This window comes from Phaseolus vulgaris, chromosome 8 (genome assembly GCF_000499845.2).
Source record: "Phaseolus vulgaris cultivar G19833 chromosome 8, P. vulgaris v2.0, whole genome shotgun sequence".
Classification (NCBI taxonomy): Eukaryota; Viridiplantae; Streptophyta; class Magnoliopsida; order Fabales; family Fabaceae; genus Phaseolus; species Phaseolus vulgaris.
The window spans coordinates 36,335,231-36,407,319 of NC_023752.2; the positions used below are offsets into that span (position 1 = coordinate 36,335,231).

The 72,089-nt window shown below is 41.4% G+C and overlaps 3 protein-coding genes across 4 annotated transcripts; all 3 read right to left on the minus strand.

The window, feature by feature from the left end:
* Window positions 1-22,849: 22,849 nt before the first annotated feature.
* LOC137825025 (uncharacterized) lies at window positions 22,850-23,791 on the minus strand. The gene has a single exon (XM_068630697.1). The coding sequence runs from the start codon at window positions 23,789-23,791 to the stop codon at window positions 22,850-22,852; it is 942 nt and encodes a 313-aa protein (XP_068486798.1).
* A 17,982-nt stretch (window positions 23,792-41,773) lies between these two features.
* Window positions 41,774-42,460, minus strand: LOC137825026 (uncharacterized). The gene has a single exon (XM_068630699.1). It carries the CDS (start codon window positions 42,458-42,460, stop codon window positions 41,774-41,776), a length of 687 nt encoding a protein of 228 aa, XP_068486800.1.
* Window positions 42,461-61,868: 19,408 nt separating this feature from the next.
* On the minus strand, window positions 61,869-64,718 carry LOC137827076 (uncharacterized). 2 transcript variants are annotated; one of them, XM_068633284.1, is made up of 7 exons: window positions 64,434-64,718; window positions 63,759-64,359; window positions 63,550-63,676; window positions 63,182-63,460; window positions 63,001-63,102; window positions 62,439-62,921; window positions 61,869-62,189 (listed from the first exon to the last, which is right to left on the minus strand). In XM_068633284.1, exons 2-4 carry the CDS (start codon window positions 64,352-64,354, stop codon window positions 63,293-63,295), a joined length of 891 nt encoding a protein of 296 aa, XP_068489385.1. In that variant the 5' UTR covers window positions 64,355-64,359; window positions 64,434-64,718; the 3' UTR covers window positions 61,869-62,189; window positions 62,439-62,921; window positions 63,001-63,102; window positions 63,182-63,292. The 2 variants fall into 2 exon arrangements, with proteins under 2 accessions (XP_068489385.1, XP_068489386.1); XM_068633285.1 differs by lacking the exon at window positions 61,869-62,189 and having other exon boundaries at window positions 62,685-62,917.
* Window positions 64,719-72,089: the final 7,371 nt, after the last annotated feature.

The following is a 72,089-nucleotide window of genomic DNA, read 5'->3' on the forward strand; positions in this document are numbered from 1 at the left end:
ATGTTATGAAAGGTTAAGTTGTTTTCTTCTATCAATATTAAAGAGGGAAGATTGATAAAACCCTTTTCATTAAGAAATATGATTTTGCTGTAATCTTATTCCAAATATACGTAGATGACATTATCTTTGGATCTTCTAATGAAAATTTGTGTGGAGATTTTGTAAAAGCTATGAAGGAAGAATTTGAGATGTCAATGATGGGGGAGCTTTCTTTCTTTCTTGAGCTGCAAATCAAGCAATCTAGAGAAGGCATCTTCTTGTGTCAATCCAAGTATTGCAATGACATAGTCCAAAAGTTTGAGATGGAGAGTTGTAAAGCTGCAAAAACACCTATGTCTACAAATTGTTACTTAAGTGTTGATGAAGCTGGAACAACAGTTGACCAAATGAAATACAGGGGTGGATAGTTTTTCTATTATATCTCATTGCAAGTAGATGTGATATTATGTTTGTTGTTTGCCTTTGTGCAAGGTTCCAATCCAGTCCTGAGGAATCTTATCTTAAAGGTGCCAAATGGATCCTAAAGTATCTTAAAGGCACAACATCAGTGGGTTTATGGTATCCTTTTCACTCTCCTATTCATCTAGTAGGATACTCTAACTCTGATTTTTGCAAGATGTAAATTAGATAGGAAGAGCACTGGTGGGACATTCCATCTACTTGGATCAAGCATCATATCATGGCACAGCAAAAGGCAAACGTGTGTAGCACTATCAACAGCTGAAGCTGGATATATAGATGCAGGGAGCTGCTGTGCACAAATCTTGTGGATCAAACAACAACTTGAAGACTTTGGATTGAAGATAAGCAAGGTCCATGATGTGAGTTGGTATATGAAAAGACACTTTTAAGAATTGGATGAAGATTCTATAACCATTCAAGAACTTATCAAGAACACAAAAAGAACACAAGATTTGAAAAAACAATGCAGCAAGAATTAAAACTACCGATTGGAACACAACAAAGAACAAAACCCACCACTTGAAACTCAAGAATTTAATATTGTAATGTGTTTCTATGGAAACTAAAACAAGAACACCATGTACAATGGAAAGGAACCGAACAAAGTGCAAAACAAGTGCAACAAATGAAAGGAAACAACAAAAGGAAACAATTGAACCGATTGAAATTGAAAAACTACAAGAAAACAACAAATGGGTAATTTTGGAAGATGAAAGGAGATGGACTTATGTGGTTGATGACCCTTGGAGTGTTTCAGGTCACTTAAAGGGTGGAGAAGCTTCAAGATGAGTGGATGCCGCCACTTGAGAGTCCCAAGAACCTCCCAAGATAAGACAAGGAAGAAGAGTAGAGAACAAGTCTCACACAACTCTCTCACCAATTTGGTATAGTTTCTTTACTCAGAATTTCAAATTTCAACTTACTATTCAAGGTACCAAGCACCCCTATTTATAATGGAGAGGGCCGGTCATTGTACAAGAGAGAAGGAGTTGGAAAAGTCACTCTTCTAGCTCCTTCTAGCGCCTAAGAGAGAAAGGAGTAGGAAGTCACTTCTTCCAACGTTTCCTAAAAACGATAAGCATGCGAACTTAATAACTTAGAAACTTTGATAAACTTCGAAACCTTCTTTATTGGGTGGCCTCGTTAAAAACCCTCCTTAGGGAAAAAAGAGTGCCCCCTTGAAAAACTGTTTTAACTGAAACTGCCTTAAACTGTTCAAGTTAATCACTACTTACAATGATTTAACTGTAATAAAACTTGAGATGGGTGGCGTTCCAGGTGCGAGGAATCGCCCCTCCTTCCAGCGTCTCCAAGCGGTAGTGATGGAGATCAAGCTCAATAGAACATGGAGGCCAATCAACAAGATCAAGAAGAGGTAGAGGCACAAATGGAGGACGCCCATGAAGGTCAAAGCCCCCCTCAAAGGCTTACAAGAAGCATGTTCAAAGCTTTAGGAGCAAGGGGACATTTATTTTCTCTTTTTGTAATTTCTTTAGTTGAAGGTGCTTAGAGGGAAACATTAGAAACCTCTATTGTTATAGCATCTTTTAGTCTTTAGTTAGGAGCTTTAGGGGGGGGGGGGGTGTGTTAGTAGATAGGTGTAGAAGTAGAATAGGAGGTGCCAAAGTGAAGGAAGGAGTCACACCTTCCTCATGCTTGGGTTTTGGCGCCGATTCTAGATGATTCTTAGGAGGGAAGTTTTGAATTTGTGTTGCTTACATTTCAGCACCTTAGGCTATAAATAGAGGTGCTCTCTTTGTAAAATTCAGATTGGAATTTATCTAAAGAAACTATATTCAAAATTGGAGTGAGCATTGGAGAGCTTTTGAGCCTTCTTCTCTAGTCTTATCTTGAAGGATCCATGGTGTCCTCAAGTGGCGGCAACACTCTCATCTAGGAGCAACCACACTTCTAGTGGCGAGATCATCCATCATTCATCCATCTTCATGAGCAATTCTCTTCTCCTTCCTTTTTTCTTTGTTAATTCCATGTCTTAGCTTGTTCCTTGTTGTTTTTTTGGTTCGGCAATTTCAGCTTAATTTTGTGAAGTTTCGGTTCTTTCATCATGCTTTGCTGTTTTCATCTTTCTTCTTCATTTTCCAGCTTTTTGTTCGGTTCAATTTAATTTCCAGCATTCAAATTCAGTTTGCTTAGCTTTTGTGCCTTTTTGTTCGGTTCAATTTGACAATAATTGGATCTTCTATATGAGTTTGTGTTTTGGCACTAGTTTTGGTGAGTTCTTGTTCATAGAACCTTGATCCATTTCTATGAGAAAGTGCCTAGCTCTTAACCAACTCAAGATGATTCCTAAGAATGTCAAGAATCATTCTAATTGTGCTAGTGGAATCACATCATGAGTTGGTTAAGAGCTAGGCACTTTCTCATAGAAATGGATCAAGGTTCTATGAACAAGAACTCACCAAAACTAGTGCCAAAACACAAACTCATATAGAAGATCCAATTATTGTCAAATTGAACCGAACAAAAAGGCACAAAAGCTAAGCAAACTGAATTTGAATGCTGGAAATTAAATTGAACCGAACAAAAAGCTGGAAAATGAAGAAGAAAGATGAAAACAGCAAAGCATGATGAAAGAACCGAAACTTCACAAAATTAAGCTGAAATAGTGCTTCGGTTATTCTAAACGGTTCTATCCACTTAGGTGACAGTTTGTTCTCCATCTCATACTGGTGGGCCTTCCTCATCACCAGGTCGCCATCTCTGAATTGCCTTGGCCTTATTCTAGAGTTGTACTTGCGCTCAACTCTTCTCTTTACTTCCTCGGCCTTCACCCATGCTTCCTCCCTGACTTCATCCAACAAATCCAAGTTCATTCTCCTCTCTTCGTTCGAGTCTTCCGCCACGAAGTTTTGGAATCTCGGCGAGCTTTCCTGGGTTTCGACTGGAATCATCGCATCACACCCATACACCAAACTAAACGGGGTTTTGTGGGTTCCCGATTGCTCAGTGGTATGATATGCCCATACTATACGGGGAACCTCTTCAGCCCAAGACCCTTTGGCCTTCTCCAACCTCCTCTTCAAGCCTCTCAACAAGACCCGATTGGCTGACTCCACTTGCCCATTCGTTTGTGGGTGCTCCAGAGAAGCAAACACCTGCTGTATCCCAACATCCCCACACAGCTTCTTCAATAGGTGACTCGCAAACTGAGTCCCATTATCTGATACCAAACGCTTGGGCACACCAAATCGGCACACAATATTCTTCCACACGAAACTTTGAATCTTGTGCGCGGTGATCTGGGCTACTGGTTCTGCTTCAATCCACTTCGTGAAGTACTTGATTGCCACAACCAAATACTTCATTTGCCTGATCACCAATGGAAAGGGTCCCAAAATATAGATTCCCCACGTATGGAATGGTCAGGGGCTGAAAATTGACTTCAGCTCTTCTGGAGGCGCCTTGTGCCAATCCGCGTGCTGCTGGCATTGCTTGCAACACTGGGCATATTTCTTGCAATCTTCCCTCATTGTGGGCCAGTAATAACCTGCACGGAGGGTTCTTGTTGCCAAAGCTCGACCCCCGATGTGACTCCCACAAATCCCCTCATGGAGCTCAGCCATAATTCTCATGCACTTCTCTCCATATACACATACTAAAAAGAGGATGTGTGAACCCGAACCTGTACAACTCGCCATCGATGAGGGTGAACCTGCTGGAGTTCTTCTTTATCTTTCTGGCCTCCGTCGGGTCCATTGGGAGCACGCCATCCGCCATGTACCGCTGGTATGGCGTTATCCATGTATCTGGATCATGGATAGCGCAAACTTGGGTCATCTTCGTCTCTCCCACTGGACGTGCTCTGACTCTCGGCGTCCTCAAAGTCTCCTGAGTCAAAGATCTATGACTCCTCGCCGTCCCTTCCATTAACTTGCACACTTGAAGAACTTGGTGATCTGCCACGAATGCCCGAGGTGTCTTCAAAGTTTCTTGTATAACGGTCCTCTGCCTACCCTGATGGCATTTCATGTGTTCTTCTTGAATCAAAGTAGTAAAATGGATGCGGAAGCAATGGGTGAGTGAAACAAAGCCCTCCTAGGAGTTGTGATGGCTTTGAAGGTGCATGATGAGTATGAATTTAGAGAGGTTCGGCCAGCTCTATGAAGAAAGGTGAAGGGAGTGAAGTTTATAGCCTAGATTTCTAGGAGAAGTATAGCTAGTGCACAAAATGGGCAGCATAACAATACTCAAATAAACTTGTCCAATACAAAGAGATAGCCTTCCTATTTATAGGCTATTTGGGCTTAAATGTTAAGCTACATTTCTAAGGAAAAGAAAACCAAAATTAAATCTAAATCCTAAGCCATGTGCCATGCAATGACCGGCCACACAACCCTAGGTTCTAGAAGGTTTCCTTCACAAAGTTCTTTCTACACTACCTATCTTACTAAGTACCCCTAATGGGCCTTTTATGCAACAAAGCCTCTTCTCTCCCAAACCGTAGCTTTGGCCCTTGTGTGTGTGAAGCTAGACGGTCTAGGACTCTTCATAGATGCTCCTCATGTAGCCTTGGCCTAGACGCTCCTCATCATGGCTAGACGCTCCCTTTGTGAGGCTAGACGCTCCCTTTGTGAGGCTAGACGCTCCTTGTGAGGCTAGACGCTCCTTTTGGAAGGCTAGACGGTCTTGGTCTTGGAAGCTTGGCTTTCATAGTGTGGTGAGCTTGGGCCTTCCTCCATCATCCCCTCCCTCTTGAAAAGGATTTGTCCTCAAATCCAATGCTTTTGCTTAGGGGAATGGTTGTGGCTGGATGGTGTCCATCATCTCCTCCTTCTTTTGAGAAGATCTATCCTCAGATCTTCAGGCTTGATCTCGGATAGCAGCATCTTGTGTCTTCAAAGCTTGTCCTCCTGGATCAAACGTCCACCTATAGAAATAATCAAATAAAGCATAGGTGTTAGTTTGCGAATTAATTTTACTAGGTTGCCATTGTTGTTTGTCTTTTGGTGTTGGCAACCTTGGACAAGATTTCTCTTTTAAGGGTTGTGTGTGGCCTCTAATCATCTTTTGTATTTTAAAATGGTCATTTGTGATTACCTTCTCTTGAGGCATAAATCCTATAGGAGATGGTAACAACTTAAAAGAAGAAAGATGATTGAGCACACACATAACTTTAAAAGTAGAAGTAGTTTTGTGAACTACTTGATGGTATGTTTGCTCATCTCTAAAATGGTGTGTGCACTTCATGACTATTCTAGGCATAATAGAAAGAGCTATATTTTCAAAAATATTTTGACCATGCGTTTGAGGATGATAAGCATTTAAAGTGTGCAACTTAGTTGCAAGTTGTCCAAAGGAAATCCTCAAATCATGGTTTGCGAAAGTTGGAGCTCTATTCAATACTATGCTTGAAAATAAACCATGAAGATGTATCACTTCTTTAGAGAAGAGTTTATCCATAACCGTGAAGATTGAATTAAAACCTTTTGTTGTCCTAGGGAGTTTTAAAATGAAATTTGTATCTTCCCAAGGATCATTTGCAAAAGGTGAAGGAGTATAGAGTTCATGAGACTTTACTTTAGGTGTAGTTTGAAAACATGAGTTGTACTTAAAGTAATGTCTTTGAACCTCTTTTCTCATGGGTGACAAAAGTTTTCCTCTTAAAAGCTCTAGCGTTTGTTCAACTTTCTTTTGTCCCATGAGTTCTCCTTCTTGATCTATGCAAGCTTCTTGTAAGGACTTTTCTTTTGTGTTCATGCTTGCAAGTGTTCCTTTACAAAAGGAAAGGCTAGGTTGTTCAACAAGAAGCATGTTTGTAAAGGTATTTTCAATATGCTTGTCTTGTTGAATGACCTTGTGGGAAGGAACACTATTCTCCCACGCCTTTTGTTTCCCAAAATTTTTTTCTTTTTCTATTTTTTTTTCTTCATCCCTTTTGTGTTTCATTTGTATTTGGTCTTTTACCACTTGGGAATGTGGTAAAGGGCTAAGTACAAACCTTTTATGCTTGTGGATAAAAGAAATCTCGTTAGTTAGACCATTATGTGAGGTTTTCTTATCAAATTGCCATGGTCTACCTAATAAGATGTGGCAAGCTTCCATAGGTACTACATCACATAAAACATTGTCTTTGTAGTTGCCTATAGAAAACTCGATCTCCACTTGTTTGTCTACACGTAGTTCTCCATCCTCATTGATCCATTGTAAATTGTAAGGTTTTGGATGAGGAACTACTTGTAGTTTTAATTTTTCAATCAATCTAGTGCTACAACAATTGCAACATGACCCACCATCCACAATAAGAGAGCATATATTTTCTAAAACATTGCATCTAGTATGAAAAATGTTCTCTCGTTGTGTTTCAATGGATGCACTAGGTTGATTGTGGAGGATTCTTTGAATCATCAATAAGTCCCCCTCCAAAGGATTTATCCTTTCTCCTTCCCCTTTTTCTTGGGTACTAGGTTCATCTTCACCACTTGTGTATTCATTTTCTCCTTTTAAAAACAAAACTCTTTGGTTTGGACATTGTGCTTGCACATGCCCTCTTCCAAAACATTTAAAACATTTGGTGTCCCTAGTACGGATGTATGGGGTGGAGGCATCTTTCACTAAGGGTTTGGTAGTCTCTTTGGATTCGTCTCTAGGTGTACTACCCTCCCTTTTAAAGTCTTTCTTGGGATAAGAGTTGGAGTAAGAACCTACCCTTTGACTTGAAGTTTTGCGTAAATTTTGTTGTTCAACTTTAATGCAAAGTTGAACCAAATCATTCAAGTCTTGATAGGGTAATAGTTCTACTCTATCTCTTATCTCAAGTGATAGGCCACTAAGGAACCTAGATATGGTGGTTTCCTCCTCTTCTCTAATGGAGGCTCTCATCATGTAGAGCTCCATCTTTTGTCTATACTCTTCTACGCTCATATTCTTTTGTTGGAGTCTTTGGAGCTTGTCCATCAACTCCCTATGGTAGTAAGAAGGTATATGTCGACGTCTTAGGGCTCCCCTAAGGTCATTCCAATATTCTATGGGAGGTTCCCTATGAAGACGTCGGTCTCTCTCTAAAGAGGTCCACCAATACATAGCATTTCCTTGGAAACTAAGGGTGGCTAAGGGTACCTTACGTTCCTCACTTACCCTATGGCAAGCAAAGAGTTGCTCTACCTTCATCTCCCAATCTAGATATATTTCTACATTTTCCTTTCCATGAAAATGAGGTAGGTCTACTCTTGTTTCCCTTGGCACCTCTTGTTCCCTTTGCCTAGTTCTTCTAGGGGGTGGTTGGTAATAATCATTGATTCTACGGCTTCCCTCCCCTAGAGATTCAATACTTTGAGAATGTGATGCATGAGTTTTTTTTGATTTTTGTGATTTTTGTGACTTCTCTTCTTGAGCTTTAGCCAACTCATTGATTTTGTTCTCATTCTCCAATTGTCTAAAAGAGATCAATTGTACCGCTTGGGATACTTCTTTTAAAAGAGTTTTCAAAGATTTTACTTCACTTTCTATAGACTTTGGAGAGTGAGGAGAAGAAGACATGGCTAAAACTTTGTGTATATAGGTGTTTTACTTGGAGAAAGTTTAGGAAAGTTAGAGAAGGGAGTTTTCCAGGTAAGGGAGGTGAGTCACAATGGACTACTTAAGTACCAAGCCTTTTCCTTGCCAAAAACTTTTCCTCCAATGACTTCACACAAAATTTTCTCTTAGTAGAACACTTAGAACACAAGAAGTTGAGAAATCAAAAAGCAAGAAAACTTATGTAAGCTAGATATGCAGCAAACTAGTCGGTATAGCACAAATTTAAACAATACTAAACATGCAAAACGTTTCTACCAAAACAAAAGAAATACAAGTTCAAACAAGCAACAAATTACTAAGCAAAATAACTATGCTATTCGGCCCTAGGTGAGGCTTCTTGGACACTTTGAGCCCTTGAAGACACACTCACCGTCTAAAACGTAATTTAAAAGAGGTAATTAACAATAATCCAAGTTGTAAAGGAGATAAGAAAACCCCCTTTGTTGTTCCTCTTTTTGGTTAGTGCACTTTCTTTGTTGTCTTGATTGTTGATCTTCTAGGTGTTTGTAGTGTTTGTTTCAAGAAGCTTGTTTCGGCCTTAGCTTGACTCCTCCTTAGAAAGTTGGCTTTAATTCTCCAATTTCCAGCACCTATTCACAAAGGCTTAACCTTAAACCAAGTCAATTTCCATGCACATAAGCACCAAGAGAGAATTAATTTCCAACACCCACAAAAGAGAGGTCAAGAAACAAAAGCAAGAAACAAATTTAATTGAAAGAAAACAGTACCACCAAAAGGATTTATAATATGACAACTTAGAAAGAGATTCAAGGAATTAAAGCAAACAATTAAAGGTACTCAATAAAAGTTGGCACACAAAAGGAATTCCTAAAGAAAAGCACTAGATTAGATATGACCAAATAAAAAAAACAGCACCACTGGAAAATGTTGTGGGCCAGAAAACAGTTTTGTTCCCCGATTTATGCTGAGCTGTAATTGTAAGATTTGTTTCTGAAATTTGGATACAAGAAAATTCAGGATCTTAGCTAAATTTTGGCTTTGGAATCACCTAAAACTCATGCACCATTTTTTTTTAATAATTTTTGCAAATTTGGTGTGCAGTTAGGCCAGCTGTAACGCTCAAGATTTGCACTCTGATTTTGTGAGATTTATCATTTTTTTTCTGTTGCTCCTTTTGACCTCATTCTTTTTTTGTCTTTTCTATAACACCTTAAACTTGCATTTTCCAGAAATTCAGAATTTTCCTATGGGTAGAAAAATTTTGTTAAACAAAACAGCCCAGAACAGAGAGGTGTTACAGGGGAAATCTGGAAAACTGGAAGAAAAACAGCAAGATAACCAAAATTAACACAATGGAAATGTGAGAATGGAAATTGTGTATGAACTAAGACACAATTATGAACTCAAACTAAAAATAAAAAAGCACCAAAGGATCAAAATAACAGCAGATTAAAGAAATATAAAGAGACCCAAAACAAGAAACAATCAAGCCAAAAAATAGGACTACTAAGAATTGATGACAATATGGATGAACATGACTTGACAAAACATGTATAGATTCAGAAAATTAAAGACTCAAAGCATAATATGAAGCAAAATAATGAAAGCAATAAAGACTCAAAGCCTAAAACAAAATAGCAACACAAAGGTGTATGGAATCCTATCACAAATTGCACAAGAACTTGTTCAAGATCAAATGAACAAGAGTGCTTGGGTTGGATCTTCCACAAAGCACACCAAGAACAAATTAAAATATAAAAACAGCAAGACAAGTAAGGAATTGAAATGACAAAGATGAAAATAAAGAAGAACTGAAATTAAAAAGACAAGCTACTCATCTTGAAGAACCAATAGCTCATGATACCAAATGATGGCATTTCATGTGTTCTTCTTGAATCAAAGTAGTAAAATGGATGCGGAAGCAATGGGTGAGTGAAACAAAGCCCTCCTAGGAGTTGTGATGGCTTTGAAGGTGCATGATGAGTATGAATTTAGAGAGGTTCGGCCAGCTCTATGAAGAAAGGTGAAGGGAGTGAAGTTTATAGCCTAGATTTCTAGGAGAAGTATAGCTAGTGCACAAAATGGGCAGCATAACAATACTCAAATAAACTTGTCCAATACAAAGAGATAGCCTTCCTATTTATAGGCTATTTGGGCTTAAATGTTAAGCTACATTTCTAAGGAAAAGAAAACCAAAATTAAATCTAAATCCTAAGCCATGTGCCATGCAATGACCGGCCACACAACCCTAGGTTCTAGAAGGTTTCCTTCACAAAGTTCTTTCTACACTACCTATCTTACTAAGTACCCCTAATGGGCCTTTTATGCAACAAAGCCTCTTCTCTCCCAAACCGTAGCTTTGGCCCTTGTGTGTGTGAAGCTAGACGGTCTAGGACTCTTCATAGATGCTCCTCATGTAGCCTTGGCCTAGACGCTCCTCATCATGGCTAGACGCTCCCTTTGTGAGGCTAGACGCTCCCTTTGTGAGGCTAGACGCTCCCTTTGTGAGGCTAGACGCTCCTTGTGAGGCTAGACGCTCCTTTTGGAAGGCTAGACGGTCTTGGTCTTGGAAGCTTGGCTTTCATAGTGTGGTGAGCTTGGGCCTTCCTCCATCATACCCCCCTTGCCCGAACTGGCGAGCTTGGCTAGCAAGTCAGCTCGGGCATTCTGCTCCCTTGGCACGTGCACCACTTCAAACAAAACAAAGGACCTCTTCAACTCTTGCACATACTCCAGGTAAGCCGCCATTTGCGGATCTTTGGCCTGAAACTCACCCGTTACCTGCCCAGTGACCAACAACGAGTCACTCTTGGCCATCAGCACCTTTGCTCCCATCTCCTTTGCCAACAAAATACCGACGATCAAAGCCTCATACTCCGCTTGATTATTGCTGGCTTTGAAGGCAAACCTCAGAGATTGTTCTATCAACACACCGTTGGGTCCTTCCAAAATGACTCCAGCTCCGCTACCCAGCTGGTTAGACGACCCATCCACCGCGAACGTTGGAACCTGCCTCGTCAAAGGATCGACTCGTGCACCGCTTCGAACCTCCGTCCTTCTTCGAGATCCACCTCAAGAACCTGCAAAAGAATAGAGCGGCGCCGCTGCGGCCGATCGCACTCCAACGCCCAAGTCAGTGACCGAACCACCAAATACTAAGAGCAAGAACACTCAGGAAATCTAAAGGAACCGTGCAATGCTCTCTCTCACAGTAAGCTCTAGAACTCGCAAGCGTAAAGAGTGTAATCTGAACGTGCGTACCTCAGAAAGTTCGTTGAGAACTCTTATATACCTGGTTACTTTCTTTCTCCTGGCAGTTACAGACCTGGACACGTGGCTCACATCCAGTCGTACACGTGCCATCATCTGGAGCCTCCTTGACTTGGGCGCTGCTTCTGACTCTCTTTTTGGCTAAGTTATTTATGCATGGTACTGCCCAGTGCACAGCTAACTTGGGAGCGCGATCTCTACTGGAACTGGCGAGTTAGGGTGCCCTCGTACACCTTCCTTGTGGTCTGCCGGCCGCCTTCATAATCTGCACCACTTTCATCTCTGGCGATGTGCTTGCTCTGGCGATCTCCAATCGCTTGGTCGCCTGAGTTTACATCTGGCAACTTCACCTTCTACTGGGCGATCGCCTGGTATGCTTAATGATCGGAACACGCCAACTTAATCACTGGCGACTTCACGAGCCCCCCGACTTCCTCCCCTTCTGTCAACCTGGCGCCTTGTCAACACGCCTACACTGTAGCTTGGTGCCACGTCATCACTTCCGACTACCAGGGCGGTACAAAAATCATCCCCCGCACTCTGCACTGTTTCAGAAGATAGCTCGACAACAAAGTCAGCGAAGATTTGCCCCTTGATTAGTCCCTAGGGCTCGTACTTGATGTCGAATTCTGACAACTCCACCCTCCATTTCACCATCCTCCCAGCTACATCTGGTTTCTTCAAAACCTTCTGGATGGGTAAGTCAGTCATTACCACCACTGTAAAGCTTTGGAAGTAATGACGCAACCTCCTCGCCGAAAACACTACCGCCAGCGCTGCTTTCTCTAAGGCCTGATATCTCACTTCTGGGCCCTGCAACACCTTGCTAACAAAATAGATAGGCCTCTAGACTTGATCTTGATCCTGGACGAGCACCGAACTTATCGCATTTTCAGTTATGGCAAAATATAACCTGAGGGGCGTTCCCATTCGAGGTTTGTATAGAACCGACGGGCTCGCCAAATACGCTTTGAGCTTCACAAAAGCTTCTTCACACTCCCTCGTCCAGACAAACCTGTTATTCTTCTTCAGACATTGGAAGTATGGGTGGCCCTTTTCTCCATTGGCAGACACGAATCGAGACAGGGCGGCCATCCGGCCTGTGAGCTGCTGCACCTCCTTTACAGTGGTAGGACTCCTCATCGCCAGAATGGCAGCACACTTGTCGGGATTCGCCTCGATTCCCCTCTCGGTCAAGAGAAATCCCAGAAACTTCCCTGCCTCCACGCCGAAAATGCACTTCTCGGGATTCAATTTCAGCTTGTACTTGGCTATTGTAACGAACAACTCCTCCAGATCAGTAACGTTCCTGCTCTTTTCCAGAGATGTCACGACCATATCGTCAACATACGCTTGCACGTTCGGCCCAAGCATAGGCGCAAGCACCTTATCCATTAGCCTCTGGTACGTGGCTCCCGCGTTCTTCAGTCCAAAAGGCATCACCTTGTAGCAATAGCACAACCTCTCCGTCATGAAAGTAGTCTTTTCCTCATCCATGGGATGCATCTTAATCTGGTTATATCTCAAGAAGGCGTCCAAGAAACTGAGCAATTTGCACCCTGACGCACTGTCTACCAGGGCATCTATACTCGGCAAAGGATAAGAATCCTTTGGACAGGCTTTATTCAGATCCGTAAAATCAACACACATCCGCCACTTCCCACTGCTCTTCTTGACCAGAACGACATTGGCGAGCCATTCTGGATATTGAATCTCCCTGATATGTCCTACCGCGAGGAGTTTCTGCGTCTCATCCCTGATCGCCTGCCTCTTTTCTTCGTTGAACTTTCTCCTTCTCTGGCGGATCGACATGACTTGGGGATCCATTGCCAAACGATGACACAAAAAATCGGGGTCAATCCCGGGCATGTCTGAAGCAGACCACGCAAACGCGTCCAGATGTCTACTTATCACTTTGGCGATCTGGTCCTGTGTCTCGCCATCTAAGGTTTTCCCCAACTTAAACGTTTTGCCGCCGATCTTCTTCTCAAGCCATTCCTCGACCGGCTGAGGCCTCTTCTCACTGGCGATCAGAGCTCTCGCAATTCCTGACTTCCTGGCGATCTCCGGGCAGTTTTTCTCTTCCTCCACCCGAGCGGCCACCTCCAACACTGTATCCACAACTTGCCGATTTTCCTGCTCAGGCCTCACACCAGGGGGTGGCGTTGTGGTTACATGGCATATCGATCTCTTGTTCTTGAGGCTGTTTTCATAGCACTTCTTTGCCTCCTTTTGGTCAAAACGGATGTTGATGACACCCCCTTCCATTGAAGGTAACTTGACCTTCATGTGCCTTGTTGAAGGCACAACTCCTGTCCTGTTGAGTGTTGGCCTTCCCAACAGGATGTTGTATGGCGATGGAGCTTTCACAACAAGGTACCTGATCTTCTCTGTGCGCGAGGCCAGCCCATCTGTGAACGTCGTCCTTAACTCAATGTACCCCCTGTGATGGAAGAGGCCCAAGCCCATGATAGAAAAAGCCAAAGCCCAAGCCCAAATACAAGTTCAAGCTTCAACTCAAGCCCAATAAATAGAAGATATGGGCAAACTAAGCATCATTGGATGTCTTTCTTTTGTAATTACTTTTGAGTATTTTTAGTAGAACATAAAGGGAGGTGTAGATATAAATATAAGAGGTGCAAATCTATAAAGCTAAGTCACACCTTCCATGTGACACAAAAGAAGGTGTAGGTATAGATTTAGGAGGTGCCAAAAATAGAAACCAAGTCACACTTCCCTTGTGACTAGGAATTGGCTCCAAATTCAAATGCTTCTCATTTGAATTTCCCTCCACTTTCTTTTTAATTTCCAGCCCCCTAAACACTATAAATAAGAGGGCTTGGCTCATGTATTTGCAAGATTATTGTGAGTAAAATTATGCTGCCAACATTGTGCCATGCTTTGCTTCTACCTAGTTTCTAGGCTCTAATCTTCATCTTCCTCACTTACCATAGGGCTGGGCGAACCTCCCTACTTCCATACATATCATGCACCTTCAAGATCACCATAGCTCCTAGGAGGATCTTGCACATACACATCCATTGCTTCCGCACCATCTTTCACATGATTCTAAGAAGAGCTTCATGAATTTGCCATCATTTGGTATCATGAGCATAGGTTCTTCAAAGATGAGTAGTTCTTGGTCTTTTCATTTTGAGTTCTTCTTTATTTCATGTTGTTCATCTTGTTTCCATAATTGTCTTGCTGTTTTTTAATTTTTACTTTGTTTTGGTGTGCTATTTTGGAAGATCCAACCGGTGCACTTTGTTCAATTGATCTTGAACAATCCTTGTGCAATTTGTGATAGGATTCCATACACCTTGAGTTGCTGTTTTTTATTTTAGGTATTTGAGTCTTTATTTCACTTTTATTTGGTTCATTTTATGCTCTTTGAGTCTTTTAATTTCTAAATCCATATATGTTTTGTCAAGTCATGTTCATCCACAATGTCATCAATTCATAGTAGTCCTTTGTTTGGCTTGATTGTTTCTTGATTTTGGGTAATTTTGTTTGATTTGAAACTGCTGTGATATTGATCTTTTGGTGCCTTTTAATTTTTAGTTTGAGTTCATATTTGTGTTTAGATCTACACAAATTCCTTTACATTAATTCCATTGTGTTCATCTTTTGGTCTCTTGCTGTTTTTTTCCAGTTTTTCCAGAATCCCCGTTTTACATTCTCTGTGCTGGCTGTTTTGTTTCAGAAAATTATTTTCCCTCATAGGAAATTTTTGATTCTCTGGATTTTGAAGATTGAGGTGTTACAGAAAAGACAAAAAAAGAATCAGCTCAAAAGAGTCAATAGAAAAAAAATGATAAATACTTTAAAAACAGTGTGCAATCTGGGCGCTACAGTTGGCGTAACTGAACACTGAATTTGCAAAATTTATTATAAAAAAATGGCTCATGCGTTTGGAGTGAAACCAACGCCAGATTTTAGTTAAGATCTTGAATATTTTGCATATAAATGAGGCAAATCTTAAAAGGGCAGCTCAGCATAAATTTGGGAAAATCACGTTCTCTGGCCCACAACAATTTTCTAGTGGTGCTGTTTTTTTATTTTGAAATCTATTCTAGTGCTATTCTTAGGATTCATTTTGTGTGCCTACCTTTATTTGAGTACCTTTATTTGCTTGTCTAATATTTCTTGGAACTCTTTCTAGTTGTAACAATCTAACTCCATTTTTGTGGTACTGTTTTTCCAATTCAATTGTTTCTTGCTTTAATTCTTTGGCCTCTAAATTTGGCGCTGGATTCATTCTCAATTGGTGCTTATTTGAGGGGAAATTTGACTTGAGTTGTTGGGAAAAACGGGTAATTTTCCCACTAAAACAGAACCCTAACAGAGCTACCCGACAAATAATATTGAATAAATAAAGCGGAATAATAAAAGAGATAAAGAGGAAAAAACACACCCGAAAATTGTTAACGGAGTTCGGCCTGTTTAGCCTAATCTCCGAGCACAGCAAAAACAACTAACTCACTTTTATTATTATGAGAGAAGATATTACAAATTGGGATATATAACAGTGAAGGAGGAGAGTTTAATTTATAACCCTCAAACCTCCTTCCCAAACAATGAACCCACCGATGTGGGACTTGGGATTAAGCCAAAATCAACAAATGTCCACCTTGGCTTAATTTCAAGTCCCACCTAAAACAAATCTTCTCAAAACATAACAAAAACAAACTTTACAGTGCTTCAAATTTGCGCCTCCGGACGCCAACTTCAAATGTGCAAGATATTAACCAAGTCTAAACAGTGTTCAAACTTGGTCCTTGTAACCACCTTGGTGAGCATATCTGCAGGATTCTCCGTAGTGTGAATCTTCTGGAGAACAATCTCCTCTTCTTCGAGAATCTCACGCACAAAGTGATAGCGAACATCAATGTGCTTCGTCCATGCATGAAATACTTGATTCTTTGCTAAATGAATAGCACTCTGACTGTCAGAATATAACTCAAGTTGTTTATGACCAACTCCCAAGTCTTTAAGCAACCCATGAAGCCAAATTGCTTCCTTCACAACCTCTGTAATCGCCATATACTCTGCCTCTGTCGTAGACAAAGCCACCGTAGACTGCAAGGTAGACTTCCAACTAACTGGCGCTTTTGCTAAAGTGAACAAATAGCCAGTTGTAGACCGTCACTTATCCAAATCACCTGCATAATCAGAATCACAATATCCAACTATGCATTGACCAAGTGATTCATCTTGCTCAAATGTCAATCCAACATCTAAGGTATTTTGGAGGTACCATAGAATCCATCTCACAGCTTGCCAATGACCCTTGCCCGGATCATGCATGTACCTGCTAACAACACTCACAGCCTGTGAAATATCTGGTCTCGTACACACCATTGCATACATCAAGCTTCCAACTGCATTTGCATATGGGACTTTTGCCATGTATTCTCGTTCTTCATCAGTCGTCGGAGATAAACGGCTACTCAATTTCAAATGAGGAACAAGTGGGGTACTTACAGGTTTTGTATCTTCGTGTATACCAAAACGTTGTAGTACCTTCTGCAGATACTGCTTTTGTGACAGCCAAAGTTTTCCCCTCTCCCTGTCCCTGTTTATCTCCATGCCGAGAATCTTCTTGGCTTCCCCCAAATCCTTCATCTCGAACTCTTTACTCAACTGAGCCTTTAACCTATAAATCTCAACTTGGCTCTTTGCTGCAATCAGCATATCATCAACATATAAGAGTAAGTAAATGTAGGAACCATCTTCAAGTCTACACAAATACACACATTGATCATATTTGCTTCTCTTGTACTTCTGATCCTTCATGAACTTATCAAATCGTTTGTACCACTGTCTCGGAGATTGTTTCAGTCCGTACAACGATTTGCTAAGTTTACAAACCCAATCTTCTTTACCATCAACCTTGTATCCTTCTGGTTGAGTCATATAGATTTCCTCATTCAAATCACCGTGTAGGAACGCGGTCTTTACATCAAGTTGAGCAAGCTCCAAATTCAACTGTGCTACCAAGGCCAACAAAATTTGAATGGAGGAATGTTTAACAACTGGAGAAAATACCTCATTATAATCAATTCCCTCCCTCTGAGCAAAGCCTTTAGCAACCAACCTTGCCTTGTAGCGAACATCTTCTTTATTAGGAAATCCTTCTTTCTTTGCAAATACCCATTTGCACCCAATTGCCTTCTTACCTTTTGGTAATTGTGCCAGCTTCCACGTCTTGTTCTTCTTCAAAGACTGCATCTACTCTTCCATCACTTGTAGTATCTCGTGTTGGGATCACCACTGTCTGCTCAAACTCCACCTGCTTCCGAACACACTCCACTTGTTGCAGAGTACTATCAGCTCCTTCTGGATTTACCTTCTTTAACATGGAAGATTCATCAAAGGTAACATCCCTGCTGATAATCGTCTTCTTTGCCTCTAGACACCACAAACGGTATCCCTTCACTCCAGGACTAAAGCCCATGAAAAGAGCCTTCTTTGCCCGTGGATCCAACTTGGATTCAATCACATGATAATATGCAATAGAACCAAAAACATGCAAAGAATCATAATCAGTTGCAGGTTTTCTAGACCATACCTCTAACGGGGTTTTGCCATCTATAGCAGATGATGGCAAACGATTGACGAGATGTTGAGCGTATGTCACAGCCTCAGGCCAAAACTCTCTGCCTAACTCAGCATTAGACAACATACAACGAACTTTCTCCACAAGTGTCTTGTTCATACGCTCTGACACCCCATTCTGCTGTGGTGTTTTTCTAACAGTGAAGTGCCGAACTATGCCACAATCTTGGCATACCTTCAGGAACGGATCACTCTTGTATTCTCCTCCATTGTCTGTTCGGAGAACCTTAATCTTTCTTCCTGTCTGGTTTTCAACTTCAGCTTTCCACTTAAGGAAAATTTCAAGCACATCATTTTTGTTCTTCATAGTAAACACCCAAACTCTCCCAGAAAAATCATCCACAAAAGTGACAAAATAATGCCTACCTCCGATTGACGGAGTCTTGGCAGGTCCCCACACATCTGAATGCACATAATCCAGAATACCCTTGGTATTGTGAATTGCAGTGCCAAACTTTACTCTTCGTTGTTTTCCCAGAACACAATGCTCACAAAATTCAAGTTTGCAAGTCTTCGTACCTTTCAACAATCCCTGCTTGGTAAGAATTTGCAAGGATTTCTCTCCAGCATGTCCCAACCTCATATGCCACAACTTCGTTTCCTCAACATCCTTCTTAGAGCTAGAAGTTGTTGTCGCTACTGTCCCCACCACTGTACTACCTTGGTAGTAATACAAATTGTTCTTCCTCACGCCTTTCAACATCACCAGTGCTCCTGAAGTTGCTTTAAGAATTCCATCTCGCATCGTCACAACTAGGCCTTTAGATTCTAAAGCCCCCAATGAGATGAGATTCTTCTTCAACTTTGGCACGTACCGTACATCCCGCAAAATTCTTGTGGATCCATCATGATTTCGCAACTTGATTGAACCTATCCCAGCTGTCTTACATGGATTATCATTACCCATGTAAACAACCCCGCCATCGAGTTCTTGAAAATCAAAGAACCATTCCCGAATGGGACACATATGATAGGTACAACCTGAATCCAATATCCACTCATCTGGATGCAATGATGCTGAAAGCGAGACAATCAACACATCACTTTTGCTTTCTGCAACATTTGCATCTTGCAGAGCCTTCCCTTCTTGATCTTTATTTGCCATTACAGACTCACAATATAATATTCAATATTACAAATAATTTCAAACAACCCAAGGGTGAACCTTCGGCTCTTGATACCACTTGTTGGGCAAAACGGGTAATTTTCCCACTAAAACAGAACCCTAACAGAGCTACCCGACAAATAATATTGAATAAATAAAGCGGAATAATAAAAGAGATAAAGAGGAAAAAAAACACCCGAAAATTGTTAACGGAGTTCGGCCTGTTTCGCCTAATCTCCGAGCATAGCAAAAACAACTAACTCACTTTTATTATTATGAGAGAAGATATTACAAATTGGGATATATAACAGTGAAGGAGGAGAGTTTAATTTATAACCCTCAAACCTCCTTCCCAAACAATGAACCCACCGATGTGGGACTTGGGATTAAGCCAAAATCAACATGAGTGAGGTCTAGTTTGCTTGATAGGTGCTGGATTGGAGAATTAAGTCCCTAATTCTAAGAGGAACAAAGGCAAGGGCAGAAACAATTACTTACCAAAAAACACCACAAACACTTGGATGGCCCAACAAAGAAAAGACAACCAAGGAAGTGCCAATAGCAAAAAAGAAAGATCAACAAAGGGAGTTTTCTTTATTCTTTGCAACTTAACTTTTGTTAATTACTTCTTTAATTACGTGATTAGACGGTGAGTGTGTCTTCAAGGGCTCCAAGTGTCCAAGAAGCCTCACATAGGGCCGACTAGTGTAGAATTATCTAGTTTAGCAATTGTTAATTATTTTGTTAATTGCTTTTGTTTAGTCTTGTTTAAAGCTTTGATTATTTGTTTTGTTTGTTAAATAGTTTGCATTGTTTTCTTGCATTCAAAATTTGATTTCTACATCCTCATTGTGTTTCAAGTGATTTACCTAAAGAAAGATTTGTGTGAAGGTCTTGAGGGATAGTTTTTGGCTAAGGCAAAGACTTGGTATTTAAGTAGTCCATTGTGACTCACCTCTCTTACCTGGAAAACTACCTTCATTAGCTTCCCTTCTCTTTCTTAAAAGTAAAACATTTCTAAACACAAAGCTTTAGTCATGTCTTCTCACTCCTCTAAATCTCTTAAAAGTGAGGCGAAATCCTTGAAATATATTTTGAAACAACTTTCCAAGGATATGCAATCAATTTCATCTAAACAATTGGAGAATGAGGCTAAAACTAATGAATTGACTAAAGCAAAGGATGAGAAGTCTCACATTTTAAAAAAATTACCTTCTCATGCATCTATCTCTAAAGATCATGATTCTTTTGGGGAGGGAAGCCTTAGAATAAATGATTATTATTAAGCACCCCCTAGAAGACATAGAAGAGATAGAAAAGAGCAAGAAAACCCAAGAGAGGTTAGGGTAGACCAACCCCATTTCCATGGAAAAGAAAATATAGAAGCTTGCCTAGATTGGGAAATGAGGGTAGAAAAATTGTTTGCTTCCCATAAAGAAAGAAAGGAAAGAAAAATACAAAAGAAAAGAGAGGAAGTCGAAAGGGAAGCTAAACAAAAAGAAAAAGAAAAAGAAAAGCATGGGAAGACCCTTGAGAAACAAAAGGCGTGGGAGAAGAGTGTTCCTTCCCACAAGGTCATTCAACAAGACAAAAGATTTAAAAATACCTTTGAAAATATGTGTCTTGTTGAACAACCTCAAAGCCTTACCTTTTGTAAAGGAACACTTGCAAGCATAAGCAAAAAAGAAGAGTCTTTAAAAGAAGCTTGCATAGATAAAGATAAAGTAGATTATTTCTCATATGTGCTAGGATATCACCAATTGAATGTCAAGTTATCTATAAGCATCTACAAAAACAAATTTTTATGTAAGGTAGTGCCTAAAGAAACTTGTCATGTCTTATTGAGACAACCATTGCCAAGTGTACAAATTCTCATAAACAATGGTTGTAACAACGAGACTATCTTTACACATAAGAGAGAAAGTCTTCATGAAGGAGAACTCATGTGTCAAATTAGAGTTGATAAAAATCTAGCGCTTTTAAAAGGAAAACTTTTGTCCCCAATGAGAAAAGAGGTTCAAAGACATTACCTTAGGTACAATTCTTGTTTTCAAACTACACCTAAGGCAATGTCTCAAGAACTCTATATTCCTTCACCTTTTGCAAATGATCCTTGGGAAGACACAAATTTCATATTACAGCTTCCTAGGACAACAAAAGGTTTTGATTCAATTTTCATGGATATGGATAAACTCTTCTCTAGAGAAGTGATACATCCTCATGGTTTATCTTCAAGCATAGTGTTGGATGGAGCTCCAAATTTCGCAAACCATGATTTGAGGATTCTCTTGGGCAAACTTGCAACTAAGTTGTACACTTTAAATTCTTATCATCCTCAAAAGCATGGTCAAAATACATTTCAAAATCTAGCTCTTTCTACTATGCCTAGAATAATCATAAAGGACAAACACAACTCTAGAGATGAGCATACATACCATAGTGTAGTTCACAAAACTACCAATATTTTCCCATTTGAAGTTGTATATGGACTTAATCCTCTTTCTCCTTTAGATTTATTACCCCTTCCTAATCCACATACCTTTGTGCATAAGGAAGGAGTTACAAAAGATGATTTTGTTAAGAAAATGCATGAGAGGATTCAAGAACAAATACAACAACAAATAGAGAAATATTATGAGAAGTTGCCAAAAACAATAGAAAAACAAAAGGAATGGCAACTTCCTAAAATTAATGTTTACACAACTGCTCAAACTAACACATTTGATTTGTTTGATGACTCACGGAGATGGACATTTGATCCTGGAGGACGAGCCTAGTTTTCAAAATAGGAATAAGGTTGTTGTTCGAGATCAAACCTGTAGATCTGAGGACAGATCCTCTCAAGAAGGAAGGGATGATGGAAACCATCCAGCCACATACATCCACATAATGATGATGAAGAAGAAGCATTGGATTTGAGGACAAATCCTTTTCAAGAGGGAGGGGATGATGGAAGAGGCCCAAGCCCAAGATAGAAAAAGCCCAAGCCCAAGCCCAAATACAAGTTCAAGCTTCAACTCAAGCCCAACAAATAGAAGATATGGGCAAACTAAGCATCATTGGATGTCTTTCTTTTGTAATTACTTTTGAGTATTTTTAGTAGAACATAAAGGGAGGTGTAGATATAAATATAAGAGGTGCAAATCTATAAAGCTAAGTCACACCTTCCATGTGACACAAAAGAAGGTGTAGGTATAGATTTAGGAGGTGCCAAAAATAGAAACCAAGTCACACTTCCCTTATAACTAGGAATTGGCTCCAAATTCAAATGCTTCTCATTTGAATTTCCCTCCACTTTCATTTTAATTTCCAGCCCCCTAAACACTATAAATAAGAGGGCTTGGCTCATGTATTTGCAAGATTATTGTGAGTAAAGTTATGCTGCCAACATTGTGCCATGCTTTGCTTCTACCTAGTTTCTAGGCTCTAATCTTCATCTTCCTCACTTACCATAGGGCTGGCCGAACCTCCCTACTTCCATACATATCATGCACCTTCAAGATCACCATAGCTCATAGGAGGATCTTGCACATACACATCCATTGCTTCCGCACCATCTTTCACATGATTCTAAGAAGAGCTTCATGAATTTGCCATCACCCTGACCTCCACTTGATCACCGGCAAAACTGTATAAACAGCCCCCATATGGCCTCAGCTGGTCAGGGGATAACTGTAACTTTTCGAAAGTCGGCCAAAACATCACATCTGCCGAGCTTCCTTGATCGACCAGCACCCGATGGACCGTCCTCCCCGCCGTAACAAGCGAGATTACAATAGGGTCATTGTCATGAGGCACGACATCCCTAATATCGTCTTTGGTGAACGTGATGTCCACATCGGGTGAGTGATCCTCAAAAACCTCCACTGACATCACAGACCTTGCATACTTCTTTCGCTACGATTCAGTACACCCACCACCTGAGAATCCACCCGCTATGGTGTGGATCTCGCCGTGAATGGGTACTTTGTGCTGTTGTCCCTCACTGCCCGCTGGTTGTGAACCTGATGATTGCCCCGCCTGCTTCTTCAGCAGGTAATCCTTCAAGAATCCACACTTGACCAGCTCGGCGAGTTGGTATCCCAAAGCCAAACACGAATTGATAGAGTGGCCAAAGCTCTTGTGGAACTCACACCACGCGTCTGGTTTTGGTCCCAACACCTTATCCATTCTCTTCTCAGGCACTTTGAGCCTGGCAGCAATGTTCGGGATGGCGATCAGGTCAGCCAATCCCATCACGTACTCGTACCTCGGCGGGCGATTAGTCTCTCTGGGCCGCCCCGGCCCCTTCCCCTTGCTCTTCTTTGGGTCATAAGGATGACGCATCCTTTGATCCCTCTTCCCCGCCGCCGCCTCCATCACCCTCTGCGGATGAATCCTCGTCTGAGCGCGTGGCTTAGCTGGGGCCACATTTCCCCTTTTCTCGGAGACTTCGCTCTCAGCGGCGATGTGAGCCACGGCACGTCGCCGGATTTCAGCGAACGTGGCGGGGTGACTCCTGATCAGCGATTCACTAAAAGGTCCAGGCAACACGCCCTTTTTGAAGGCATGTACAAACATTTCTTCATCCTTACCTGGCAAGCGAACGATCTGAGCTTCGAATCTGTTCAAAAAATCCTTCAGGAACTCCCCTTGATACTGCCTCACGTCGAACAGATCGTAAGACACCAACGGCGGTGCCTTGTTCACTATGTACTGTTCAACAAACATCTTGGAGAACTGCTGGAACGTGGTAATGTGGCCAGTAGGTAGACTGACGAACCAGTCCAGCGCTGTTCCACTGAGAGTGCTCATGAACACCTTGCAGTAGACCGCGTTTGAACCTCCTGAGAGCATCATCTACGTGTGAAACCCGTGAGATGAGCCTCAGGATCCTCCACCCCGGTGAAGGATGTTGAAGATGGATGAAGCCTCTTCTCTACCTAGTGTTAGTTTGTGTTTGATGTAGAAAATAGCTAGTTTGTTGTAAAGTTTGTAATAGGTTTAGATGATCTTGTATGTAGGCTTGTGTATGTGTAAGGTTTCCTTTTGCTACATGATCTATTCTAGATGCCTAACCAAGCCTAGAATAAGCACATGAAGTGGTTAAAAGTTTTTCCAAAAGCTTTTTAGAGTTTTCTCCTAAAATCAGGATACTGCACAAAAAATGAATTTGTTTCTCTGTAAAAGAACATGTTTATTCTTTGGTCTGCTGAAGGGTTTTTCGAAAGTTAGTTAGGGCACCAAAGGTACAACTTAGACAGTTATTTTAGTTAGCTGAGTTGGCAGTTTTCACAAAATAAATCTGTTAAGTTCAAAACTGAATCTGTTCTTTTCATAACAGCTTTTCAACTGTTTTTTGAAAAGAAGTTAGAAATTGTTTTCTATATAAAGAAAAGTCTCTCTCACATGAAAGGATGCTGAGCAATTACGTTTTTGACAGAGATCAAACAATTTCTATGTGAGAAGAAGGATTGAAAGGTTTTTTGAAAGGTTTTCCAAAGAGATTTTCAAGTGTGCTTGTTCTAGGAAACCATTGATCTTGGTGAAGGTGCTGGTGCAGTTCTGCAGCAAATTGAACTACTGGTTTTGAGTTCTTGCATCTTCTTTTCAGGTGTAATCTTTCCTTTATTCTGGTTTGTAAAGGTGTAAGTGTTAGTCACTCCTTGATAGGGTTTCTTGGAGTGCAAGGTGTGCTGAAATAGGGTTTTTCAGCATTGGTTGTATTGTTCTTGTAGTGTTCAAGAACTGCTGTGTTTGTAAGTGATTGGTACTGTTTTTAGTGAATTCCACCTTGGGGTAAGGTGAAACTGGATGTAGCTCTGTATGAGTGAACCAGTATTGATCCTGCCTGTTAACCGGAACGCTGGAAACTGCCTCGTCAAAGGATCGACGTGCGCACCGCTTCACACCTCCGTTCCTCTTCGAGATCCACCTCAAGAACCTGCAAAGAAACAGAGCGGCGCCGCTGCGGCCGATCGCACTCCAACGCCCAAGTCAGTGACCGAATCACCAAATACTAAGAGAACTGCCCAGTGCATAGCTAACTTGGGAGTGCGATCTCTACTGGAATTGGCGAGTTAGGGTGTCCTCATACACCTTCCCTGTGGTCTCGCCGGCCGCCTTCATAATTTGCTTCTCCTTCATCTTCGGCGATGTGCTTTCTCTGGCGATATCCAACCGCTTGGTCGCCTGAGTTCACATCTGGCGACTTCATCTTTAACCCGGTGATCGCCTATTCTGATATGCTGGAGATCGGAACACGCCAACTTAATAACTGGCGGCTTCACGAGCCCCCCGACTTCCTTCCCTTCTGCCAGCCCGGCGCCTTGCCAACACGCCTATACTGTAGCAGGATGCCACGTCATCACTCCCGACTACCAGGGCGGTACAAGTATAAAAACTTGCGTGCCTTTTCTTCTCATCCCTGCACTCATTTCTGGTTTTGCTTAATTCTGTCAAGAACTAAATCTGTTCTTTTGAAATTGAATCTGTTAATTCTGGGTTTAAATAAAAACTGTTCTTCCTGATTTGGTAAAGCTCTCTGATCATAAACAAGGCAGTTGTATATGATGTTTTAACTGATCTGTGAACAAATAGTCTATTCATTAAAACCTGAGAAAGATTCATTCTCATTAAAACCTTGTGTTGAATGAATGTGATTGATTGCTTAGCATAGCTGTATTCTTCATACTCATAAAATCCAACTAATCTGATTCTGTTATAACCCTCTGTTGATTACAATTTTAATTTGAACAAATTCAAATTGTATTAGACTGCTCTGAAGAATCAATTTGTTTCATGTAAAAACAATCTTGTGTGTTCTTGCAAAAAATTTATAAGCTCAATTCACCCCTCCCCTCTTGAACTTAGACTCTAATAGACCCAACAAAGGATGCTTTCACCGCTACCGTATTTGCAAGGACCACCGTGTCCATGATCTCCTGAGAAAACGGCATGGGAAAACTACGCGGTGGGGACGGGGGTGCAGACTTGTCCCCAATCGCATGCTCCTCCCGTCCCTGAAGGGCTTTACATAGCTCCTCATGACTCTGTTAAGCTCTTCATTCCTAGCCTGTGAGGTCACTAGTGCCTCGTGCATTCTTTCTTGTTCACAACGCGATGCAACTACGTTCTCCTGCAACGTTCTCATCATCTCCATCACCTGCGTCATAGACACAGCGTCCTCTTCGGTTGACGGCGCGACTGAACTGGATCGCGTTGTCCTCATTTTTTCTCAGCAAACTCAACAACTCAAAGAAACTCCAAACGAATGGTGAAAACTCCAGAAAACCGGCTGTGACAGCAAGCAGTCGAACAGAAAACACCAAAACTTCAACAAACTCGAACTGTGGTTGGGAATCACCTTTTATACGGCCCCACGGTGGGCGCCAGATGATCCTGCCGGTTGACCAAGTGCAAGAATGATGCCTCATCATGATCTTTCCTCACCAGCTTTGACACCATGTGCCCTTCAAGTCCACACCACATATTGCCTCTCTGAGAACCTGAAAACACAAGATGGCGCCTCTACGGCCGGTGGCGCTCCGACGCTCAAGTCAGTGACAAGAACACCCAAAAACTGAGAGAAAACTATGCTCTGTAGAACCGTACTAAAGTGCACTCAACCCAAAACAATGAGTCGTAATGAACGTACCTCTGCAAATTCTGTTAAGTTTACCTTTATAGCTTGGTTTTTTCTCTCTCCGGGCAGTTACGCTTTGGAACCCTGCACGTGTCACCATCTGGGTTGGGGTAGCAGGTAGTACCCAGCCCTACACGTGTCATCATCTGAGCTAGGATAACTTGAGCGTCATTTCTATGTAGCATCCAACCCTACACGTGTTGTCATCTAGGTTGGGGTAACTGGTAGTACCCAACCCTACACGTGTCATCATCTGGGCTGGGGTAACTTGAGTGTCATTTCTATGTAGTAACCAGTCGCGCGGCGAAGCCTCCTATTCAAGGAGTAATCTAGCACGTAATACGCTCTGGAACACCACCCGACAAGGCGAGTATCGGGTGCAACAAAGTACACCGTCTCTGTGATATCGCTCGTCGCAAGTGCCACCCTCCTCATTGCTACGCCATGCATGTTCCAGCCAAGGAAACCTCGCCATCGACGAATGTCCACTCTGGGAATCCCGTCGTCGATGGACAAGCTGTTTCCTCCAACTCACTCGACCTTCACACTCCATGCTGATGTAACAATCATCTTTACTAAACTTACACGCTTGAACTTACCCGCCTGAACCTCCAACAGCTTCAACTAAGTTTACTGGGAAACCCGGCGATGTGCTTCTTGTGGCGATGTGAGACCACCTGACCTTCCATGATCTAACACGGCGATGTCATGAAAACCTGGCGACAACCGACCATGTACACTGCAGAATGTCGCTTCCACAAACGACGACTATGCTCACTCCGGACCATTCATCTTTTCTCTTGTCCACGTGTCCTGCTTTGCACGCCCCACGTAGTCACTTGCTAAACACGTCGTCACACCCGATGACCTGGTTGGTACAAAAGGCACCAAAGGATCAAAAAACAGAAATATAAAACTGCACTCAAATAAAATCAATCAACCAAAATTATCAAGAAAAGTACTACATAGAATTGATGACATTTTGGGAGAAACATGACTTTGACAAAATTTATAGAGATTCAAAAATCAAAATGATAGAAACACAATTAAGTGCAACAAGTAAAACAGCAAGAAAGTACTCAAAATAAGGCAACATATATGAAATTAAAGAACAAGAATGTAAAGTTCTTGAATTAAAAGTGCCAAAAACAACTCAAACACACAATAACACACCTAAGACTCATGATACCACATGATGTGAGTTGATATATGAAAATCCACTTTTTAAGAATTAGATCAAGATTCTATAACCATTTAAGAACTCATTGTACCGTCCTGGTAGTCGGAAGTGATGACGTGGCAGCGAGCTATTATGTAGGCGTGTTGAGCAGGGCCCATGGCCGGCAGAAGGGAAGGAGGTCGGGGGGCTCGTGTGGTCGCCAGCTATTAAGTTGGCGTGCCCCGGTCTCTAGCATACCTAAACCGGCGGTCACCGGGTTTGAGATGAAGTCGCCAGATGCGAACCCTCGACGACCTAGTGGTTAGAGATCGCCGAAACAAGGACATCGCCGAAGATGAAGTCAGATTGTCATTTCCTAGCTAGCCAGAGGATGAGGTCGGGAGACAGCTTACCTGAACATACACGGTGAAGCAAGTAAAGTAGATCATGAAGGCGGCCGGCGAGACCACAGGGAAGGTGTGTACGAAGGCACCCGAACTCGCCACTCAGAAGAGATCACGCTCCAAGGCAGCTATGCACTGAGTTGTGTCATGCATAAGTAACTTAGCCAAAAGCCTGAAGAGTAAGAAGTGGCACCCAAGTCAAGGATGCTCCAGATGGTGACACGCGTACAGCTGGATGCGAGCCACGTGTCCAAATGTGTAACTGTCTGGAGAGAGAAAGTGCGCAGGTATATAAGAGATTCTAACGAACTTCTGAGGTACGCACGTTTAGATTACTTCTTTACGCTTGTGAGTCTTGAGTACGCTGAGAGAGAATTTTGCACGGTTCTTTAGAGTTCTTGAGTTTCCTCTTAGTATTTGGTGGTTCAGTCGCTGACTTGGGCGTCGGAGCGTGATCGGCCGCAGCGGCGCCGTTCTGTCTTTTGCAGGTTCTTGAGGTGAATCACGGTGAAGGACGAAGGCTAACACGGCGCAGAAGTCGATCCAGGTTTGACGAGGCAAGGTTCTTGCGTCCCGGTCAACAGGTAGGATCACTCATCAAGAACACAAAAAGAACACAAGATTTGAAAAAAAAGAATGCAACAAGAATTAAAAATATTGATTGAAACACAACAAAGAACAAAACCCACCACTTGAAACTCAGGAATTCAATATAGAAATGGGTTTCTATGAAAACCGAAACAAGAACAACATGTACAATGGAAAGGAACCGAACAACGTGCAAAAAAAGTGCAGCAAATGAAAGGAAACAACAAAAGGAAACAATTGAATCGATTGAAATTGAAAAACTACAAGAAAACAACAAATGGGTAATTTTGGAAGATGAAAGGAGATGGACTTATGTGGTTGATGACCCTTGGAGTGTTTCACGCCACTTGAAGAGTGAAGAAGCTTCAAGATGAGTGGATGCCGCCACTTGAGAGTCCCAAGAACCTCCCAAGATAAGACTAGGAAGAAGAGTAGATAACAAGTCTCACACAACTCTCTTACCAATTTGGTATAGTTTCTTTACTCAAAATTTCAGCTTTCAACTTATTATTCAAGGTACCAAGCACCCTTATTTATAATGGAGAGGGCCAATCATTGTACAAGAGAGAAGGAGTTGGAAAAGTCACTCTTCTAGCTCCTTCTAGCGCCTAAGAGAGAAAGAAGTAGGAAGAGTGACTTCTTCTAACTTTTCCTAAAAAAATGCGCCTATAATGCCTTAAAATGAAAGGTATCTTTTGGTTTTCCTCTTTTGGCATTTCCCTAAGGCTACTCCTATATTATTTACAAATTTATACAAGGGTAATTACAAAAAGAGATAGCATTTGATGCTCTTTACCCAAAACTTTGGCCTTGCTCCTTGCAATCCTTTGAGGCATGAAGGATTTTGAGCTAGTTTTTCCTTGAGGTTCTTGGACTTGGGCCTCCATATTAAGAACACTAATAGGAAGAACTTCAAGTATTGTGCTCCTTGAGCATTCCTCCTATTGATGGTATCTTTAAATGCTAGTTGAGATGACCATTCAAATATAGCATCCTTGGTCATCTTCATGTATTTTTGGCTTACATCAGTCCCTTTATTGTGTGACAACACAAGTGCAATAAATCTCACAAAAAATCAGGTTCAGCAATCCAGAACCAAGTACATTGAGATTAGACATCACTTTATTCGTGACCATGTCAGCAATGAAGTTTGTGAGATTCGATTTGTTGCCACAGAAGGCCAGCTTGCAGACATTTTCACAAAACCCTTATCCAAATACATTTTTATTCTATAAGGAAGGAGTTGGGCATAATTAATACGCATGATTTATCCTAAGTTTTTTTTATCCTTCTTTTTGTCTATTTGTGAAGACAAATAAGGGGAAAAATGTTTGAGATATGTAATGTTCTAATATCTACACTTATTTATGCTTTTGAACATTGTTATAACTACTACAAACTTCTATAACTGGTTTATGTTTGAAATTTGAAACTCTGATACAAAATTTCAATAGGTTATTCCTTCGAAATAACCGATTGTTTATCTGTGCTGCACCTTTGTATGTTTAATTGGTTTCTCACAATGATTTGGTTGATGTTCCTCTTTGGAAATCACCTAGTGGGAACTGGTTTGTGGTGCCTGTTTGATTGGAATAGATTATCCTATATGTCTATGTTTGCTTATGAATGCAGGTTATACAGATTCTAAACAAAAACATTCCAAAAAGCATCCCAAGGATTTTCCTCCATCAAATAAGGGGAGATTGTAGAACATGGGAGCTTTGATATTTCAAAAATCCATGATGAAGGTTGAAGTTGTGCTGCTTTTGGTTTGGGTGTAGTCTAGGGTGTTTAGGATCTTTATAAAGATCTTTCCTAGTCCCTTGCACAAACTTGCTCAATCTATTTTTAAAGAGAAAAATGTTTTTCTAAGCAAAGAGAAAAACAACCGGTTGAATCCTCGAAATAATCGGTTGTTTGTCACTTGGCTTGTTTGAAGGTTTTAAAACTATTTTTGACTTGGTTAAATAACTGCCTAACCAATTCAACTGGTTAAAATGACTTTTCAACCGGTTGATTGTCACATTTCATAATAACTTTTTGAAAACCTGTTAATCTGTTTTGGATGTGAATCAAAACTGTTTTGGCTCATAAATGCTACCTAGAACGGCTAGTTTTGAGTACTCTAAATATGGCTTTTCTTTTAAAACAAAATACAGAAGTTAGATATCAAACATAGTGAGATTGAGATTGATTTTGAAAGAAGTTTTTCAAAAGTTTGCAAAATTCTTGAATAGTTGTGCATTGGTTCAAGGTTTGATCATAGGAGCTTTCTGATTCCAGTAAACTCAGCTGTAATTCGTTCCTTTCAGGATTCTTGTATTTTTTCTTTCATAAACTTGTAAGTGTATGGAAATCCTGTAAAGTCAGAGGTTGTTCTGGGTAGAGGTGTGTGCTTGCAAAGAGGGTGAGTGGTTCTTGTGGTTTCAAGATCACCTCTTTGTGGTTGTGTAAATTGTAATCTGTGAGTGATTACTAGTGGAACCCAGTGGTTGTTTTAGGAACTGGATGTAGCTAAAGGTTGAGTGAACCAGTAAAAAATTGGATGGGTAAATCTCTCTCTCATTCCTTATAAATTGTTTGTTTTAATTATGCTTTTTTTACTGCTATAAACAACCGGTTAAAACGAAGTTTCAACCGATTAAAATTCTGCAAACTGTTTCTTAATCATTATTTGATTGCTTTCCTTGATTGCTTAATCTGTGAATTGTGTTAAAGCTTCATTCTTATTCAATCTTTGAGAAAATATTTGATAAACAATTCACCCCCCCTCTTGTTTAACAAGTTCTATTTATCTGAAAATTGTTTTAATGGCTAACAAGTTTTCCTTTGGGGAAGGTGCCTCTTTAAATAAACCACCTCTGCTTTGTGGTGAAAATTATCAGGTTTGGTCTACAAAATGAAATTCTTTGTTGATTATTTAGATAAAGAGATCTGGAATGTTATTTCAAATAATGATGCTTCATCTAAAAATGAAAGAGATCACCTTGATTGTATAGATAATAACATAATTGTCTTTGCCCTCGATTCTGATGAATTTCTCAAAGTTTCATAGTGTATCTCTGCCTAAGAAATGTGGGATACTCTTGAGAGAACTCACAAGAACTCAAGGAGTGCTTGGAAGGACAAGAATGAGTCCTCTGCTGAATCATCTTCTTCAGAATTCAAAATGGAGGTATGTCTTATGGCAAGAGAAGAATCTGGGTCAAACCATGTAAGTACATCTTCTTCCAATAAATGTGAAAGTTATTTCCAACATCTTAAGGCTTTCCAACAGACTCGTGAAGAAGCTAAAAGATTAACCCTTTCAAATAATCGGTTGAAAAGTGAAACAACTGGTTGAAAGAGAAAATCAAATTTCTGGAAAAAGATTTGAACAATTCAAATGCTGATTTTGAAAATCTTGAAATGATTTATCAAAACTCCTCTTGCAAGTGTGATTCTAGTATTTGCAAAAATTGTGATTCTCTTCAAAAGAAAGTTTTGTATCTTGTGAAAAATGTTGACACAATTTCAAAAGGAAAATCAAATCATGAGAATGTTTTAGCATCTCTGTACCGTCCCGTATCCGGGCACTGACTAAGTCAAGGTCAAAAGTCAACGCAAGGCGTCGCCTAGGTGTAGAGATGCCAAGAGGAAGCGTCGCCAAGGCCAGGCGTCGCCAAGGCCAGGCGTAGCCAAGGCAAGGCGTCGCCAGGGGAAGGCGTCGCCAAGGCAAAGCGTAGCCCAGATGGAGGCATCGCCTCGCTAGGGCGTCGCCAGATCAAACAGTGCTAAAGTAAGGCAATCACGGTGTGGTTCCCCGATACCCATGGGTAGGAAAGACCATGGAGGGAGCGACGCTGTGAGAAGGCCTCAGGTCCCAACAGCACGGGGCAGCAGTAAAGAGAAAGAAAATGTGGCTTCAAGGCCATAGTAACAGTACCAGTGAAGGGCAGCCTGACTCGTGACGTGCTCCTGCCGCCCCAGAGACGTCCGTAGGGCAGATACGACTCAAGAGGAAAGTCACGCCCAGGGCAACCGGGTGCAGAGTACAAAAGGAAGGCAGATACGCTCTCAAAGTAAGTGACTAGATACTTGGGGGCATGAGTTGGCACCCCAAAAAGTCACCCCTAGCGCAGTAGCACTCCCAGCAGGAGGACTCACACGTAGAAACGTCCCCAGGTGGGCCGAAGCGCCCCCAGATGGGGTCATGGCGTCGTGAGGCCCTCCACGTGTACGACAGCCATGCCAGAATAGAAACACCCTTTAGTCAGGTGCCAGGTAATTAAAAGTTATTCAATACAGTTTCCCTTTCGAGCATTCAGGTACTATAATGGCTCCCGAGCGTTTCAAACGTCTTAAATGCGCTACGTTTTCTAATTAAGCGCTTTAATGAGTGCATTACGTTTGTGAGTAAAAGCGCTTTAAGGCGCTTTAAATGCTTGGGTAGTTTAAATAGCGCAGAGAATGTTGGAAAAGGGGTTGGAACCTTCGGCAAATTTACCAGAGAACTCTCTAGTTGCTTGCTCGTGCTTCAAGGTTGCGAACAAGGGACTGGGGAATATTTTTGCCCGAAGGAGACAACACACACATATACACAGTTAATTCACCACCTTCAGAGTGCCACACGCGGTGCTCAGACACGGAGGTGGACAGTTTTTGGTGTTTCTTGCTGGCTGACTTGAGCGTCGGAGTGCACACGGCCGCTAGGGCGCCTCTTTGTCCTCTTTTCCTTTTTTGCAGGAATCCACAGGCAACCAGTGGGAAGGTGTCCCTAGCTGACGGTTGAGGTCGCGCACGAAGACGTCCCGGTCAACCGGACGGAACATTTGGCGCCCACCGTGGGGCCGATATAAAACATCAGTCCCATCACAAGTTCGAGAAGGTTATCAAGTTACAGTAACGTTGAAGGAGTTTGGAGCGACAATGGCCCCCACCAGACGAAGAGCAGCGCGCGCAGCCCCAGCAGACCTATCCATGCAGCAGGTCCTGGAAATAATGAGGGGGCTGCAGCAGGACATGGCGGATTCGAAAATGGAGCAGGAACGCATGCAGGCAGACCTTGACGCCTCGCATTAGCGGAACGAAGAGCTCCACCGTGTGAATGAGGAGTTGCGCCAAGGCCTGAGAAACGATAGAAGGCGGCCTGGGCTTGACGAGACGGAGAACCATTCCCCACCAAGGGAGTTTTCCACTCCTTTCTCACAGGAGATCCTAGACGCAGCGATCCCGAACACGTTCGCGGGACCCAAGGTGATCTTCACCGGGATGGAGGACCCAGAGACGCACCTGGCTGCATTTCACACGCAGATGGTCCTGATAGGCGGTTCTGATGCTGCCAAGTGCAAGCTCTTCATGAGCACCCTGACCGGGATGGCTATGGACTGGTTCATTAGCCTCCTAGAAGGTCGTATCACATCCTTCCGCCAATTGTCGCGGTTATTCCGAGAACAGTACTTAGCCAACAAGGCCCCGCCGCCGGTCTCATACGACCTGTTCGACGTGAAGCAATATCAGGGGGAGACCCTGAAGGAGTATATCAATCGCTTTGGGGCCCAGGTCGTGAAGGTTGGCACAACAGAAGAGCCTATGATCGTGTACGCATTTGTGAAAGGCGTATGCCCCGGCCCCTTCGGAGAATCCATTATCCGTAATCGCCCTAGGACTTTCGCTGAATTACGGCGCAGGGCAGTAGAGCATATTGCTTCGGAAGGGGAGGTATGTGTGAAGCGCACCAGCGCCGTGCCCTCACGCCCGAGGGGACCGGCGCGAGTTCAACCCGTCAGAGTCAATGAGACCACGACGGGGAGAAAGAAGCCAGAGGCGAGACGCCCCTACGAGGCCAGAAAGCCCCAGCCCCGGGGCCCAGCAGGAGGCGAACGCCCCGCCAGAGAAAGAGCAAGACCGGCGAGGTACAACTTCGTAGTTGAGTTGAAGGATTTGATCGCCGTACCCAACATAGCCGAGAAGCTGAGGCGACCGGCGAAGACCGACAAGGTGTTAGGGCCCCGCAAAGACTCTTGGTGCGAATTTCACGAGGCTTTCGGGCACCAAATTGATAATTGCCTGTCGTTGGGCTACCAGCTAGATGAGCTGGTGAGGACTGGGTTTTTGAAAGATTATGTCGCAGATTCCACCACGACCGCCACCTTGCCGCCGCCGGCAGATGAGCCAGCACACGAGATGCCTGTGCTTGGCGAGGTCCACACCATTGCTGGAGGTTTTTCCGGCGGAGGACCCACCGCCTCCCAGCGGAAGAAATACGCGAGGGGGGTGAATTCAATCGAAGAGAGGCTCTCGGGGGAGCCCTGGGAGTCAGATATTGTGTTCACAAGAAGAGACCTCCGAGATGTGGTGCCCCACGACAACGATCCCGTTGTCATCTCAGTCGTCACAGCTGGAAGGAAGGTCCACAGAGTGCTTGTTGATCAAGGAAGCTCGGCAGACGTCATGTTTCTGTCGACCTTTAATAAGTTACGGTTGTCCCCCGATCTGCTGAGTCCCTATACGGGATGTTTTTATGGGTTCGGGGATAACCAGGTAGAGGTCCGGGGGTACCTGGAGTTGAGGACTACGTTCACAGACGGAGAGGCCTCCCGTACAGAGAGCATCCGGTACCTCGTCGTGAACGCCAATTCTGCCTACAATATTTTGCTGGGCAGACCGGCGTTAAACCGTCTGAGTGCAGTGTCCTCCACCCGTCACATGAAGATGAAGCTACCGGACCTCAGTGGCCGGGTGATAGTCATCAGGTCAGACCAGGAGGAGACGAGGAAATGCTATGAAAACAGCCTGAAGACGAAGAGAGGCGTATTTATGGTGTATGAACGTCCGCCAAGAGCGGACACGACGATGGTTGAGGCGACGCCCGTTGGGCTGACGCCTGATGCGGCCATAGGAGGGAGGGCGAGGCCCGAAGCAAATGTGCTAATGGAGGAAGGCCCTGACGACGCGGCGCCCGTAGAAGAGGCGGCGCCTGTCGAAGAGGCGGCGTCCGTCGAAGATGATAGCAGGGAGCAGCCTGCAGCTAACGCCATAGAAAGGGAGATTGGCGGCAAAGCTTTCATGTTAGGAAGTTCGCTAAGCCCAGAAGAACAGGAAGGGGTGGTAGAACTGATTTCGCGCCACCTGGATGCCTTCGCATGGTCCGCCTCGGATATGCCAGGCATCGACCCTGATTTCCTGTGTCACCACCTCAGCATGGACGCCACGGTCCGCCCCGTGCGTCAGAGAAGGAGGAAGTTCAATGAGGAACGACAACAGGTGGTGAGAGACGAAACGCAGAAGCTGCTGAGTGCTGGCCACATTAGGGAGATTCAGTACCCTGAGTGGCTCGCCAATGTCGTCTTGGTGAAAAAGGCGAACGGAAAGTGGAGAATGTGCGTTGACCTCACGGACTTGAACAAGGCAAGCCCAAAGGATTCCTATCCGCTGCCCAGCATCGACGCCTTGGTAGACAGCGCGTCCGGCAGCAAGGTGTTGAGTTTCCTGGACGCCTTCTCAGGGTACAACCAAATCAAGATGCACCCAAGAGACGAGAGCAAAACTGCATTCATGACGGAGACATGCAGTTACTGTTATAAGGTGATGCCCTTTGGGCTGAAAAATGCGGGCGCCACGTACCAGAGGCTAATGGATAAGGTCCTGGCGCCAATGCTTGGGAGGAATGTGTACGCTTATGTCGACGACATGGTGGTGGCGTCGCAGAGTAGGGTGTAGCACATGGCAGACCTCGAGGAGTTGTTCAACACAATATCCAAATACCGCCTCAAGTTGAACCCCGAAAAGTGTGTTTTCGGGGTAGAGGCCGGTAAGTTCTTGGGTTTTTTGCTCACTGAGAGGGGGATAGAGGCGAACCCCGACAAATGTGCGGCTATTATCGCCATGCAGAGTCCGACATCGGTAAAGGAGGTGCAACAGTTGACAGGGCGGATGGCGGCGCTCTCGAGGTTTGTTTCCGCCGGGGGAGAAAAGGGGCAAACTTCCAGTGCCTCAAGAGAAACAGTCGCTTTGTCTGGACTGATGAGTGCGAAGCGGCTTTCATTAAGCTGAAGGAGTACCTGGCGACGCCACCGGTCCTCTGCAAGCCGGTAACGGGCGTGCCCCTCCGTTTGTATTTTACTGTAACGGAGCGGGCCATCAGTTCTGTGTTGGTCCAAGAGCAGGACCAGAGTCAGAAGCCCATCTACTTCGTGAGCAAGGCCTTACAGGGGGTTGAGACGAGGTACCAAGCACTAGAAAAGGCGGCGCTGGCGGTAGTGTTTTCTGCTAGGAGGCTCCGTCATTACTTCCACAGTTTTACAGTGGTAGTGATGACCAATCTCCCCATACAGAAAGTGCTGCAGAAACCCGATGTGGCAGGAAGGATGGTACGCTGGGCAGTGGAGCTGTCAGAATTCGACATCCAGTACAAGCCTAGAGGGTCCATCAAAGGGCAGGTGTACGCGGATTTTGTAGCAGAACTTTCGCCCGGAGGTGAGCAAGAGGTGGAACCTAGTTCGCAGTGGCTACTCTCGGTTGATGGCTCTTCAAACCAACAAGGGAGCGGCGCGGGAATAGTGTTGGAGGGACCCGACGGCATACTCATCGAGCAGGCCTTGCGTTTTGCCTTCAAGGCAAGTAACAATCAAGCAGAGTATGAAGCCCTGATAGCAGGAATGCTCTTGGCGAAGGAGATGGGCGCACAGCACCTCCTGGTGAAGAGCGACTCTCAGTTGATTACGGGGCAGGTGTCGGGTGAATTCCAGGCAAAGGACCCACAGATGGCGGCGTATCTTAGATACGTCCAGTTATTGAAGGGGGCGTTCAACGCTCGTGAGCTGATACATGTCCCGAGGGAGCAGAATGCCAGAGCTGACCTGCTTGCAAAGCTGGCCAGCTCAGGCAAGGGGGGTAGACAGAGGACAGTGATCCAGGCGACTCTCAAAGCTCCGTGTCGATTCGTGGAAGACAACAGGGTGGATGTCCTCCAGATTTATACACCAAGGGGAAGGCCGAGGAGCCATTCCTCTTTAACTCAAGATACGCAGAAGGTGCCCCGCATCAGCATATACACGGGTGTGCCTGAGGAAGAGCAGAGGCAGGTCTGTGTTTTGTCCAAGGGAGACACCTGGATGACGCCCTATAAACGGTACCTGGCGGATGGGGCTCTTCCAGTGGACCCTGAAGAGGGCAAAAAAGTCAAAAGAAATGCCGCCAGATATACTTTGGTGGATGGGGTGCTGTTCAGGCACGGCTTCACTCACCCTATCCTAACATGCGTCAGTGGCGATGAGTGCACCAGGATAATGGCGGAGCTACACGAAGGCATCTGCGGAAGCCATGTAGGGGGAAGATCCTTAGCCTCCAAGGTAATACGCGCAGGTTTTTTCTGGCCAACAGTGAAAGAGGACTGCGCACGGCACGCCCAGCGGTGTAGGCAATGCCAAAAGCACGCCGACTAGCACAAGGCGCCGCCAGAAGAGTTAAGGTCTATATACAGCCCGTGGCCTTTCCACACATGGGGAATTGACATCCTGGGCCCTTTCCCACTGGCTATCAGGCAGATGAAGTATCTGATCGTCGCCATAGAATACTTCACTAAGTGGATAGAGGCCGAGCCTGTGGCACAAATCACTGCGCATAAGGTACAGCATTTTGTGTGGAGAAACATCGTGTGTCGCTTTGGCGTACCCAGGCGCCTGATATCTGACAACGGGACCCAGTTTGCCAGTCAGCAGCTGAGAAATCTGTGCGCTAAAGTGGGAATCAAACAAGTGTTCGCATCGGTTGAACACCCCCAGACCAATGGACAAGTAGAGTCAGCAAACAGAGTCCTTCTGAGGGGGTTAAAAAGAAGGTTAGAGAAGGCCAAAGGGGCGTGGGCAGAAGAGGTGCCAAGGATTATATGGGCATATCACACCACGCCCCAATCCTCTACTATGGAGACGCCTTTCAGTTTGGTATACGGGTCGGACGCGATGATTCCAGTAGAAATACACGAAAGCTCACCGCGTTTTCAAAACTTTGTGGTGGAGGAATCTAATGAAGAGAGGCGGGTGAACCTGGATCTGCTAGAAGAGGCCAGGGAAGAAGCTAGAATAAAAGCTGAAGCGATGAAGAGAAGAGTAGAGCGGCAATATAGCTCTAAGGTAAAGCCGCGACAGTTTCGGGTGGGCGACCTGGTGATGAGGAAAGCCCACCCATACGAGTTGGAGAATAAGCTGTCTCCCAAGTGGACCGGGCCCTTCAGAGTTACTGAGGCTAAGGGCAATGGTTCGTACAACCTGGAGACTTTAGATGGAGGCCCTATCCCGCGCAGTTGGAATGCAGCCAACTTAAAATTTTATTTCAGTTGACTTATGTAAGCAGTATGTAACAATTTAGTCGAAGGGGACGCTCTTTTTCCCTTTCGGGGGTTTTGTAATGAGGTCACCCTAATAAACGGAAAAACCAGTTGAGAAAAAGAAGTGCCTTGGTTTTCAGCCTTTATCTTCCCTTGTTAGAAGTAATGTGATGCGCCGCCTAGGCCATGGTGTCGCCAAGGAAGAAGGCGTCGCCTAGGTCATGGCGTCGCCCCGAAAGGGGGCGTCGCCCGAAGTGAAGGCATGCATCGTGGGCAGAACGAGACGAAAGGAAAGCACGTGGTATATGAGGCACATGCAAAGTAAAGTGGCGTTGCAAAAAAATCAAGTATGATATTGAAAGTTGTTGTTACAAGCAATGTTCAATACAATGGGAGTGGTACAAACGAAGCAAACGCTACAAATCATACAAAAAGGCTAACAAGCCATTCCTCAGTGGTCATCAGAGACATCGCTAGAGGAAGACGAAGCCTCTTTTCCAGCCCGCAGAGCTCGAATAAGTCGTGCCCTCTTTTCTTGGTTTATTTTCGAACCTGCACCAGGGAAAAAGACGTGTTAGAGATACCAAGGCAAGTCATGCACGTACAAAAAGCAACAAAGGCCGGAGTTGCCAAGGCAGCGGTTCTTACATATGTACTTCTCAAGAGTCCCAGCATTAGACTCCAGGCTGATCACCGTGGCAGAGTCAAAACCTCCCGCCTCAGCAAGAATCCGGCAAGCTATTTGATCACTTGGAGCTAGATTCTTGAGGGGTTTGGCTTTGAGGACCTTTTCCTCTCTCACCCAATACAGCGGAAACCCATCCAGTGCGTCGGGGACAAGGTCAGTACGACAGATCTTGAAGAACCGGCCTTTCCACCCGGTGAACGAGCTCTGGAAGGGTGTGAAGAGAACCCTCCCGGGCACATTACTGAGAGTTACCCAGAGGTTGTGTCTCTGTCTCTTCACCTCAAAAAAGTGAAGAAAGAGGTCAACCGAGGGTGCACAACCCAGAGACCCGAAGAGGACATCGAAGGCCTTAACAAAGGCCCAGCTGTTGGGATACAACTGGGCCGGAGCCACGTTGATCTCTGTCAGCAGTTCCTTCTCGAACCAAGAAAAGGGTAAGCGCACTCCGATGGTCTTGAACACCACCTGGTAAAAGTAAAAGAAAGGTACCCCTTCGTTGGCCCGTTCGTCTCCACATACTGGCTCCCCTAGAGTGCAAGGGAGCACAGCGATGTCGTCGTCATGCCTCCTCGCAAAGGCCCGGTGGTCGTAGGAACATGACTCTCCTTTGTGCTCCCGTATGGCCCTGGTAGAGAGTAAGCATGAACACTCGTCAAGAAGTTCATTCGAAGCCCAAGGGTACAAGTCTTTGGGACGAACTCTGGAGGAAGCAGCGTGAGAGGACATTCTTTAACAAGCTCAGGACTGCCAGAAACGCAAGAGTTGAGTGAGGCGAGCGAAGGCTAGAACAACCCTTCGACAGAGAAGAAAGGGTGCAAGAAGAAAGGGTGCAAGAAGGAAGGGTGCAAGAAGGAAGGATGCAAGAAGAAAGAACGCAAGTAGGTTATGAAGAGTGAGAAAATGATGAAGACAGTTCCAGAGCTTGAAGAGTTAAATAAAGCGGTTAGAGCGCCAAACGACGTGAATGGATGCACCGCACGATTGATACACGTGGCAGAAGATGAAAGGATGACGCTGGCACCACTGGTTTAAATCAGAAAACGTCGTATCATCAGAATATCCAGTGGTACGATGCGCCGTCGAAAGTGAGCCAGGGGTACAGCAGGAGTCGGAAAATGGAATGACTAGATACCCCATCAACCATACAAGCAGCGCCACGTGGATCAAGTCGAATGACAGAAGGTCCCATCAGCTATACAAGGAGCGCCACGTGGATGGCACAGACAAAGCCTTGGGCTCTTCGCTGTTATCAGGCGTTGACCAAGGCAAGAATTAAGGTCAATGTCGAAGTAAAGGTAACGCCCGAGGCGTTGCCAGGAAGGACATAAAGGGCGACGACAGCGCGAGATGTCGCGGGCGTCGCCAACCCAAATACCGACTGGCGTCACCTCCCCGATACCCACAGGTAGGAAAGACTGTGGAGGGAGAAGAAATCAAAGAAAGGCAAAGTTAGTCACAGGCGTCACCTCCCCGATACCCACAGGTAGGAAAGACTGTGGAGGGAGATGAGATCGCCAAACGCCAGCGAATCGCTGGCAGGGCGTTCCCCGATACCTATGGGAAGGAAAGACCATGGAGGGAACAGACCCTCTCCAGAGCGCTCAGCGTTTTAGACACCCGGGGACGATACGGTGCTGCTGTTAGCAGGCCTCTCCTTAGGCGTGGGCGCCGGGTGTTAAGGATCAGAGAAAGGGCCTTTCGGTATCAGAGACGTCCCGTGGACGATACGGCGTCACTAAGTGAGCCTCTCCATGGGCGTGAGGGTTGACGCGCAACCTTTCCCGATAATACCAAACCGCCCAACGAAGTGAAAGAAATGGGCAGAACACAGATAAAATAATTGAAGCGTGTGGAGGGAAAAGAGAATGAGATCGCATAGGCAGAATCGTATGTGACAAAGAAATAAAGGCAACCATACGAACGTCCCAAATCAGTAACAAGAGTGCGGATAGTTCAAAGAATTACAAGTTTTGACAGATAAAATCAAGAAACGTAGGTAAAGAATAAAAGAGTGGAGCTTGAAGAGGAAGGCGGCGGATGAGAGGCAGCGGTTCAATCATCCAGATCCATGGGCACGACCTTCCCGTCAACGACGTGGTGTGTGGGATCGCAGCTCGAAAGGTTGACGCCCGGATTCTCGCAGGACGCCTGGGTCAGGGCCTCTTGGAACCCCTCCTCGATGGTACCCGCCATCTCCTGGATAAGGGACCTTTTCTCCTTCTCCAGTTCCTCAATGGCAGCGTCTCCAGAGGTCACCTGCTTCTCCAGAGCCTCTTTCTCCACGCGAAGCCGGCTAACCTCGACCCGCAGTTTGTCGTAGTCAACTCGGAGAAGGTCCATAGCTTTGTCCTGGGTGGCCATTCCCTCCCCCATCCGCTCCACCTTGGCAGCCTGTTCGCAGCAACGGTCCTTCAGGTCCTTTTGAGTTTCTGCATCCGCTTTGACCACTTCTTGAAGACCCGCTACCTGCACTTGAAGAGCAACTTCCCGAGTGTAGAAGCCTGCCTGGAGCTCCAATGCCTCCGCCAGTCGCCTCTCTGTTTCTGCTTTGGACTCTTGTATTTGTCTCAGAGAAGTTTGATAGGCTTCGTTCTGGCGTCCCAGGGTCCTCATTTCCTCTTCCAGAGTAGATGCTTTCGTTTCCAAGGCTTGGAGGGTATGAGCTTGCAGGACCGCGTTTCTGGCCTGGGAGCGCCATTCAAGGGCCACCGCCAAGAAGGCCCCCAAGTAGAAAGGCATGCCTTCCCTCCTGTCGGTACCTTCTGGCATAGCCCCGCCACTGAAACCCCTCATCAGATGCATGATTGGAGGAGGGATGGCGATGAAGTCGGGGGCAGCAGCGTCGGGAGCCGGGGAAGCAGTGGTTTCTGGCGGCGGCGGAGGCGGGGCAGATTCGGCGCCTTCGCCCCTTTCCTCTTGGAGTATCATAGGAGGGAGTGAGGTTGCGCTTGGAGGGTTTCCATAAAGGGGTTCCCTCCCTGCGGCGACGTCTCTACCAGAAGAGGAACCCGCGCGGATTTTCTCCTTCTGAAGGGTGCCACCCCTTCCGAATCCTCATCATCTGACAGAATCTCCAAAACCCTTTTCCCTTTGTCAAGGGGGGTTGGAGCCGGTGACGAGGCTGCAGCTAGGGGAACGGCGGCGATAGGCGGAGGAGAATTGGGAGTTGGAAGCACGGCGGAGCCAGGTGGAGACGTCGGAGATGGGCTAGAAGCAGCTTCAGCAATGACTGGAGGTGGCGGTGACGGAGCCGGTGGGAGAACCGGATTGGCAACAGGGCTGGAGGAGACGCCTGCCTTGGCGGCACGAGCCTCCTTCAGTTCTTTCACCAACATTATTCTTTTGGAAACGCCCATCACCGATCCTACATCAAGACAGGCCATTCAACAAGGATTAGCACTAGAACAGTTATGCGAATTCACAATACATGAAGAGGCGTGAAATGCAAGTAACATTGTACAGCGAAAATTGGTAGCATAAGTTTGATTCAGATGAATCAGAAGGAAGATTCTATGGCCAAATACATGCAGATAACCACAACAACTAATGCATCATAAATCACCAAGAGCAGATACCGAAGTAGGTAGAAAGCCCATGGGCATTGAATTCGTTCGCGATGAGTTTGGCGGTATCGAAGACTATTTCCAGTCCCGCCAAGGCTTTGCATACATCCCGGTCAGGCGGGGCGAGCTCGTCCAGAGCCAAGGGCTTCATGGTTATGGGTTTGTCTGTCCAGTACAGGGGAAAGCCCTCTAGGATAGTAGGATCGCGCTTGGTCGCGCGTACCTTGAAGAATTTCCCCTTCAATCCTTTGAACGAATTCTAGAAGAGCGTAAGGATGATGTGCCCGGCGATGCCAGAAAAGCTCATCCAAAGGCTCTTCCCTTGCTTCTTTACCTCGAAGAAGTGAAGAAAAACGTCCACAGAGGAGGGAACGCCTAGATAGCCGCAGAGAATTTGGAACCCCCTCACGAAAGCCCAACTGTTGGGATGGAGTTGGGCGGGAGCAGTGTTTATCTCTGTCAGTAGCTCTTTTTCGAAGCGAGTGAGGGGTAGACGCAGGCCCACCCTCTTGAGCACCATCTGATAGAGGAAGAAGAAAGGGCATCCCCCAGTATCCCGTGAGTCCGCACAAACGGGCATCCCTGGTCGCACCCGGCTTACCAGGACTTGGGAGTCGTGATTTTTGTGGAACGCATTGAAGTTATAGAGAGCAGGGTCCCCCCTATGAGCCTCCACGTCCTCAACAAAGTTCAGGAGGGAACATTCGTCCAGAAGTTCGTCGGGGGCCCAGTCGTATTCGCCCTTATAATGAGACTTGGGGAGCGGGGGAGGCGCGGTGGTTTTAGTTTTCGCCATCAATGCCAATACTGAAGATCAAAAAAGAAAGAAAGGGTTCAGAGAAAAGGGGTTTGGGAGAAGAAAAGGGAAAAATGGAAGAACCCTAGGAGCGCCCTACCCACAAGAGAACGAAGGGAAACGAGAGGAACAAAGAAACATACAAACGATATCCAGAGAAATGCGGTAATATGGACAGTCCCAGGCAGTTCATACAGTAAAGAGAATCATCAAGGAGGGAAAAACCGTACCTTTGGGGCCTGAAGGGTGTGGAGAGCGGAAACACGAACGAACAGGGGTCGCAAGAGAAGGGATTTAGAGAAGATGAACAGTGACTGGGGGCAGAGAAAGTGAATGTAACAGTAGTGGCAATCGCGGGGTTTGGTAACTTAAACATTACGAGAAGCGCGAAGGGCAACAAAGGGTAACCGTGTGATGACGCCACCTGTTGCAAGATTAAGCGCTCAAAGGAAGCGCGAGGGGTTCTTGAAGACGACCGCACGATGAACCACGTGGCACGCGATTAAGCGCAACTTCAAAAGACATCATTTTTCCCATTTCAGGGATGTCCAATCAGCCATTAAGAATACCTCTGCTTCAGAAATTGTCACGTCAGTAATTCGAAAAAATTGTTGAGTCAGCAGAGAATGACACGTCATCAGGAAGGCACGTGGACGGCGTGGGCGAGGCTTTAGTCTTTGCGCTGAAGACAAGTCTTCGGCTTAAGACTGGGGGGCTTGTGTACCGTCCCGTATCCGGGCGCTGACTAAGTCAAGGTCAAAAGTCAACGCAAGGCGTCACCTAGGTGTAGAGATGCCAAGAGGAAGCGTCGCCAAGGCCAGGCGTCGCCAAGGCAAGGCGTCGCCAGGGGTAGGCGTCGCCAAGGCAAAGCGTAGCCCAGATGGAGGCATCGCCTCGCTAGGGCGTCGCCAGATCAAACAGTGCTAAAGTAAGGCAATCACGGTGTGGTTCCCCGATACCCATGGGTAGGAAAGACCATGGAGGGAGCGACGCCGTGAGAAGGCCTCAGGTCCCAACAGCACGGGGCAGCAGTAAAGAGAAAGAAAAGGTGGCTTCAAGGCCATAGTAACAGTACCAGTGAAGGGCAGCCTGACTTGTGACGTGCTCCTGCCGCCCCAGAGACGCCCGTAGGGCAGATACGACTCAAGAGGAAAGTCACGCCCAGGGCAACCGGGTGCAGAGTACAAAAGGAAGGCAGATACGCTCTCAAAGTAAGTGACTAGATACTTGGGGGCATGAGTTGGCACCCCAAAAAGTCACCCCTAGCGCAGTAGCACTCCCAGCAGGAGGACTCACACGTAGAAACGTCCCCAGGTGGGCCGAAGCGCCCCCAGATGGGGTCATGGCGTCGTGAGGCCCTCCACGTGTACGACAGCCATGCCAGAATAGAAACACCCTTTAGTCAGGTGCCAGGTAATTAAAAGTTATTCAATACAGTTTCCCTTTCGAGCATTCAGGTACTATAATGGCTCCCGAGCGTTTCAAACGTCTTAAATGCGCTACGTTTTCTAATTAAGCGCTTTAATGAGTGCGTTACGTTTGTGAGTAAAAGCGCTTTAAGGCGCTTTAAATGCTTGGGTAGTTTAAATAGCGCAGAGAATGTTGGAAAAGGGGTTGGAACCTTCGGCAAATTTAACAGAGAACTCTCTAGTTGCTTGCTCGTGCTTCAAGGTTGCGAACAAGGGACTGGGGAATATTTTTGCCCGAAGGAGACAACACACACATATACACAGTTAATTCACCACCTTCAGAGTGCCACACGCGGTGCTCAGACACGGAGGTGGACAGTTTTTGGTGTTTCTTGCTGGCTGACTTGAGCGTCGGAGTGCACACGGCCGCTAGGGTGCCTCTTTGTCCTCTTTTCCTTTTTTACAGGAATCCACAGGCAACCAGTGGGAAGGTGTCCCTAGCTGACGGTTGAGGTCGCGCACGAAGACGTCCCGGTCAACCGGACGGAACAATCTCAAAAGTGTGTTTTTGGGAAATCTGGTTTGGGTTTTAACCCACAAAGCAAAAACAGTGGTTGTTCAAAACCTTTTTCAACCATCACAAAAAATCAATCGGTTAAAAGGTCAAACAACCGGTTGTTTGTTGTTTCTACTTTATGAGAAAGGGTCACTCTTTTAGATTTTGTAAAATTATAAAGTTTTATGTTCCCAAAGGTATCCTAAAGTGGATTCCTAGGAATCCTAAGGTTCTTTAGAATCATATTACCATCCATGGACCCAAATTTGTTAGGGGACTAGATCTTGCCACCTGATTTTGAATTTTGCAGGATTGCTTGGTGAGAAAACAGCATCTGCCAGCATCACTCTCAAATAGGAAGGGCATGTGACCTATGGAGACAACAACAAAGGAAAAATCCTTGGTAAAGGTACCATAGGCAATAAAAACAGCTTTCTAATCCATGATATGCTCTATGTAGAAGGACTCAAACACAAGCTGCTCAACATTAGTCAGCTCTATGACAAAGACAACCAAGTCACCTTCAGAACTAATCCTTGTGAGATCCGGTTCCAAATTCAAAGGAAGTTCTACTTGTTGGTAAGAGATCAAACAATGTCTATTTGCTTGACATTTCTAACTCTACATTTGTTGGTTGTCTCTTAACAAAGCATGAGGAATCTTGGCTTTGGCATAGAAGGTTTGCTCATATACATATGAATCACTTGAATAAACTGATTTCAAATGATCTTGTTATTGGCTTACCCAAACTCAAGTTTGAGAAGGAACATGTGTGTGAGGCTTGTCAAAAGGGGAAACAAACAAGAAAATCCTTTAAACTAAAATTTTTTGTTTCCTCTTCAAAACCTCTTGAGCTATTACACATGGATCTTTTTGGTCCTTCTAGAACTATGAGTCTTGGAGGAAATTTGTATGCTCTTGTGGTTGTAGATGATTTTTTCAGGTTTACTTAGACCATATTCCTACACTTAAAGAAGGAGGCCTATCTTGAATTCAAGAAGTTAGCAAAAAGGCTGCAAAACCCTTGCTGCAGCAACATTGGAGCAATTAGAAGTGACCATGGTGGAGAATTTCATAATGATAAATTCAGCAACTTTTGCAACAAGCTAGGTACCTTCCACAACTTTTCTGCACCAAGAACACCTCAACAAAATGGAGTGGTGGAGAGAAAGAATAGACCACTTAAAGAGCTATAGACATTTGTCTCCAAGATTTAAGCCAAAGACAATCAATGATGCACTCAAGGATGAGCACTAGACAGCAGCTATGCATGAAGAACTCAACCAATTTGTAAGGAATGATGTGTGGTTCCTATTTCCTAAAACAGCTCAAATAAATGTTATAGGAACAAAATGGGTTTTCAGGAACAAGTCAGATGATTCAGGTGTCATCACAAGAAACAAGGCAAGGCTTGTTGCTAAGGGTTACAACAAAGAAGAAGGGATTGACTATGATGAGACCTTCGCCCCAGTAGCAAGGTTATAAGCTATAAGACTCTTATTAGCCTTTGCATGGATGAATGGATTCAAGTTATTTCAGATGGACGTGAAGAGTGCTTTCCTAAATGGGTTTGTGAATGAAGAGATCTTTATATCATAACCACCTAGATTTGAAGATCATCAATATCCTAATCATGTATACAAGTTGAAGAAAGCGTTGTATGACCTAAAGCAAACACCAAGGCAGTGATATGAAAGGTTAAGTTGTTTTCTTCTATCTCATCAATATGAAAAAGGGAAGGTTGATAAAACCCTTTTCATTAAGAAATCCGATTCTTCTATAATCTTAGTCTAAATATATGTAGATGACATTATCTTTGGATCTTCTAATGAAAAATTGTGTGAAGATTTTGTAAAAGCTATTCAGGGATAATTTGAGATGTCAATGATGGGGGAGCTCTCTTTCTTTCTTGGGTTGCAAATCAAGCAATCTAGAAGGAATCTTCTTATGTCAATCCAAGTATTGCAATGACATACTCAAAAATTTTGAGATAGAGAGTTGTAAAGCTGCAACAACACTTATGTCTACAAATTGTTACTTAAGTGCTAATGAAGTTGGAACAACAGTTGACCAAACGAAATACTGGGGTTGATAGGTTCTCTACTATATCTCATTGCAAGTAGACCTAATACTATGTTTCCTATTTGCCTCTGTGCAAGGTTCCAATCTAGTCCTAAGGAATCTCATCTTAAAGCTGCCAAAAGGATCCTAAAGGATCTTAAAGGCACAACATTCGTGGGTTTATGGTATCCTTCTCACTCTCCTATTCATCTAGTAGAATACTCTGACTCTGATTTTGAAGGATGTAAATTAGATAGGAAGAGCACAAGTGGGACATTCCATCTACTTGGATCAAGCCTCATATCATGGCACAACAAAAAGCAAGCGTGTGTAGCACTATCAACAGCTGAAGCCGAATATATAGATGTAGGGAGCTGTTGTGCACAAATCTTGTGGATCAAACAACACCTTGAAGACTTTGGATTGAAGATAAGCAAGGTCTCTTTATTGTGTGACAACACAAATGCAATAAATATCACAAAAAATCAGGTTCAGCACTCCAGAACCAAGCATATTGAGATTAGACATCACTTCATTAGTGACCATGTCAGCAATGGTGATTGCGAGATTTAGTTTGTTGGCACAGAAAGCCAGCTTGTAGACATTTTCACAAAACCCTTATTCAAAGACATGTCTTATTCTCTAAGGACTGAGTTGGGCATAATTGATATGCATGTTTTATCCTAAGTTTTTTTTTATCCTTCCTTTTGTCTATTTGTGAAGACAAACAGGGGAAGAAATGTTTGGGATATGTAATGTTCTAATATCTGCATTTATTTTTGTTTTTGAACATTACTATAACTGCTATAAACTGTTATAAGTGGTTCATGTTTGAAATTTGAAACTCATTTGAAACTCTGATTCAAAATTTCAACAGATTATTCTTGCGAAATAACCGATTGTTTATCTGTGCTGCACCTTTGTATGTTTAACTAGTTTCTCACATTGATTTGGTTGATGTTCCTCTTTGGAAATCACCTAGTGGGAACTGGTTTGTAGTGCCTGTTTGATTGGAATAGATTATCCTGTATGTCTATGTTTGCTTTTGAATGCAAGTTATACAGATTCTAAACAAGAACATTCCAAAAAGCATTCCAAGGATTTGTCTCCATTAAATAGGGGGAGATTGTAGAACATGGGAGGTTTGATGTTTCAAATCCATGATGAAGGTTGAAGTTATGCTGCTTTGAATGTTTAAAAATTGTTTTTGACTTTGTTAAATAACTGCCTAACCAATTCAACCGGTTAAAACAAATTTTCAACCGTTTGATTATGACATTTCATTACAGCTTTTGGAAAATCTGTTAATCTGTTTTGGATGTGAATCAAAACTGTTTTGGCTCATAAATGCTACCTAGAACAGCTAGTTTTGAGTACTATAAATATGGGTTTTTTTTAAAAAAAAATACAGAAGTTTGAAATCAAACACGGTGAGATTGAGATTGGTTTTGAAATAAGTTTTTCAAAAGTTTGCAAAATTGCTGAATAGCTGTGCACTGGTTCAAGGTCTGATCATATGAGCTTTTTGCTAAAACTCAAGTGTAATTTTTTCCTTTCATGATTCTTGTATTTTTTCTTTCATAAACTTGTAAGTGTGTGGAAATCCTGTAAAGTCAAAGGTTGTTTTGGCTAGAGGTGTGTGCTTGCAAAGAGGGTGAATAGTTCTTGTGGTTTCAAGATCACCTCTTTGTGGTTGTGTAAATTGTAATCTATGAGTGATTACTAGTGGAACCCAGTGGTTGTTCTAAGAACTGGATGTAGCTAAAGGTTGAGTGAACCAGTAAAAAGATGACTGGGTAAATCTCTCTCTCTCTCTCTCACTCCTTATAAAATCTTTATTTTTATTCTGCTTTTGCTGCTGCTATAAACAACCGGTTAAAACGAAGTTTTCAACCGATTGAAATTCTGCAAACAGTTTCTTAATCATTTTTTGATTGCTTTCCTTGATTGCTTAATCTGTGAATTGTGTTAAAACTTCATTCTTATTCAATCTTTGCAAAAATCTTTGATAAACAATTCACCTCCCCCCTCTTGTTTAAGCCATTAATTCTAACATTTCAGAGACAACAAGAAAATGTTTTTCAAAGCAAATCATCTTTCAAAGTGATGGAAAATGCATAATGAAATACATCCATACCTTTGTTTTACTTCAACATGTTTAGAAGTTCATTTGGTCTTATGAAGCCAAAAGCATAGGATGAACATATACAACTTACTTTACATAGGTCATGAATTTTGACTAGTCAAGAATTTGAGTAAGGTGTATGCTCTTGAACAATAATAATAAGCATCACTTTGATTAGTCTTCAACATAGCACCTGTACTTGAAAGGTCCTGCAACACTGAATTTATGCATATACAAAGCAAGTATAGAAGCAAGATAACAAGACACACACAAACCAGTTTTCTGCATATACAACATGAGCAGAAAAACCAGAAAAAGTTATGTGTTCAAGTGCTTTCAAGTACAGAGAAGCAACAACATAATGCATCAGTTTTAAAGCTATTTATACAACGAAATCAAGCATAAACTTCTCCCCCTATTTTTTCTCACAAATAAACAATCAGAAGGGTTGTACAAAGCATAAATCAGAATGATAATACAGTAGTCCAACAGTACAACCAATGTTGACATTTCAAAAATAGAAAATGATATAGAACTTTCAAGAAAACTAATGGATATAATCTTTTATTATTAGATTATGAGGAACACTCAATGTATATTTTTCCAAAAGCAATATTTTAAAATAGAGAAATAAGTTTAATCAAGCATAAGCAAACTTGGCAGCATTATACAAAGGTGTCAGAGGAAAAACAATCGGTTGTTTTGAAAAAACAATCGGTTGTTTTGAAAAAACAATCGGTTGTTTTGAAAAAACAATCGGTTGTTTTATTGTGACAGCAAGAGAACATTTTTTCTTAACAAAAAAAATAAGTTTTAAATTGATGAAAAATGCAATATGCAATTTGTTCATACCTTTGCACAGAGAACCCCAATAGATTCACCCAAAGAAGACTTTGAGATGTCCATATGGTCACAAGGCATTCTTACATAAATTGAGAAATGAAAACACGCATACTCTCTTTATTCTTGAAGTTTCTCTTTTGACCAACCAACATGCATGTGCCAAAGATGTCTCTTGACATTCAAGGAACCCTGCAAGACATATACAATTGAAAAGTGTAGGTACAAAGATTCACTTTGCTCTTGATATTCTTCCCTTTAGCAGTCATTGTTCAAGCCCAAAAGTGATTCTTGGTTGCCAAGGATATCTACAAGAAAAGATTAAGAAGCAAGATTTGGTCCCCTTATGAATGTGGGTCCAATGATGTTAGTAGGAAGCTTAGGAACCTTAAAAACTTTAGGAACCTATTTCAAAATACCTTTGGGAACAGAAAACCTCCTTACTTTGCAGAATCTAATAGTGTGGCCCTTTTTCATGCATTAATGGCAAATTTTTACCGGTTGTTTCGAAAAAACAACAGGTTATTTTTCAAAGAAACTTGAAAAGGGTTTTGAAACAAATTTGTTCTTACTGTTTGGATTAAATCCCAACCCAGCCTTGCCAAAAACACATTTTTGAGAATCAAGAACAGATTCTAGATTGGATTGGCCTTTGAAAAACTTGTCCACAGTTTTTAAAAGGTAATGGACTTTCTTTTCAAGTGATTCACAATTTTCACAAAAGCTAGAATCACACTTGCAAGAAGAGTTTTTGTGAATCATTTCCAAATTTTCAAAATTTGTTTTTGAATTGTTCAACTCTTCTTCCAAAGTTTTGACTATGTTTTCCAACAAGTTGTGATCAACCCTAGATTACAAGCTACACACACCAAGAGTGTTGATCTTGAACCCCTCAAGAACACACACCACTCCTTGGCAAAAACCACACCAAGAATGTTGATCTTGATCCCCTCAAGAACACACAACACTTTTTGGCAACACCAGTACAAAAATACAATTATCAAGAAAGAAGGGAATAGAATACACCTGGGTAAATCAAAAGATCAAAGTTCAGAATACAAGACGCAATCTTATTACACACTTAGAAAAATAGCCAAAGCTTGAAGCAATCTTGGAAAAACTGATTTGGAAAGTGTTAATTGAATCCTTAATAACCAAGAGCATATAACCACTTATTTATACTCCAATCAGTTGTTAAAACATTTAATGCAAAAGCCAAATCAATTTTAAAACAGACAAAACAGATTGAATCAGTTAAACTGAATTCTGTTAAGGATTTTCAAAAAACAATCAGTTGTTTTATCGAAACAACCGGTTGAATTAGTTTGACAGCAAAGTCAACCAAAGTCAAACCAATTTCTAAAACACTAATTGTAAAACAACCGGTTGAAACGATAAAACAACTAGTTGTTTTCCTGCTTCTCTTTGAAAACACATTTTTTTCAAAAGGATTAAAATCAAATAACCTGTGATCAATTCTATGAGTGGATTTCAAATTCAAACTACCCAAAACACACCCTGAAACCCATCATCAAAGTCTTCAAGCAATCCACATAGATTTGGAGACATCAAAGCCAATGTTCAACAAAGTTAACTTGGTTCATTGATTTTCAGAGTTTGGGTGGAATGGTTCTAGTTACATGTAATGCTTGTAGATAATGTGTAGGATCAAAGCGTGAAAAACTTATTATAAGGTGTAAACCTTTAGAAGGATTTTGAAAAATATTCTCACATTTCTCTAACAAATGTTGCTTGAAATTAGAGTTATGAATAGATAAACAAGAGAAGGAAGGAAAGTACCGAAGTGAGCCGATAATTTTTATTTTTGAACGGATCAACATTATAGTTTTCACCACGTTTGGTGAGGTGATGAGCCTTGTTTTGTTATGATCTTGCCGGTTGACCTGAGTGCAAGAGTCTTGCCACGTCAAAGGATGCTCCTCTCGATCAGCTTCGCACCACGTTAGCCTCTGTCCTTCAAGCCTCAATTCCTCGCAAGAACCCGAAGAACACAGAGTGGCGCCGCTGCGGCCGATCGCGCTCCGACGCTCAAGTCAGTGACGGAATCACCAAATACTAAGAGAGCATATCTCAACTCAAGGAACCGTGCGCAGTGAATCTCAGTGTACTAGCAAGTGTTCTCAAAGCGTACTAAAGTGTTCTGAAAAACGTACCTCAAAAGTCTGTTACGAGTTCCTTATATACCTGAGCGTTTCTCTCTCCTAACGGTTACACCTCTGGACACGTGGCTCACATCCAACTGTACACGTGTCACCATCTGGATCCCTCTCCACTTGAGCGTCACTTCTACTCTTCAAGCTATTCGACTAAGTTACCCATGCAAGGAGTAACTTGGTGCACAGCTTGATGGCATTTTCATGAAGTTCTTCTTGAATCAATGTAGAGTATGGGGCGGAAGCAATGAATGAGAGTGAGCAAGATCCTCCTAAGAGTGGTGTTGATCTTGTAGGTGCATGATAAGTGTGGGTATTGAGTGGTTCGGCCAGCTCTAGGGAAAAGATGAAGGAATTGAAGTTTAGAGCCTAGGATTCTAGGGAGAAGCAAAGTTGAGCACAAATTGGCAGCATAACTTTACTCACAATAAACTTGAAAATACAAGGTGTAGGCTCCTCCTTTTATAGGCTAAGGAGGACCATAATGCAACCCTAATGCTACCAAAATGAAATGCAAATTACATCCAAAGACTAAAGGCACATGGCCGGCCCTAGCCTAAAGATTCCTTCTAGAAAACGCACCAAATCTTAACAAATCTAGGTTAAGTCCTTATGAACCCATGTGTGCTATTTACACCACAATTAATACCATGCTACCCTTAATGGGCCGTCCATGTATCTTACACAAATCTTTCTTGGATTCACATTGGTCTAGACGCTTCCTCCATTGGCCTAGACGCTTCCTCCATTGGCTTTAGACGCTCCTCCCATGGCCTAGACGCTTCCTCCATTGGCCTAGACACTCTTGGTTTGGCTTTGGATGCTTATGTCTTGGCTCTTGTCTTTCTTGTGAGGTTGTGCTTGGCCCTCTTCCATCATCCCCTCCCTCTTGAAAAGGATTTGTCCTCAAATCCAATGCTTTTGTTGCTAAGGGAAATGGTTGTGGCTGGATGGTGTCCATCATCTCCTCCTTCTTGAGAAGATCTATCCTCAGATTTGCAGACTTGATCTCGGATAGCAGCCTCTTGCTTCATCAAGGTGTGTCCTCCCGGATCAAATATCAATCTATGGGAATCTTGAAACAAAGCAAAGGAGTTAGTGTGAACATTTGGAGAAATTTTAATTGTGTGAAGTTGCCATTTTTGTTTTTCTCTTGTTTTGGCCAACTTCTCACAATACCTCTGATGTGATTCCAATAGCCACATAGAACAAGATTCTTGACATTTTTAGGAATCACCTTGAGCTGGAAAATATAGAGGCACTTTTCTTAGAGTTGGATCATGGTTCTAAGACAAGAACTCACCAATTACTAGTACCAAATCCCAAACTCATTTGGATGAACCAAATATTGTCAAATTGAATCAACAAAGAGATTAAAACTTGGAATGACCGAACAGAATTAAGCAAGAAAACATATGAACCGAACAAAATAGAAATTAAAAACAAAAACAGAACATAGGTGCTGGAAAATGGAAAAACCGAACCAAAAACAATTCAAGAACACAAGGCAACATGAACAATTGAAAAAGAAGAAAGGAAGGAGAAGAGAGTGCTCATGAAGATGGAAGAATGTTGGATGATCTCGCCACTAGAAGTGTGGAATGCTCCTAGATGAGAGTGATGCCGCCACTTGAGGACTCCAATGATCCATCAAGATAAGACTAGAGAAGAAGGCTCCAAAAGCTCTCCAAAGGTCACTCAAAATTTGAGTAGAGTTTTCTTAGATTAATTCCAATCTGAATTTTACAAAGAGAGCACCTCTATTTATAGCCTAAGGTGCTGAAAATGCAAGCTAAAACAATTCAAATTTCCCTCCCAAAGCTAGCTAAAACCGGCGCCTATTTCAAGCCATGAGGAAGGTGTGACTCCTTCCTTCACTTTGGCACCTCCTATTCTACTTCTACACCTATCTACTAACACACCCCCCTAAAGCTCCTAACTAAAGCCTAAAAGATGCTATAACAAAAGAGGTTTCTAAAGTTTCCCTCTAAGCACCTTCAACTAAAGAAACTACAAAAAGAGAAAATAAATGTCCTCTAGCTCCCAAAGCTTTGAACATGCTTCTTGTAATCCTTTGAGGTGGACTTTGACCTCCATGGGCGTCCTCCAAATGTGCCTCCACCTCTTTCTACTATAAAATCAGGTGCAAATTTCTTTCATCAAGAACAACCAATTGCAACATCTCTTGCAAAATCTCTTGTACCATCTCTTGCAAATTTCTGTGAAGTGAGTTTTCATCTCAGCTGTCATGGAATCAACCCCTCCCACCTCTAAAAGGGTAAAAACCAGAGCTGTAAGGTCTGGAGGAAGGCTTGAAAGCTGGTTTTCTGGTGACACCGAACTCATTGAGAAGTATAGATATGAAACAAGTGTCAAGAAACTAAACAACCCCAAGGTTGTGTGCTTTGACTGGCTGAAGAGTAAAAAACTTGACAATGTGAGGAAGCTTCTCAAAGACCAGTCACTCAGAAAGTTTCTGGAGCTCAAAGGGAACATTTATCCAGATTTGGTGAGGGTCTTCTACACCAACTTGAAGTTTGAGGGAAACAACTTGGTCTCTCATGTGAAAGGTGTGGAGATGGAGATAACCCATGAGGTTTGGGGTGCTGTAGCTGGGCTTAAGTTTTCTGGATTAAGAATCAACAAAGGAAACCTTGGTGTGGTAGAAGATTTCAACAAAATCCAGTTCTACAAAAGTTGCTTGAAGAAAAAACAATCTCAAGTTAGCACTTGCTCGGTTGGAGGCTTGAAGATTGATGAGAGGTTGCTTGCTCTCATTGTAACTTGGATCCTAACTCCAAGGGGGAGTAATCACTCAATGTTGACTGAAGAAGATCTGGTTTACATCTTCTTCATCACCAAGAAAAGTGAAGATCAATTGGATTCACATAATCAAGGAACATATGCAAAAAGCCATGAGGTTAGGCGATTACCACTATCCCTATGCTGTTTTAATATCTAAGTTTCTACACTATTTTGAAGTTAATCTTGAAGATGAAACTTCTGAGCTGGTGAAGTCAACTCAAGAGTTGAACAATGGATCACTCAGCAAGATGGGCTTCACAAAAATAGGTGGAAAATGGTTAAGTAAGGATGGTGATCATGGTGCATCATCAAGTGGTGCTGCTCACCTTGAACAAGATGAACCTGCTGACATGGATGTTCAACATGAAGATCCAGCTGAAGATTTTCAAGATGTCGGACCTAGTGCTGATACTGAACATCAAGGAGAAAGAATGCAAACCATGTCTCCTTTTGAAATACTCATGGTGAATAGGCTAGATACCTTTGCTGAAAATCAAAGGAGCCTTCATGATCTATGTGTTAGCAACTTTTAGAGGATAGATACGAGGTTTGACAACATGGATGCAAGGTTTATGACTCTGGACGAACAGATTGAAGTTGTCCAGAATCAAATCTTTGACCTTCAGTTTGCTGATGAAGAAGATTGAGAGAAAAACAACCGATTGGCCATCGAAACAATCGATTGTTTTTGGTTGTTCTCTTTTCTGGTTCTAAATTTCTTTCCTTATGCTGTTGCTGGTTTATTCTGATGTAATTGGAACAATGTTTTATTTTATCTCTTATCTTTGTCTATTTGTGAAGACAAATAGGGGGAGATATATGTTGTGTTTCCAATTTATTTTAAGTTTCTGTTTTTCTTTTTGTTAAAAACAGTTTGAGTGATGATTATTTGGTTCTGATATTGAATGTTTTAAGTTTTAATTGTTTATCTGTATGCTAACAAAATATAAGAAGTTTTATGTATTGCTCAAAGTTCTATTGCAGGAATTGCCTCAGATTTAATCAAAGAACAACACAAGCATCAGGGATTTGTCTTCATCAAATAGGGGGAGATTGTTCAACCAAGTGGTGTTCAATGTTTTGAAGAATCCAAATCCTTTGAAGGATGATGAAGCCTCTGCTTTGCTTGTTGCTGTTGTGCTGGTTTTAGCCTTGTTCTAGGGTAGTTCAATGTTGTGATCAACACTTAGATTAAATCTCAAAGCAATTAGCATCTCAATTTTATCAAAGCAAAATGATTTTCAAACTAAGTTGAAACAACCGATTGTTTACACTTAGGTGTTTTGAGAAAGTTTGAAAACTGTTTTTGAATGGTGTTTTTGTTAAGTAACAAAACAACCGATTGATTCGAGGAAACAATCGATTGTTTGTTTTAAAACCATAACAGAAAAACTGTTTTCTTTGACTGAGCTTTAAATGCTTTAACTGAATACGCTCCAATCATTAAATGTTTTGACCAATCTATTTTAAATGCAATTAAGAGTTTGTTAAGATTTGATAACAAACTATATTCTTTGAAAAACAATTTTGATATATTAAGAATCTTAAAAACATAGTTTTGATCTAAGAAGAGTTTTTAAAAAGTATTCTGAGATTGCTAAAGAGTTGAGAGATTGATCAAAGTGCTGAATAGGGATTCTACTTGTATTGATTTCAAATTTCCATCTATAACAAGTGTAATCTTTGTAAACTGCTGAACAATTCGTTTTGTGTGTGTTGCTGAGATTGGCTGTGTGTTCTTGAGGTGTTCAAGATCAGCAATCTTAGTGTTGGCCAAGGAGAGTGTGTTTCTTGAGGTGTTCAAGGTCATTCTCTTGGTTGTGGTGTAAGTGATCAATGTGTGGTTGCTTAGTGGATATCCTCAGGGTTTCTGAGAAGACTGGATGTAGCTCTAGTTTAAAGCCATCTTTTCTAACAGTTTCAACCGTCACAATCTGAAGACAATATAAAGACATTAAAGGTGAAGAAGAAAAAATACCTATTCCTATTCTTAATGTTTATATTCTTCCTGAGATAATTTTGAATATCTGTTGTTTAAAGCACTTATTGTTTGAGGAATGATCCTTATATTATAAATCCTTCACTGTGTGAAGATAACCCTATGAGCTTTAAGAGTTTCTCTCTATTTGTGAGTGTTTCTCACTTGTTGAGAGGTCTTGGTCTCAGAGGGAGATCAAGACTGTTTTCCTGGAGAGATGTTTAATACTTGCTACTTGGAAAGGTGGAGAATATTCAAGTTAGTAAAGACTCTTAAATGAGTTGCTTAAGGGGACTAGTCGTAGCCCTAGTGTTTGAGGTGAACCAGTATAAAACTTTGTGCATACTTCTCTCTATCCCTTGTGATGGAAGATGGCCAAGCTCACCTCACCATGGAAGCCAAGACCCAAGACTAGACCGTCTAGAACCATGTGATGAGCGTCTAGACTCAAGATAGGAGCGTCTAGCTCATGATGAGGGGAGGCTACATAAGGAGCGTCTAGGAGGAAGCCTAGACCGTCCATGGCTAAGCACTTTCACGCCCAAATGGATCAAGCTACGGTTTGGGAGGGAGAAGACCTTGTACATGTTACATGGAGGCCCATTAGGGGTGCCTTAGTAATTAGTGTAGTGTTAGAAAGCATAAACTTGTCTTACACATGATTTACCCTAGATTTTGTGCACATTCTAGAAGCTTGCTTACTTGGCCGGCCATGTGCCCATGTGCTACCATGTGGATTCATTTTCATTTCATTTGAGAAGCATTTCATCTTCTCTTAGCTTAGGATTTACGGCCTCCTTGGCTTATAAAAGGAGAAGCCATCCCTTGTATTTTGCAAGATTAATGAGAGTAAAGCTATGCTGCCAACATTGTGCCATGCTTTGCTTCTACCTAGTTTCTAGGCTCTAATTTTCATCTTCCTCACCTACCATAGGGCTGGCCGAACCTCCCTACTTCCATACACATCATGCACCTTCAAGATCACCATAACTCCTAGGAGGATCTTGCACATATCAAACCATAGCTTCCGCACCCATTGATCATGATTCCGAGAAGAGCTCCATGAATTTGCCATCACCTTGCCTATTATAATTTGTGATTGATTGTGTTTTTTATTAAGCAAATTGAGTTCATACTCCATTCCAGCCCCCTTATGGAGCCAATTGTACCTACATTGGCTTGTCCTAGAGAGGTGTCAAACCTCGTTTAGTGAAAAGCTCTTAAGTGGTTTGCTTGAGGAGACTGAACGTAGCCCTCGTTGTTGGGTAAACCAGTATAAATCATGTGTCTACTTCTCTTTCTATCTTTTACTTTGTTTTTCAGGTATCCCCCGATTATGGAGCCAAAATTCCTTCAAAGCACAATTAGGAAATGGTATTATAAAGATAATAAGAGAAAAAAAAAAAGTGTTAACACAAACAAATAAATTAAACATCCAAACCATTCAAGAACATTGTAATATTAAAAGAGTTAAAACTGTCACTACATGATTAGAAGTAATAAATAATTATAATAAAAAATAATGAAAAATGATAAAGGTTTGTTGTTGATGAGTTATAGGCCAATCCGCCTCCAACTCGTCTCGAAGCCATTTAACCAATGAGTCAAGTGAATCAGGTTTAGTTTGACCCACATTAACCTAACCCAATTTGAACCCATGATAAGTTGGGTTGACTCACAAGTTTGAACTCATTTTTATACCCATAATTATAATTGTGTATTATACAATTCGAAATCTTCTAGTATAATCCAAAAGTCAATCCATTATCATTCAAATAGTACAATTCATAATGCTACAAATTACTTATAGATTATATGATCTATGACTTCACTAAATATGAAATTATTATTCTAGATTAACCAATCTAGAAGACTTATGAATTACATAACGAAAACCAATACTACCACCATAGGTTCTCAAATACTTTTGAAAAAAAACTTACCAAAAAAATTTATTAACTTCAAATCCTACAAAACCTTTACTTCCAACAATACTCTACCAAATTCAATGTCTAAAGCAACAACTCACAAGTAAGGATACCAACGGAGGACAACAATGAATGTTTTGAGGCTGAATGAATTATAAAATAAAAAGAGCAACATCGACATTTTAAAAAATGGAGGTGTAGTAATAAGGAACCCAACAAAATTTCTTGTGTTCCTTGCTTAAGGTCTTTCGTGGGTTGTGATAACCAATATTTTTAAACATGAAAAAAATGGCTTTTGCTTCCTACATTCCACACTAATAGCAAAATGACTAAATCACTTACTCTCATTGCATCATGTCGTCACTATGTCTTTTTCTTCTTCTTCCTCTCCGTTGCACCTCAACTACAACTTCATTTTTCAGTGTACTCTTTGAAAGGAGGAAGAAAAAAAAAGAGATAGAGTAAAATGTTGGATTTGTTGGAAAACTTGTTTTAGAAAAACCTCATACTAAAAAACCATTTCATATATTCTAAAAATTGTTTTGGATATTTTATTGTAGAAATTCTAATCCAAAAATAATATCATATGTTTTAGAAAACTTATTCTAAAATCTAAAAAGAACATCTATTCACTACAAAAAAAACTTTTATTAGAAAGGGTCAAAGGCGGACACTAATTACAAAAAGCCCACGCAAAGATGCAATTAAAGTGGGCTTTGCCTTCACACAACTTTGAAGCTAATATCCTTGTCGCAAAAAAAATTGTCAGGTGCGTGGCGTCGCAATAAGTTGGCTTGTGTGGGCTTTGCCTACAAGTTGTCAACACAAAAAATTACAAATGTTAACTTAAGCGGGGGCTTAGCCTTGGACAGAAAGTGAGGGCTTAGGCTTAGCTAGGGGGACAATAAAATTAGCGTGGGCTTAGCCTTGGATAAGGGGACAATAAAATTAAAAATAAAGCGTGGACTTAGCCTTGGACAGTGGGACAATAAAATTAGAATAAAGCGAGGGCTTGACCTTGGTAAAGTGACAATGAAATTAGAATGGGCTTAACCTTGGATATGTGGACACATAATTTTTTTTTTGTATGCACTATTTTTGGCAGCTATTGAACTCCACTTTTAAATAAAAGTTTGGATTTTAAATATTAAATATTAATATTTTTTAATTTGCTTTTTTTTTTTTGCAATAGCATTAAAAAGAAAAAAATAATTAATAAGTTAAAAACTAAAAAACAAGTTTGATAACAGGATAACAGACAAAAATAAATAAATTATGGTTATAACTTCTTGAATATGATGAGGAAAAAAAAAGGACTTTAGGTTTTTGTATTATTTGGTGTCTTTGTATGAGATGTTATAAAGGATAATAAGAATTAAGTTTAATTAGTTATAGCATACATTTCACTGTTATCTAAATTCATAATGACTAAAGAAGATTAAAAATACAATGCATAAAATCTAAAATTGATGGTCTTTCATATAAGAATTAAAATGTAAAATTTGTTAAACTTTTAAAAGTAAAAAAAGGAGTGAAAGGATGAGCACTGAGGCTTTAAAAATTATGGTAACTGCTTATGCAAAAGTGATGAACATAATCTTATGGGGCAAACCAAAAAAAATCAATGTTTTACCGATTTACTCTCAGGAATGTATGATTCACTCAAATGGGGTATTTGGTACATGTTCGAGGTATGCCTGCTACAATGATTGTGCTTTGGGAAAATCTGGAGCCATAAAAACAGGATCCCATGACCTTATATTCTGCGTAGGGTTTCAAATTTTGGGATAAACACGACACTCAGTCCTACGCGGCAGGACATGTTCGATCTATAATGCTCAAACAAATTCAAATTCGTTCATCATAACACACCACAACACAACATGCTTAGGATACAAAACAGATCCATGCATAATCCAAATATAAAACAATACCATTTCTAATTTTTGGATGATTTCCACAGTGAATCTAATTACACCAAAATGAAGAAGTTTGTGATTGAACATTGAAAGGCAATGACACTTGCCAAATGTTTTAAGCAAAGATAGATGTCACAACCCAGTATGTCTGTCTTCACAGAGGATGAGAAGAGAACATATATATCTACGTACCTCACAAAATTGCAATATTTTCCCAAAAAAGAAAAATGAGAGATACTGCATGAACACACTGCCAATAAGATACTTACCCAAAATTGCAATCCTTTTTCCCTTGCTTATATCACGAACTTTTACTGCATGAACACACTCACTCATCACAACATTACCAAGAAGATAAAAACATGCACATCATAACACTACCAAGAAGATAAAAACATGATCATCACAACACTGCCAAGAAGATAAAAACATGCAAAGAGTCATGCATGCAATGTGAGTAATACATAACTGACTCAACCTCTCCATGTCTTTCTATTGCTTTGCATAAATTCTTGTCAAGGAAACTACAAACCAAACTTAAGAAATGTTTTAAGAAAACTTACAAAATGATGAACTCAAGGCAGGGGTTGATCATCAAGGTTCCGAGCATAGTGAGGGTGAACCTGACTTGTGCATGTTGAGGTGTCAACTTGTTGCCGCTCCATCATCATGATTAATTTTTGCTCCATGAACTTTATTTTATCCTCTAACATTGCACACTTTTGATTTGCTTGAGCAGCTATTTGAGTTGCTTGATCGGCTCTTTGAGTTGCTTGATCGACTCTTTCATTTGCTTGCATCACTTGTTCATTAAGAGAAAAGTAATCACTAGAAGGAGCAAATATTGAAGGTTGGGTTAGGGAAGACACTCCATGGCGAATGTTGGAAGCCAAGTCTGCAGTGCCATAACATCGACCTCTATTCTTGCCTCCAGCAACATCCTTCCAGCATTGAAGTTTTGTTGTTGGATTGATCGGTTGGCAGTTGGAAGATGATCCTTCAGAGTTGTCTGATTGGAGGGCTTTCAATCGCTCATGGTAGGCTTCCTAGTTCATTGTGAAAATTGTAAGTGGGGCAATACTAAGGAATATAAATCATGTATAGAAAAGTAGAGTAATAACTTACGTAAGTCTGTTTGGCACGACTATCTACCCAAAGTCCATCCTTCTTAGTGTGTTTGGCCATGAATAATTCATCAGGTTCAACCGGCTGACCAAATTTTCGTTCCTGAAATAAATGAAAAGGTTACCAACATTAGATATTATTTACTAAATTTAAGCTTATACAACGAAATATAGATACTTACTAGGCTCAATGCAATGTCGAGGTGTGATTTACGACCAGTAGAGTGCAATGCCCCACCACGAGTTGATGACCTATTCAATTTATTTTGGATTGATTGTTCTTTGAACTTTTTTTAATCCCAATAGTCCAAGAGACCAATCCATGCTTGTTCACTAATCCAGTTAGGTCTAGTCTCTTTCATCCTAGATTTAGCAAGCATATCAGAAAGGCGCTTTCTCACCTTTGACTCATACACTTTTCTAATTTGCCATTCATCATGAGGGGCCCAAGTCACTCGAGTCTATAAAAAGAACAACAAATTTAAATAGAAGTTGATGAATATAATAAATACTTAAATCGAAATGATTGAAAATGCTATGTTATGATCACCTTAAATTCAGTCCACCATTTAAGTTGGACTTCCACTGGTGTTTCGTTATAGTGATAGTAAGGACCCCTAAATTGTGACCTAATTGCATGCCCAATTGCCTTAGTAGCACAATGATTAGGTGCCCATCTAGAAAACATGCAAACCAAAATGTTAAACATGAAGTATAGCAAACAATTCATAATAAAGTTCAATGTGATCATAAACTTACCCTTTACCCACTGGTCGAATGATGACTCTCCCACTACCATCATGTTCTTCATCAGGGATATCATGGTGCGTAGTAGGCATGGGTTGTACTGGCGTATCAGAGGAGGGTTGCACTGATGCTTGAGTGGGCTGAACTGATGTATGAGTGGGTTGAACTGATGTATAAGTGGGCTGAACTAGAATTTGAGGAGTCACAAGAACGGATGGAGCACTAGAGAAATGAACTGATGAAGGAGTAGGTGTGGACTGTAATGGGGGACCCCAAGTGGGAAAGAGTGTCGGAGTAGACAAATATTGAACTATTGGAGCCACGGGTGACAAGACTGGTATAATACGGGAGGTAGAAGGAGGAACATTGTTCTGCCGCACTGCAGAACGAAAGGAAGAGGAGGGGGTTGAGGAAGAAGGGGTCAAAGAAGAAGAAGGGGTGGAGGAAGAGGGCGTGAAGGATTGAGGAAAACGGGATTGGTTTGATGGGCCAGAATAAGGGATGGACCCTAGTTCTATTGCAAGACGACCATGCATAGATGTGTGAACTCCACGCCTAGCATTGTTATGTCTGATAACAGAACCATCCCTTCCTCTGGTCCTCGGCATTTCTCCTAAAAAAAATGACATCATCAATTAAGTTAGGTACATTTTCATATTAGTTGTCAAATAATAAAAAATATTATACATTAGTCATCAGTGTTTTCAAAGTCCCAATTGTCCATATCATTGTCATCATGTTCTTCATCATCTTGACTTGATTCATTGACCTCATCTTCATCATCATCATCACATACGGTTTCGATAACATCATCATTGACAAGTTCAACAATTAATGTGTCAGCTAAGCCTTCTACTTCCTCAATTATTGTAATTGGTAACACATTAGGCATTTCATCAAACTGATAAGGTAAATCATCTTGTATGTTATCAACTTCAACATGACCTCGAGGCTTTGTTGTGATTGCCACGCTCCAACCACGCAAGTTCCTACATATCTTTAGATAAGGCACAAAGTAAACTTGTCTTACTTTTTGTGGAAGAATGAAGGGATCATATGGAATATATCTTCCATTCATCTTGATTTCCACGATGTTATATTTTGAATGAACTTTGGTGCCTCTATTTTTGGTTGGATCAAACCAATCACAAAAGAAAAGAGGAATCTTCTTACTCAAACCAAGATATTCTAATTCATAAATATGTTTGATGACGCCAAAGAAGTCATCTTGTCCTCCTTCTGTTACACCTTTTACATGCACCCCACAATTTGTGGTTTTCTTGCCTTCACTCCATGACTTTGTATGGAACTTGTATCCATTAACGAAGTACATGTTCCACGATGTTGTAGATGAATTAGGTCCCCAAGCTAATGCTTTCATGTTTGGGTCAATCACCCCATTCCTCTCATCATAAACCTATGAAATAGTTAGTTACATAATTGTTAAATTAAGTAACACTTACTTAGTTGTTAAATTAAATAATACTTACGTAGTTTTTAAACCATTTTGGAAAATGTCTATGTATATTCACTGAACCCTCTTCGTTGTTGTTGTTAACTTGTAAGAACAATCTTGAAACATAATCAATACAAATTGTGTTATATTTAACTTACTCAAGTATTGGTTTAACTTCATTGCAATTGATGAGGATATGTACATGGGTAGAACGATATTCATCATCATTTAGCCAATATTCTTTGCATTATCCACTAGGACGACCACATTTGTTGAGAACAGACAATGTTGATTCAAATCCCTCATTTGAACTAGTCCGAGGATCATTTCTCAAACTTGTATTTGACATCAAGCTTACATGTTGGAAATAATGAGAACAAAAATAAGTTATTTCACGGTGTAAGTAGAATGCACATATTGAACAGTTACTTGGCTAGGAGAGAGCAGGAGGGATCAAACCTAGTCTCCTAATACTTATTTGGATTACTTTGTAATTTTTATTTGATAAAGGCTTCACCCCATTACGCAAATAAAAATTCATTTTAGATGTTGAGCCTGGTCTGCTTTGTTTTATTTTCCATGGATGGGTTAAGATGATATCACACTTTCTGACAAGGACCAAGGTTCAAACTATGCAACTGAAGTCCATACTCACCAACAACCCTAGTATCCAAGCAATTGGAGTATGGGGGCTGGGTGGTATAGGCACAACCCCATTAGCCAAACACATTAGAGAGAAAGCAAAATTTGTAATCTAAATCAAATTATTGATTGGGATATCAATATTTTAGGAGTTATTGGGTAGTGGTTTGACCACCATGGAAAGACCTTGAACAAAATTTAGCTGAGAAAATTAAAAGCACTCACAGACCACTGAAAATGCATGGAACGAGGGTAATCGAATCAATTCGAAAATAAATACTAGGGCAAAACCGAAATGAAAGGAATTGAATCAATTCGAAAATAACACTGAAAGAAAGGAATCGAAATGAAAACCTAGGGCAAAACCGCGAAGACTACGTTGGGACGCTGCTTATGAACGATTCTCCCTGGCACGCTGCTTCCCGAATGAGCTATTCTTTGGCACGCTGCTTCCGAAACTTCCGAAACGAACGCTGAAGCTGAATACTATGAAGTGTCTTCCCGAATGAACCTGCTGAAGCTGAAGGTTACACGTGCTACACGTGCTTAACAATGAATAACAACACTTTCTGAAAAAGGGGTTTAAATTTTTTTCAAAATATTTAAAATCTTAATAATTAAAAAATTTCAAATAAATATAAATTAATTGTTTGCATGGGCTACACCTTCATAATTTAGTTAAATTTAATTTAAAATATTTAACGTGGGCTAAACCTTCAAACATTTAAATTTTTATTATTTTTATACTTTTAATAGTGGCGGTTTCACCCACGCAACTTTTTTTTTTAATTTTTTTTAAAGTTTACGTGGGTATAACCCACACTTTCTCACATTTTATTTGAATTTTGTAAATAGCGAAGGCTTATTTGACACTATTTAGTGTCGACATAAGACCTTCACTTTTTTTTTTTTTCAGCTAAATAAGCAATTTCTTGTAGTGATTTTAGTAAGCTTTTTACTTCAAAATTCCTAAAATCTGTTTGTTTTCGCGATCATGATATCATTCTTTCTTTTTATCTTAATTTTTGTTTGTTTCTCTCTTCGTATTTTAATTTATGGGCAGTGTTTATGGTTTTTCTTTTGGTCCATACTCATCTCGTGATTAAGTATTGGGTATGAGAAAATTTGGAGTTCGTAATATTTCACTTGTAGCTATTCACTTAGATTACGGAACTAGAGCTACAAATTAAAATTTTCTGTAAAGAATAATAATTTTGTATAATGTTGTATTTCCAGGAATCATATTTCCACAAATATTATGCTGAGAATTGTTATTTTCATGGCCAAGTTTGTTTAGTATTTAACAGTTTTAGACATTTAAAATAATAATAATAATAATAAAAGTGGAAGAATGACAATAACAATAATATCTCAACAAGAGTAATAAGCAGCGGATAACAATTTTCCAACTTATAAGAATCTGTAAGGAGCAATAGCAAATAAGGACAGCAACACAAAAACACACTTCAAGAAGACACAGTAATTTTAACGTGGAAAACCTTCTCAATGTGAGAAGTAAAAACCACGGGCACAAGCCAGTCAAGGTTCCACTATGATCAAAATTTTGATTACAAGAGAGTCTCAAATCACAGCACAAATTGTGCTCAATAACAAGTCAAATAGCAATACAACAGACATGAAACAGAGAACAATGAACCTGACAAATTCACAAACTGCAGTTACCGGACGCGGCCTATATGTCACTCTTCCAGTGACGTTTGAACAATCCGAACGGTCCAACTGAAGAACCACGAGGTATGAACCTACTGACAAAATGTCAACCCGATCCAAACAGCAGCAGCAATCCGAAAATTCCCGTCCTTAAAAGAAACGCTGAAAACGTTGTTCTAGTGTGAGATGAATTTCTCTCTGCTCAAACAACTTCTGCAGGATTCGAATGGTCAGATTGAAGTCACACAAAGTATGAACCTATTGACAAAATTTCAGCTCGATCCAACAGTGAACAAAGCATCGGTGGCGGCTGAAAGTTGCTTAGCGAAACTTTCTCTCTCTTTAATCTTTTCTCTCTCTTTTCTCTCACTGTCTGTTTCTGCTGACGGCTATCCTATGTTTGAAAAACCCTAAAGGTTAATATTGGACTGGGCCTCCACATAGGAAGTGAGCCCAACCCAACACTTAATAGTTGCACATTGCAAAATAATGAAGGTGAATAACACTTTAATTAAATATATAGACACATCTTATGATAAAATTGAGAGATGAAGTTTCAAAGTGAATAATATTTCAATACATTGATGTCATATATAAGATTATGAATGAAATTATGGTTCCAAACACAATCATTTGTACTTTAATTGTGGGATATTTTTCAAAATATCTAATAGTTCCAGATTGTTTAAAAATTAAGATAAATTTAAATATAATTTATATTTCCGGGAATCAGCCCCTTTCTGTGATATATATTCGGAAGTTAACTTTCTTGAAAATTCTTTTTGATACCTTGAAATAAACACATTATGAATGAATTTAAAGAGCATGTTGTTGTTTTGTGTTGCAGGGGAAGAAAAGGGAAGGAAATGCTGCTAAGTTTGTTATCAGGTCACAGGCGCTTAAGCATCTTCAATCAGTCTACCCCATTTCAGGTACTATACACAGAAAAATATGCTCACCATTAAACACTTGCAAGGTGGTTCCTGGAAGGGAGATCTGGAAGATCCTCAAAATCTTCTGGTTGAATTGAAGGTATTATTTACCTAGCCGAGGCTAATGATGCAGCTCAAAGAAAGCAAAAGGTAGGCTTGCGAGACAAAAAAGGTTGCATCATAATTAGACTTTGGTATGCGGGCAGGCTCTCCCGTTTAAGCCCATACCGGCATGAACCCGTACTATTTATAACGTGCATCTTAAACCAACTTTTATTTTTGCAAACCGCATCCAACTTGCAAAACTTGCGTGTTAAACAGGTAAACTTGCACCCAGCAAAATACGTTGAGATTTTTTACCATTCATTTGCATAGAAAAAACTTATTCAGTTCATTAAATAATGCACAATCAATAGAAGCAAGAAAATTTGAATTTTGGGTTGAATTGAGTTTGGCAATTGCCGGTTGCTGATAGCCCACAAAGTCCGCCAATAAAATCCATTCAATCCGTGGGTTTGAAAATCCGCACTAAAATTTTATTAAAAAATTCGAACCTGCACACGTGTGGACTGTGAGATATGCTGGTGGTACTTCACTCTAATCATAATAGTGGCATGAGTGGAGTGCATCATTTTTTGTTTACTGTGTCACTAAAGTATTTCAAATCTGAATGATTGCATTGCAGATGATGATTCTGGAGCAGCAATACCACGATGATTTGAAAAAAGAACTTAGAGGTGTTATGTACACTTCAGCAGGTTCTAAAGAAACTTCTGGCGTGGTGCAGACTGGAGAATTAGCTACCAATGTTGAAGAAAATGCTGATGACATGGGCAAACTTATGATGTCACGTAAAAGGAGAAAGCTATTGGAAGCCATGCAGGTAACGTTTCTGTCCTTTATGTATGTCTATATTTTTGTTCACTTCTCCAATTATCTCTCTGAACTTAAAATTCTAATATCACCATTTCTCTACGTAACGTTCTAGTCTAACCAGATTGTGTTTAAACTTATTCTGTTCAATTCTGTTTTTTCATTTTTTATTTTGTTTTCGAAAATCTGCCATTCAGATATCAAATAAACGCAACCAAGCTCGGGCTGATCTCATTAAACAACGGAAAAAGAAAATAGATGAAGCTCGGAGTCAAAGAAATTGAAGAGATCCCTGCATTCTTATTGTGTTAAAGGCTATAGCTGCTGGTTTATAAAAGCTAGCTAATTTTTGTCTCGTTCCTTCTGTTTTATAATTGGTGTTTTTCAAGGGCAAAGGGAAAATGTTCATTTGTTTAAGCACTGTGTGTCTTTATAACTGATATATCAGGTTTGAGCTTTGGATAGATTAACTGGAGTTAAGGTACCGCGGTATTTAAAATTTAATGAAAGGTGTCAGAAAAAATTCAATGAAATTGATGGTTAAAAGAATTGAAAAGATGCATTTTTTATTTAGTTTGTTTGGGTTTTTGCATTCTTGACGACAAAATCAATCCAAATCAAATTTTTTGGGTTTTTTTAATAATATATAAAGTCTTTTTAAACTGAGTTGCCTTGTAGAAGGTTGACAAGTTATTACATTGTTGGCTTGTTTTAAAACCTTCGTATCTTGAACATTAGCTCTTAATATCAATGATTTTTTATTCATTTTCCAAAAGATGTTATTTATGCTGTATGAAAAAGTTTGACCAAGATTACAAGAGTTAGAGAGGATTAATGTATTACCACATAAAGATTTTTATTATATGTACACAAGACTTTTTTCTACAAAGATTTAAAGATTTAAAGATTTAGGGTTTAGGGATAAGTGTTTTGTGCAAACCAATAGAAGGTCACGACATTTTCTGTAACACAATACTAAGTGTGCTAGTTGTTTGTTAAAGTTTTCACTTATAAAATGAAGTGAAGACGAAAAGGTATTGTATTGTCTATCAAATCAAGTACTTGTTTCTTACAATATCTATTATATTATATTTCATATTGCATGTTCATATTTTGTAATTTGTTGCATGTTGAATCAATTGGCCGTGTATTTTTAAAAGGTTAACATAGGTTAGTCTAAGGAAAATAAGTTAATTGAATCTGTTGTATGATATTCTTTCATTAACAAATTAAAATGGAGGGATTTAAATTGAAATTAAAATTGAGAAAAAAAAAGACATAAAAGAGAGTACAAATAGATCATTTAAAGAAATCGTCTATAAGATTGTTTATCAACAATTAAAATGCTATGAACTGAAAACTGAGAAAAAGAAAATCAAAGAATGATTGAAATTTAAAGTACAATTGAAATTAATTAAAATGAATTGAAACAAAATTTACTTAATTGCACAAACCTAACTTTCTACAGAAAATGCAAATTTATGCCAAAAATAGAAAATAAGAACAAAAGACACCTTTATGAGATACAATTAGTTTAGGAAAAACACGAAGAAAATGAGAGTTACCACACCACCATTGTTGCAATCCGACTTTGCATCTTGTGTAGATCTTCTTCTTTAATGTTTTTTATTTTAATTTATTGAACGAAAGATGAATTATAGTGAAATCACGTAAGAAGTGTAGAAACTTTCAAGAAGAGATGAAAATTATGATGGTAAATCTAAGTGAGGATAGGGCCAACACTTAGTTTTTACAGCGAAGTAGGGCCAACACTACTAGGAGGAGTCTACAAATTTTTCTAGCAAAAAAAAAACAACTCTAAAGAGAACTTTGAACAAGTAGAAGTGTCTAAAAAATTGGACACCATGATGGAGAGCCATCTAGCTAAAGGAAACCAACATCACAACTCAGGCTCAGATGAAAGTCAGATAAGAATACATTTATTCACTTTGACACCTTCTATAAAATTGTAAATAGTAAAAATATGGTTTCTGTTTCTTTGACCTTTTATTATGGGTCACGAATAGGATAGAATGAAAACATCACCCTAAACACCTAGAGGCGTAAGGGAGAGCATCTAGAAACCCAAACTTACATGGCAAACGGTTTGTAGAAGCTTGGGTGGCAAGGCTCAAATCCTAACCCTAGCTTGTCATGCAAGTTAGTGTTTGGGTAGCTTCTTCGACATGCCACCTTCCCCTTCTACACCTATAAATAAGGGCCTTTGGTCATGTATTTTTTAGACTTATATTGAGTAAAAAAACTGTCAAATTGCAAATTCAATACTCTCCCAGATTCACTTTAATCCTTGTTAAGGTTCAAGACATAGGCTATGGTTCTTAGAAGAAGAACACATCTTCTTCTTGCTTCTTTGAAAAGCTTGATTCGTGCAAGCCATTCCTTGCATTTCCTTCACTTACAAAGACTTTCGCTGCCTCATTTCATCCATTCCATTCAGTCACCAACAACTGCAAATCATGGAAGCTCTATTTACTTCTATCACAACATTTTTTACTCAAATCAAAGTTGAAAATACATGTACAAGAGACTCCTATTTATAGGAGAAAATCTCTCAAATGAGAGTGTGACAAGTTTCACCTCCTTATTGGTACAAATTTTCTCCATTGAGAAAGGGACAAATGGCATGTCTTCGTTGGAGGAAAATCTTTTCCATTGAGGAGAAGAAATGTGGATCCTCGTACCATTGCCTATTTTCCTATTTGCACCCCTCTTTTCCTATTTTACACCCTACTCTCTTTCTATTTACAC

Bases quoted from the DNA above. Each gene is read 5' to 3' on its own strand.
- LOC137825025 (XM_068630697.1), bottom strand. From the start codon at position 23,791: ATGATGCTCTCAGGAGGTTCAAACGCGGTCTACTGCAAGGTGTTCATG.
- LOC137825026 (XM_068630699.1), bottom strand. From the start codon at position 42,460: ATGCCTTTCTACTTGGGGGCCTTCTTGGCGGTGGCCCTTGAATGGCGC.
- LOC137827076 (XM_068633284.1), bottom strand. From the start codon at position 64,354: ATGCCGAGGACCAGAGGAAGGGATGGTTCTGTTATCAGACATAACAAT. The intron at 63,677-63,758 runs GTAAGTTTATGA...CATGTTTTCTAG, and splicing joins ATTCGACCAGTGGGTAAAGG to ATGGGCACCTAATCATTGTG. The intron at 63,461-63,549 runs GTGATCATAACA...TTCTTTTTATAG, and splicing joins AATGGTGGACTGAATTTAAG to ACTCGAGTGACTTGGGCCCC.